This window comes from Enoplosus armatus, chromosome 7, assembly GCF_043641665.1.
Source record: "Enoplosus armatus isolate fEnoArm2 chromosome 7, fEnoArm2.hap1, whole genome shotgun sequence".
Taxonomy (NCBI): Eukaryota; Metazoa; Chordata; class Actinopteri; order Centrarchiformes; family Enoplosidae; genus Enoplosus; species Enoplosus armatus.
Genome location: NC_092186.1, coordinates 15,221,264 through 15,293,352, shown reverse-complemented (window position 1 = coordinate 15,293,352; position 72,089 = coordinate 15,221,264). Strand labels below are relative to the sequence as shown.

Here is a 72,089-nt window from a genome sequence, read left to right as displayed (position 1 = left end):
AATGACTCCAGTTGGAGTTTGATTAAACGAATGGTCTTGGTTAACCATGATGTATTGGAGGATTAAACAACATGCATTGGCCTTGTTCTGTCCCCTGGTAAACTATAGCCTGATTCACGTCTGTAACCTGGTATCATAGACAGGATAAGGTTCAACTAAGGCTAATGTTGCAGAGAAACTGAACAGTGTAGGCAGAGATGCGTCCCATTGTAGCAGGAATGTCTAATTACACTGAAACTACTTTGGAGAAAAGGAACATTTTGCAGCTGAACTGAAACTGGCCTGTTATTTTTGGGGTTAATACCACCTGAGCCAAGGTTTTGTGGTTTGTAAGAGAATGTTTCAATCCTGTTTCTGGTGTGATTAAAGAGGTTGTTTGTAGACACAAGTTGAAAGTAATAAAGAATCCCCACATATGTGCCTCTGTATGTTATCTAATCCTGAATACATTTAGCATGTGAATATCATTAGCATCCTAAATGTGCAACATTAACAATTTAGGGTATTTTGAAGTGTTTGCAGAGGTATTATGGACACTTCACAGTAAAGCTTACATGTGCTGTCTTGTTACGTCAGCCTTGCCCTGGCAGCTCTGGTTTCATACAAGCATCCATAATGCTGGCCAGATAATGCTCTCATCTGCAACCCACTCACCCTGCAGTCCTCTCTAATGTTGGGCTATCACAACGTCTGAATCTTTAATGCCCAGATGACATGTTCACAAAAGCAGTAGCCTCTTTAAATATGTAGCCTATCCAGTTGTTCTGCCGGCTTCATTACCACAGTTATCTGTGCACGGCATGGGATTCATAATTCATGTTTCTCAAATATTCCCTCAGATGAGTAGAGGAGTACACTGAAATCCCATTCATCTCCAATGCAAACACATGTATGTCAGCTGAACAGCTCCAGATTAACCAAACTAGGAATATTCATATGCAGAACTATTTATATTTATCAGTAAACGCAGGATTTTCTTGATGAATACAAAAGTAGATCAAGGGGTCTACAGTGCTTTGATATCACTACCCGCTGATTGTTAGAGCGTTTCGAATGCAAATACAGCTGCCTGCTTTCGCTGCATTTAGTTGTTTGGTGGCCGATAAAAGCAGGTTGCATTCACAAGCCCGCTGAGCTGTGAGCGCCTTCAAACAATGTTGACCCTCAGTGCCTCTCCTTTTATCTATGCACTTTACTATTTGTAGCAAGGTCAATTGCTGCAGCAATAGAGATTATTTGTATTTTATTAAGGATCCTCTTTAGCTAATGGCAAAGGTGAGCTCTATTCCTCCCAGCATGGCAGAAAACATGTAGCACTGCCAATTTTGACAGCAAGGCAGTATAAATGGAGATTGAAACACTTGTTTTTATGCTTCTTTTTGTGCTTGTTGATAAGCAGAATATGAGGTCATGTTCCTGCTGTGGTTTAACTATTGTATAGGTGCTCGTCCCAGAATCCAAAGACAGGAAAGTTAGGTGAGTGTGTGATAGTCCTGTGGTACTGCAAGCTGTACAGGGTGCACCCTGCCTCTCACCTAGTGCATGCTGGGATAGGCTCCAGCCCCTTGTGACCTCGAGCAGGATAAGCTGTTTAGAATGAGGACACGATGGAGTACATATCAATGATGGAGCGGTTCATTTGCTAGGAGTGGGTGATAGCACAAAATTTGGTTTCACTCCAGTACCAAGTAATTCAATGATAGAATCACCATTATTGATATTTTTTATTATTAAAAGTAGCTAATGTACTATCATGTTAGAGAGAGCAATATGTGATGATTGATGAGGTCATTAGAGCTACTTCTGAATATGTTTTCATTATCACCAAGTTATTTGCCTTAATCATACACATGTTAAAACACAGGACAGTTGAAATGTAAATAACAGACATGTTTATTTTGTGAATCATCTGAAACAACAAGGTTAGAGAGGAGTGGTTCTTTTTTGTATCAGTCCTTTTGACTCTACTATAAATACTCAAAACAAGACTATGCATTGGTAGTATTGATACTTAAGGTATTGATCCCTTGCTGCTGACACCTGATAAACACCTTGGCTGTTTGTTATGTTGTGTTAATAAAGTAGAGTAAGACCTCCAATAACCTGTTGGCTGGTTGAGTTGAAAGATCTTGTGTCTTGGCCAAAGCTTTGCCGGACTTGGCCGGTGACTCGTGTTTCCATTCTGAACATAAACCCCTTGTTGACTCTTTCATCATGACAGATGTGCAGTGATGCAGTGAATGCACTTGACCCTGAATAAAAGCAGGACTTTAGATTGTTGGATTGTTATTTATTGGTTTACAGTTCATAAATACAGTATGTTCTTGTGTGCAGCCTTTTAGATGAGTATGAAGAGTTCATTCATCCTTTTTGACTGTTCCAGCGACTGTGCACCGTGAATCCTTCACCACAAAGAGAAGAAGCACATTTGTACTTGAAGTTGTCATGGCAGTTTGGCGTTACTGTGTCAAACGGGTTGCCTCACATGTGAACAAGCTCCTTGTCCATAACAATGAGCAGTTAGTCATCCCTTTATCTGATCTCTCTCTCTTCTTACAGTCTCGTCTGCTTGCACACTCTGATGAATAGAAACCTGACACCTATAGAACAAAGGGATGGAGATATGATGAGTTGAGATATGAGACAGACGGCAGGATCCAGAGTGTGTAGCCCGAGGGCGGTTAATTGTCACAGTAGGTTGATAACTACGCAAGTTTCACACAGATGCTAATTAGACATCCCGTTAGCACGAGACTCCCACATGCAGCAGCATTTTGTTTCTTAAGTGATTATGCTGTGAGCTGTCATGGTGGAAGTATGACGAATACAACCTTGGAAGGTTTAGAAATACAACACAAATTCAAGACTGAGTGACATAAAGTTATGAATGACAGGAGTTAAGATTTTAAAATAACATAGTGATTCAAATGAAATAATTAAAAATATGTTAAAGTAATTCTGACATTTTGGAGGCTATACCTTTTTACTGTCTTTCCAGGAATAAAATGAGAGGATCAATACCAGTTTCATCTCTTTAGATTTGTCCAGGATATGTTTATAGCCTAGCTTAGCAGGAAGCAAGCAGAAACAGCTAGCCTCCACTGCTAATCACCTATGCATCCAAAAATCACCTGGGTTTTGTTAAAACTACACACATAGAGAGGGAAGAAGACCCATAACTTATAAAATAAAAATATAGGGAGGGTTTTAAGTGATAATCCACAATATTACCCGCAGTACTTGCACTGACATGTCTCCCCAGCAGAATGCAATTAGTGAACTAGTGAATTTTATTAATCCATTGCAACCTCTCCTTTATATATTGAATGGATGATGCAACCCACATAACAGAAAATAAGCTATTCAGATTAATAGTGAGTAAACTGAGCTTTTATTTACAGTCCCACTGTATTATAGCAGGCATTATGTGTTATTTCTGTTGTTAAGACAGATAATGATAATGATATACAACAAATCTGAGAGTGATATTGGACCCACTGTTAACTCATGGATTGTTGTTCAGAGACCAGGACAATCTTATTTAATCTGTCTGGAGGCTACAAGGTTATGGTGAAATGAAAACTTTACTGATCTGAAGTAATGTTGTGTTTAAAAGTTATGATACAGCGTATTGCTGGTGCAGAGACAACCCTCCACACCTCATTCGTTTTCTCCACCCTTTTAGCCCACTAGTGCCATCTGTACTGATTCACGTGTTAGGTGTCTTGCAAACCAACTTTTTGCTTTGTGAATTAAACATTAACATTTACAAATTGAAACTAGAGGCCTGTGAGAGAAGTAAAGCCGTGGTGGTGAAGACAGGAAGGGCTGGATTATAGGAGAGAGAAAAACTGAGTGTGACTGGAATTTGTGACCCACAGTCATTTTCTCAAATTATTTCAAAGTGTATTAATATGACAACATTATATAAGCCAAAGTTTTGTGTTCTGAGCTGGATTTAGATCTGAACAAAAAACAAGTAACATTTGTGCCAAGTGTGACACAGATATTTTCATATTCAACCTGCATGACAAAAAATGATTACATTTGGCTCAAAGGATTAGACATCAGTGTTTTTTTCCTCTTGTGTAAATCCCATCAGAGTTGGCTGCATGCCCGGTGTGTGTTTTGACCGGGTGCAGTGTATTCAGGCTTTCAGGCTGACACAGAGATGGTGTGATCATCTCTCAGTGCCGCCTGTCAGTGGTGACAGCCAATAACACTCCTGTGACCTCCCAATACACACCAGCACGATGGGATAATTAGCTGGATAGACTTTCAGTGATACACACTCACACACACACATGTTGCTGTGTGAAAACCTCATAATTTTTTTTCCACTTAAGCTTAATGACTTCATGCCATTTTAGATTTATGAAAGCCTTTTAGAAAACATTGGATATGTCAAAAGTACATGGTGGCCACAGTAAAAACAAGGCTGCTTTTCTTTGATCCTGAAAAGTTAATAACTTTAAGTAAGTTGAGAGTTCTGTATTTAAGTAGCTGACAAAACAATCTCACCTCGAGGTCCATTTAGTAGTTAGTAGCAGCTTTCGATCATAATTAAAAACCAGCTTGCTCAGCTTTGTTCCAGCATGGATGAGAAGTCCTGAAAGTGTTACAAACTGTTCACAGTTATGCTCTGGTTTCATTGATTAGTCAAATCTTAACAAATGACTCTACCTGGGTTTCAAAGAAAACAGTCACCACTCTTAACACTTAAAAGTTACCTGCAAATCAATTAAACCCTTAACTGAAGAAAATGCTGCTCAGTAGCCAACAGCAGAAGACTGTGATTGCAATCGGTAGCTGACATGATCATATTTATTTTGTGAATGTAAAGCTCATGGCACTGAAGAGACAACCTATTGTCGATGTAAACGACACTGCTGTATATGTTCTGGTGAAAATATGGCATTAAATCAGTTGAAAACTCTCACCATTTCAGAATTCAGCCTTAGTGCTTGTTATTCCAATTGGATTAGCAATTTAACAATTAATACAATATTCTTTAAGTGTATTGGTGTCTACTTGGAGCGACAAAAAACTGAGCTTTTCCCTACCAAGACATTTCAAGGAGGGTGAGATATGTTTTCAAAATGCTAAATAATCCACTAAATTGATTTAAATACCTTTTGTCTAACATGTCTTAGTGTCATTGCTCTGTCCTCTGTGGCAAATCACGCAGATTTCACTGTAATTTGTGGAAAACAAACAATGTTGAGGAACGCTGTCTCACACCTTGTCAAGTGTGAGAGTCACCTTGTCAGAGGACACATATAGTCGTATGGTGGTATAGAAGCAGAGAGACTGGGAGACACACAAAGCTGGCTCCAACCATCCCATACAGTACGTGTCCACACATGGTAAGCCTCATTAATTTCCTCATTCCTCACACACACACCAGAAATAGGGTCACACCTCTCCACCCTCTCTCAGTTGTGCTATTATTAAAGAGTTCTTGTGCTCCTCAATCAATTGGAACGACTTTTAAAGATGAATTGCTTTGGTGAGTTGATTTGTGAGCTGAGCAGTTTGTGTGGGTAGAAGTGCGAAGACGAAGTTTAATCTGATAGTCCTCTTCTCTCTGCGTCTCTGCTGTGTTATTATAAGATGTTAATATGTCTATTCACAAATTCACATTATTCTAGTGTACTACTAACTGATTTCTGTTCTTGTTAGGGTCAGCTCCAGAATGAATGAGTGAAGTGAAACCAACTGCAGCGTACAAGGTAAGAAAAACACTTTCAGATATTTAAGACACTATGGTATGCTTTAAAAAATTGTCAGTAATGACGTTAAGTATATGTGATCAGATGAGCATCACACTAGCCTTTTTTGTTAATTTACAGAATCTTAAATCTTCTTAAACCAGGAGCTTTGATGCACACGTCCTTAATATTTTATGGAAACAAGAAGTACTTAAAAGCTGCTACACTTTTGAAAACAGCTAAACTACCACACGCTACTGGAAATTTAAATGCTGCTACATGGAACTCCTCTATCTCCCATTATGCCTCGTTGGCCAATTCTGAGTTGTTTATTCACTGCAAGTCGCCTCTCAATCAAAGAAAGCAGGCAATACTATGAAATCTTTTTGTGAGATGAGTTTCTGTAGATGGTGCTCTTTAATAATCGTCACGTCAGTCTCTCATGCTGACCAGCCAGTCAGTGTAGCCAACCCAGCCTGACCTCCCATAATACCTTATGATCTGGGCTCAGTTCAGACCTCAGTGGACTGTTCCCTTTCGAGTTAAGAGCAAAACTCAATAGACCCAAAACTCCATCACTCATCATTTGTCAATATTAGACTGATAGAACAAGTGTTCTAGACGGGACTAATGATGTGAAGACTGTGTCAAGGGTTCCTGCTCAGGACTGCAGCCCTTTCACTCATAGCAACATCGCACACACCTGTCGTGTGTTCATGTCGTGCACCTAGGAGTTCAGCTCTCATGATCCTAGCATAGATATTATTTTGTATCAGATTTGCACTCCTTAATCCAATAATATGTATTATAATGTGGTTTTAAAATTGATATTTAATCAAAAACATCTGAGCACACGATGAGTTTTTGATCAAAATGCAGCATCTGATTGCAATACATCAACCACTAATTAAAAACCACCACAAATATTTGTTTTGGATTACTTTCAACTACATCACTCAAGCTGAAGATGTGCTCATGCAGATAGCAGTCAATGCATCAACCATGCAAAAACCTTATTGTTTACATACCACAGTATCCTGTTTCTTTCAAAATCGCACAGAGATGTTTGTGTGCAAAACTGTAAGAAAGACAGCCTAAATCACCTGATCATAACCAGAAAACTACTGTACGTTTGAATATGTAGTTCATCAGCATAGAAATTAATCATGCCTGAATTTCAATGGGATATTCAGCCCACACATTCGACACTTTCACAGCTGTACAGAGTTCAGCCCTGCTATGGTTGAAGGCCCCGTTCATACAGAGCATGCTCGCTTCCTTTCGATGCCCCTCTTTCAGAATCAGTATAGCAGATCTGTGGGGACATCCACATTATCTCAAGGGCATCTTGACGTTATAGCCACTGATGGAAACCATATCCTAACTGTGTCATTATGTCATCCACTCTGGCACTCTTTGGCAGCTGTGTGGTGTCATATGGAGTCAAGACAATCCTGTGCTGACCCCTCACACCAGAACAGCTGGTTTCTGTTCTGACAAATTGACGCTGGGGACTTGAACATGCAAGTAAGAATGCGTTAATTACATTGCCATATGCTATCTGAACAGTTAAATGCTGTAACGCTGCTCACAGTATAAATATATATATTTTTGGACAACACTTCTGTACAGCGTGATGTGTATACACTCAGTTGTCTATTAGGTGCACCTAGCTAAAACTAATGAAGTCTAATACAACAGTCCGGCAATAAATTCTACCTACATGAAGTTATAATGTTCAGTTTTTGTTGAAACTGTTTTAGAAAGGTGCTGATTCAACTTAATAGTCATGTTGGTGGCTGAAGTTTGTGGTGCTGTTATACTGACTGAGGTGTTTCTATTATTTTGTCCATCCCATTTATATCAATGAGGGTAGGCTAAGTAAAACAAACACCTCACTCTCTGAAGGTAGGATTTGCAGGACTGTTGTATTAGACTGCTTTAGTTTTAGCTAGATGTACCTAATAAACTGGCTACTGTGTGTATTGCAGGCCTATTATACGTTTTAACTACCCGACAGGTTCATTGTGAACTGTTTGTCCATCCACAATAGACTTATAGTTATATTATGGGGCGCCCATGTGGCTCAGGGGTTGAGACGCTGACCATGAGCCACAGTGCCTCTGGTTCGAGTCTGGCCAGAGACTCATGTTGCCCCTCTATCTATATATTACTTTTAGCTAAAAGCTGCTCATGTGAGATCTGATGAATTCTGCTTTCATCCCTGTATACATTATACATACACCATTTTTTCTCCAAACCCAATGTCATAAAGAAGAGTTTATTTATATGTCTATATTATTACATAACCATGCATCATTTTTGCAAATTAATCCTCTCTATAGAAAACAGTTATCTCGAAAGTACTACAACTAGCTCCATTTGTTATAATGACTTTGCAGTGTACCACTCTTAACATTGCTGCAACTCTCATGTGATTCAACAGACATATCCGAAGAGAATGACTGACAAGGTGAGCATAATCACTGCCAAGGTTGGGTGATTCCGCCAGGCTGTATCTGATAAATTAAATGAGATGGAGAAATGATGGGGCCCAAGCCCAGCAATGCAGCAAAGCCTCTCTCTCTCTGGCTGTCGGTCTCTTTCTGTCTGAGCCCAGTCTTGTCACCATTGTGACAGCTGAGCAGACGGAAAAGCAGAAGGTGTACAGGTAGATAGATATTTATTGTGCTCGCTGCTTTTAGGAAACATATGACATGCCAGTCTGGAGGGAAAGGGACAGATTTTGCTTACTCACACTCACACTGAAGTTGTGTTTACTTTACTTTCTCTATTTCTTCTTCATTGACTCAAACACAAGCCTGTAAGCCCCCCTTGTCACACACTCACACACACTTTCCTTCATCTGTGAACAGTGTTTGCCACATATGATTTACTGGATAGACCACTGATTAGCTGACTAAACTCAAATTCAAAAGATTAGTTTCTCTCAGTCTTAGTCAGTAGATGGAAAGCACAAAATGCACAAACTGCAGTGAGCTGTTCCTCTTGGAAAATTTCTAATGTTTAAAAATAGCACGACAATATTTAAATGAGTCCAGTCATTGTACATTGTGTTGTCTGCACACCAGGTGACTCAGCATTGCAGGTGCTAATTTATATGCCACTGAAGTCGGGAACGACATCTTATTCCACTATTGCACAGTCAGAAAATTAGATTGCTTCCTTGAGTAAACACACGTGGATTACATGCTGATTAGATGTGTCTCTACCCGTCTGAAAACACCTAATTCATCAGTGACTAATTAGTGGTGACCTTTAGTGACCTCTGAACTTGACATCAGAGCGAACTGTGGTAGGAAGAGATTCATGCAATGAACTGAGGCTTTAGGAGATTGTAAGGAGGTCTCACAGTTAAATTACTCAATCCTCGGTCCGTGCGCAGCTTCAGTGAGTAAAATGAGTCTTTACAAATGAAAATCTACTTGCCGTTTTTTAAATTACATTCACATCACTGACTGCTCTACTGAATAGCTTACAGTCATCATTGTGTTGCATCGGTGTGGAGAATCAAATCTATGATGAATGAGGCTGTTTTTTGTTCTTGTTTTCTATATTTGTGTTCTCTGTTTTTGTGATGAACTTGTTTTGCTTTTTTGACGTAAAATTACTATGTTGCATAACAGTCTGGCAAAAGCTACAGAAAAAGTAGTGCAGAAAGCTGCAATAAGAGAAGAAGTGCTCATTGTACATGGGAGCATAAGGCATCTTATTAGGTGTAGTGCATGTTTCAGGCCTGTGGAGGGCAGGGCATGAATATGAAGGATGTATTGGCTATTTCATTTATTAGTTTAATTCATCATTATCATTTATTACCTATCATTATAATGTACACCAGTTCATATAAAAAGTAGCCTATAACTAACAACCAGCAGTGTACCTCAGCAAATATCTGCAGGCTGTCACGAGATGAGCTCTGACTATACTGGTTTTGTGCACCTGAAGAAATTGTTCAAACAGCAGCACATTCTGAGACAAGCAAACCCCCAGCACCTCTGCCAAGCTGAGCTGAATTCAATTTTTTTTTTATTATGCGGGTCATGAGCCAATAGTGAGCTCGGTCAGCACAGTTCATCTAAGTATGGATGGGAATCCCTGAGGGGAGAAAAGTAAGCAGCTCAAGGGTAAACAGCTGCTGAACACAGGAACACATTAAGAGTTTGTTGCACAATGAAAACAGTATCGGTGTTTTTATTCAATGAAAGTCATCTTTAAAGTAACGTTTTACAGACAGCATAATTTATTTTGCTGTAAACTACTGTAATACATGACTCCAGGGTAAATTGTAGGCTAAAAGGGGTTTAAGAAAAAGTGTGATGAGTTACTGTATTGTGCTTTAGATTTCACCGAACTTATTATTGAAAAAACTGCAGCTAACCCAAATGTGACCCGGTATCATGATTAGTAGCACTACCACACATCAGCAAGTTGGAGTTTTCAGTGCTCAGGTTACACCAATAGTATTGAACAGCTCAGTCACAGCAGAGCAGCACAGTATAATTGAGTAGCCTATGTTTAGGAAGTCATGTATGGCAGTGAATGTATGAGTCGCTAAGGGAAAACATAAATCAAGACAGTGCTAAAGTTGTTGGCACAGAGAAAAATCTCTAGCCCAAGCAGATGGTTTCAGATCTGTCAGTGTTAATGTGTGAAATAGAATACCCTCGAATGAGTTAAAAATAAGGCTTCACACACTGCAATTTCATTTTCTGTCCAACCAGGATTGTGAGAAGAAGCACTGTGGATGACCAGTCCAACCTGAGGGTTAGTTAAGGCATAAGATTAAAAATGATTGGATATAAGCCTTGAGGTGATCAGGTTTAAGTTGAGGATAATCATTTTTTAATTGTGGTTAAAACTGGTTGGGGTTTGGTGTAGTTAAGGTTTGGATATGAATCTTGGAGGGCCTTTTTTCCTCTGCTGATGCTGGAAAGTACTAGAAATTGAGATGAGGCGAGAACAAGTTCAAGCAGAATAGAGAAATCAAGAGAAAGCGGGAACCCCAGAAACATCACTAGTACTTTCAGTATAGAGGATCACTGATTGATTGTATGATTATTAAAGTGTATGGGATCTGATTTTGAGACAGACAGTGCTGGGAGGGTGTTTCATTGCTAAATCCACAACTTTGATAAACTTGTGTCTTCAGGGATTATAAACAGTAGGGGGGTTAAGCCTCTTAGCCTTACAGATTAAAAGCAAATGTCCTCCTTTCCTGAAGAACTGAGGGAAACGTGATAAATTTGGCCGATTCATTTCATTTTACAGTTTCACAGTATTTCAAGTCAGAGCCAAACAACTGACGTTTCAGCATGTAATAGATCCAATCTTTGCCAATATAGAAGCCAGGAGTTGAGAAAAGCACAGAGGTGCCTGTGTCTTTAAAAGGAGCGATCGCTGCCTTATGTAACACTGACAAGTCCGCTTTATTGCCTCCAAGGGAGTTCACAGTTCTTCTCTCTTCATACTGAACAAGTCTCTTGTGTCACAACAAACATCCACCTGTACACACAAACAGCTATTCTACGCAGATAAAGACGGTTTATATCCTCTACACTTATTTGATAACGTTAGTTATTTTGTAGATTTAGATTAATAATACAAAACATAATCAACAAAGATGTAATTATATTATTATATCAGTAAGACTTTATTAATCCCCAGTGGGGAATTCACAAGCTACCCAGCAGTGTATAAAGTAATATATATGAGATACATATTAAATTAAAATTAGCCCCACATTTACCACCTGCAATACTAAAGTAATGTTCACACATTAATGCATCAATAATTATAATCAAATTCAATACATTATTCTGAAATGGGCTATTTTGCATAATGAGCATTTTTACTTTTGGTACTTTAGTATTTTGTGATACTAATGTGTTGTTTACTTAAGTAAAATTTTAAATGCGTTACTTTTACTTGTAACAGAGTATTTCTGCACTGTGGTATTACTACTTTTACTGAAGTACTTCTTTCACCACTGTGTGTGCCTACATGTATATATTGGTTTCAATGTGGATATAACAGCATAACAGTAGGACAGTTGCAAAAGAAAAATGACGGACCACCAGTGTTTACTCTGGCTGCGAGCTGGTCGGCCCAACTGGAGCTGGTCAGCATCTCACACACATTAGCACAGAAAGACAAATGAAGAACTAATCTGGCTGCAAGTTTGTTTTTTTAATTGTATTTTTTTTTTTTAGATGTTTCTGCTGTCAGGAAGTTTTTTTGCTGCCTGAAAGGTCTCAAGATATTGCTGCACTTCATTAGCATTTTCTCTCCTCTGGAGATGAATGAAACCCAGACACAATGATGGAGGAAACTTTCACCTCTTAAGAAGCTGCTTGTTGAAGTCGTGACGCAAGTCTCAATCAGAAACAGAAACTCTTATGAAACAATAACAACAAGAAGCCTTAATGTGAAATATGGTATTTGGTATGACTTTGAAGCAGGGCAATCATACCTCACATGGGCGAGGACCACAGTGCTTGAGCTGCAGGTTGATGGTAGAGTTTTATGTTTGAGTTCAAACTGAATTTTAATACAATCAGGCTGTTTGGGCCGTAGTTCGGCATCACAGTGCATCAACTCTTAAATACTCCTCATCCATCCACTTAAGACTTCTCTGTCACATTACTGTCACTCCCCTGCCAACAATCATCTCAGGTAATTAGTCTCTCTGGGGAATTGTTAAGACGAGAGAGAAATGTGGAGGAAACGAGTTAGATTTCTCTTGTAGAGGGTGAAGGGTACATTTCTGAAAATCTAAAAACAGCCTCATAGATGATTTGTTTTGCTCAATTTAATGAAAATAACACAAATCCTGAGAGGCTCATGAGGTGTTTTTTGTACTTGAAAAAGTCTTTGCTCACCTGAATATGACAGGTGTGTTGTAGGAAAGCACAACTTGAATAATAACGAATAACAAAATTGCTTTTTTAATTTACTTTTGAAATGAAAAGGATCATCATGTAACCATGGCCACACATTTTGCCCCTCTCTACACTTCTGGGGATCAGCTCACATCAGCTCTTTTATTTTCTGTGTTGTCTAGAGAGGAAGGATAGGATTCTGGTGGAGACGTTCACGGACTGATGTAGAGTCGACTGGAGCAAGACAGCACTGAAATCTGTCACTGTAGTAGAGATGTAGAAGTACATCAACAACTAGCAGAAACTGTTCTGTCAAGGCGAGACACAGCACAGGGGAGAGCAGAGCATGCTGCTCTTCTTAGGGACACTCAAAATTTAAATGCATCTAATGGACCACTGCATGATTTATCCATCGCTTGTGCATTATTCTTAAGTCATTACCACATATGGAGTTTTAGTAGGTGGAGAGTCGACACACATGTATCTAAATTATGTTATGTTTCTATATATTTATTGGAGTGTGAATATTTACATGCACATTTGATTGTGTACATCTCAACATTTTATAATCCATACTTCTTTGAAACTTATTGCTATTTTTATATTCCACATTTCTCTGCTTTTGTTGATGGAATAGTTGGGCATTGTATAAACATCCACAACCATTTTCTTTATTCATATCTAAACCTCTCTCAGTCTATCAGCACTTTTGTTTTATTTATATGCATCTTTTTGCTTTTTGCTTTGTTCCCCGGCCTCACTGTGATGAATGATTTGCATAATTCTGCAAGCTGCATTTGCATGATTCCTTTTGTTGAACTGCAAACATTTGTTGAAACTTTGTATTGTTCAAAGTACCTTGTCTTGAAAAATGCAAGTCTTGTTTTTTTTGATTGAGGAGGAGGAGGTGTTCGACCCCAGACTGATAAACAAACATCAAATGAAATGTGGCAGGTTCAGATGAGCTGAGATGTGAGATTGTTATGTGACGTTGGAGAGCTCTGAGAAAACAGACGGTTCCCCTCTAACCCGCCGGTCCCAGTCCCACCGGTTGACCGCTGAGTCATGCTCCCTCTCGACACAAACAGCAGCAAACAGCCATTTTCTATACCTGCTTGTCCTGTGCAGGGTCACAGAGGGCTGGAGCTGATCCCAGTTTCAACCTTGACAGGTCGACAGGTCTCTTATTATTATAAATCAATCAATCATATTCTTTATTCCAATGCAGTTTATTGATACTGATACATCTATGTGTTTCATATTGACAAAATGCAGTGGTAAGTACATATACTCAAGTACTGTACTTCCAAGTAATGCTACTTTATACTTCTACTCCACTTCAGAGGGAAATATTGAACTTTGTACTTCACTACATTTATTTAACTGCTAGTTACTAGTTACTTTGATTTTACATACAAAACACACGATCAATTTATTAAATATTATGCATTGTTATACATTAAAGGCCCCACATACCCTCACAGGTCCTTTCTGTGATGTTGCTGATTAGACCAGCTCAGGTTGGAGTTGTGCGAAGCTATACTGGGATTTACGTGACGTCATCATGCCCCACAACTAAACTAACAGGAGAGCCCCTGAAGTCCCGAAATTTTTATTTTTTTATCTTGTTGCATGCGATAATAACATGTGCATACAAATTATCTTGAAAAAATGTTTTTGGACCTTGAAGGCTCCATAATGTAACACTCAGAAAGGGTCCATTTTGTGAGTACTTTTACTCTTTCTGGCAATACTACACATCTTGGGTGTCTTATCATAATGCAATACACCAACCAAATTAGATTTATTTTGTGTTTGTATGAAGTTATTATCCCCTCACAAAGGGACTTGACAACACCAGCTGCATTTGGCTCACAGTTTGACGTACTCTGACGTTTTAAGTTAGAAAATAACTTTTCCCTTTCCACATTTGTTCCAGCGAATGTTGATTGAAATTGGGACTGAAAATTATTGAAGCAACTAATCATGTACTTAAGTGTCTACTAAAAAAAAAAATTCTGTCCGTGTGAGTTTGCAGCAACCTCGGGTAAAAAAATCTTAAAAATCAGTACAGTACAAACATGTAGAGTACTTTTTAACAATGGACACATAAATCGAAAAAATAGCTGCACAATTGTCAAAAGAGGCATCCACTCTGAGGATTACGTCCTCACAACAAGCAAGTAATCCAGACAGTCATTTCCATGGCTTCTTTATCAGTGGTACTTATCTGGAAACATATATTGTTTCCTTGCACTCTATCTTCTCTACAGTCAAGGGACTAATTTCCATTTATATTGCTACTTAATGCTCACAGTCACTCATTGTGAGGTTAAAGCAGGGAGCTCCCTGACACAGCAGACAGGCTCCTCGCTGGGCCAACACTGCTGATATGTGTACTGAGGGGGTCGGTCGACTGAATGTCAGTAAGAAGGACGGGTCAAGTAGAGAGTGTGTGTGTGTCTGTGTGTGTGTGTGTGTGTGTGTGTGTGTCTTCACATATAGCAGAAGAGAGAGTATGGATGTTGTGCTAGAGCTTAGTATTTTATTTTAGCAAGTTTAGTTTATTGGCATACGTGATTGGTTGACAACTCTTGAATTAACAGACTGAAAAGCAGCTGGTGAATTAGCACAGCTTTAATTTTTTATTTTTAATATGTCCATTTTTGCAGTGAGGTGGGAATTATTTATATCACCCTCCGCTCATTTGGAGGATGAAACAAACAAACAAAAATATTGGGATATGATAGCAACACAAACCAAGCAGTCTGAAGTTGAGTCATGTTATCACTGTAACACCTGATAAAAAATCGTCATCCAAATGTAAAAACTGAAAACGTTTCACTTGAATCTGCTACACAGATCTTCACAGGTCAGACTAACATTCGTCAGCAGCTAAATCAAAGTTTTATTGTTTTTCAGTAGTAGGAATAATATGAGTAAAACTAGAGCCTGTTTATTGAGTTAATAAATCCACAAACTGGATCTTATGCTGTTAATATTTAAATACAAATTGGTCTAATTGATACTAACTGTTACTAATTGAATGATAGAATAACAGCAAGCCGAAAACTTACCAGACTCTTAATGAGGCTCTTTTCAGTTTGTTTTTTTTAATTCAAGATAACAGATTATCAAAGTTTTTGTGTAAAGGACATTATGTCAGCGTTGACACTTATTATCAGGCTTCTTCACAGTTTCCTTCGGAGCTGACATTTGGCACCAGAAATCAATGAGTAATGAAACATTTTGTTTTCTTCTGTTTGCCAAATTCTTTGTTATTTGAACAAATGTCGTCTTTTCATGTAAGACACTAGAGTAAACGCAGTGCTCTTGATCACCTTCACGAGAAGCAATCCAGCATGTACTTGTGCTAATATACTATTAATCAATACAGAAATAATACTCCCCCAAGTCTGTGTAAACAGGTCTGTTATACACTGCCCGTCCAAAAAAAAAGTCACCACCTGGATTTAACTAAGCAAATAGGTAAGAGCCTTCCATTGGATAATTACTGCAGTGATGAATATATTTCAGCTGGCAACAACTTATTTAACCCTAGCTGATGCGGTGAGTAGCTTCTCATTTCTTAAACAACCATGCCGGAAGACATATCCTGTGGTCGTGGAAAGGATGTTAATCTGTTTCAGAAGGGTCAAATTATTGGCCTGCATCAAGCAAAGAAAATAACTAAGGAGATTGCTGAAACTACTAAAATCGGGTTAAGAACCATCCAACGCATTATTAAAACCTGGAAGGATAGTGGTGAACCATCATCTTCGAGGAAGAAATGTGGTCGGAACAAACTCTTGGATGATCGTGATCGGAGATCACTTAAACGTTTGGTGAAATCATATTGTAAGAAATCAACAGTAGAACTCACGGCTATGTTTAATAGTGAAAGTAAGAGCATTTCCACATGCACAATGCGAAGGGAACTCAAGGGATTGGGACTAAACAGCTGTGTAGTCCTAAGAAAACCACTGATCAGTGAGGCTAATTGGAAAAAAAGGCTTCAATTTCCTAGGGAGCATAAAGATTGGACTCTGGAGCAATGGAAGAAGGTCATGTGGTCTGATGAGTCCAGATTTACCCTGTTCCAGAGTGATGGGCGCATCAGGGTAAGAAGAGAGGCGGATGAAGTGATGCACCCATCATGCCTAGTGCCTACCGTACAAGCCTGTGGGGGCAGTGTTATGATCTGGGGTTGCTGCAGTTGGTCAGGTCTCGGTTCAGCAACGTTATGTGCCCAAAGAATGAGGTCAGCTGACTACCTGAATATACTGAATGACCAGGTCTTTCCATCAATGGAGTTTTTCTTCCCTGATGGCACGGGCATATTCCAAGATGACAATGCCAGGATTCATCGGGCTCACATTGTGAATGAGTGGTTCAGGGAGCATCAGACATCATTTTCACACATGGATTGGCCACCACAGAGTCCAGACCTCAGCCCCATTGAGAATCTTTGGGATGCGCTGGAGAAGACTTTGTGCAGCGGTCCGACTCTCCCATGATCAATACAAGATCTTGGCGGAAAATTAATGCAACTCTGGACGGAAATAACTGTTGTGACATTGCAGAAGCTTATCGAAACGATGCCACGGCGAATGTGTGCCGTACTCAAAGCTAAAGGCGGTCCAACGAAATATTAGAGTGTGCGACTTTTTTTTGGGACGGGCAGTGTAATAACAAGGGTTACAAGGTATGAAACCAATGCTGATGAGTGACAACACTTCCACTGTGCTCATCATCAGAACATCATATCTAACAAAATAAACTGCAGTATTCAGACATATTCACAGCTTCAAAGGTTTTCATAAAACACTGCCACCATTCATTCACCTGCAAAAATAAAGACACATTAAAGAGCAGAGAATTCAAGAGGACAAGAAAAGTTAACTGATTCAATATCTCTTTCCATGTGTAACACATACAGTTTATACAGTAGCATTACATCAATGCTTTTATTTAGTGTGTAAAATATAACACATGCCTTATTTTAAGGGGTGAAAATGCTGGCTGAGTTGAAAGAAGGTCAAGAAGTTCACACAAGAAGTTCACACACACACTACTCAAATTACACTTCAATCAAGTCTTAACTATAATTACATGCTGGCTGTTTTGAGTTAACTTGAAAGTTGGCTAAATTTGAATATTCCTCAATCTGATGTTTTAAGATGACGTCTGAAGTGAAACCTCAGATAATCTGACTATCACACACAATTTATTGGGACCTTGACGGAGAGTTTTGTGCGCAGAGACAAATCATGCGGTCCCTCTTATTGTCCAGAGTGTAAATCTGTCTGATGACGGCTGCGTGCTGGGCTCTAAATCTCCCGCTGGTCCATCTCACCCTGCAGTATCACTTCACAATGACTGAGAGGCTCTGTGAACTCCACACAAGAAACTGGATGTCTTCATCAGTGCAAGTGCTGCTGTGTGTGGAGGAGAGACACAATACTTTTTATATAATATTTTTATATTATACCTTTATATTAGTTTACATTCTGTGTCACTAAAATTATCAACTTGTAGCTAATTTATTCTTTATTTCCTTATTATTTACAGGCAGGTAGCTAACAGAGACTCACAGTCTACCATTGTGTACTGATACAGCAGGGCTGTGTGTGACTGCAGGGTGGAGGAACAACCACTTCCTGGGAGACTAAGGTGGAGGGTGATTGCAATTGATTTCTGACTTAGGTGACACTTAGCCACATCTACACAGGTGCATTCACTGTGACAGTGTTGTGATCTGGCTGCTGGGTCTTCTTTGCCCTCGCTATATGACCTGAAAGGCAGCTCCTCTATAGTTCTGCTTGCCATTGTTTATCTAAGTTACTTGCTCTGGGTGATTGATGGGTGCCTAAAGGTCGACACATTCAATAAAACAACGATAATACAAGCTGTGCAACTTGATTCAAAACCATGAAGTGGAGGTGTAGAGGAAGTCCGTTGGTGCTGTGTGTGTCCCATAGAGCTGAATGATTGGTTAATAAATTAGTTGATCGACAGAATCAGCAACTGTTTTCAAGCAAAATTGCCAAACATTCACGGTTCCAGCTTCTCAGCTGGTTTTCTTTGTCATGTTTTATAGTAAAATAATACTGTGGTCGGACAAAACAAGGAATCTTATTACATCATCTTAAACTCTGGGTTATTGTGTCGGGAATCTTTCACTCGATATTTTATAAATTAAATGATTTATTGAAAATAATTGTTAGTTGCAGCCCTAGTGCTCTTCTCTGAAAGCACACCAAGGTTAATATTTGTTAGTATTGTGTGGAAAAACACAAGAAACTGTGTGTGGTTGGAGATGAAAAGCTGATAACAAGAAGTATTGATCTGGTTTATGAGGTCGCACCAGTTCATTTGATAAAAGTAGTGGCCTCAATTCAACAAACACTCACATTTGCTTTACCTATAGGTTTGTGCCATTGTCACTGCAAATGAACTCTGCACAGCTTCGTGTGATAAAAGATGGAGTAGAGACCTGCTGAACATCAATCAGCTCTGGGTTTGAAACTGATTCTTTCTTCAGCCCTTAGGAAAGACTTTTCTATATTTAAGGCAGAGGAGGGTTGCATCATTAGCTTAGCCACACTAGGTCGATACAGTACTTTGCTGAGCAGGCTAAATGCAAATATGAAATGTTCAGGACTTCAGATGTGAGAAACTGGGATCTCTGAGTGTTTCAGCAGCCACATGCTGGTGTGGCTGTTGATTCACTCTGTGGTTTAGGGTTGAGTTTTGGCAGGCTGTGTCTAATTTCCCCCGGGGATCAATAAAGTATTTCTGATTCTGATTTCTGATTCTGATTCTGATTGTTGGAGCTTCTTCCTGTTGGTGAGTGTGGACTATTCATAGGTGTTGATGACAATAAATATATACAATTCTACTGATATAATGCTTTACATTTTCCCCAGACCTCTGCTGCAGATTAGGGGTTTTTAACTACAGTTATACACGTTTGTGTGTGTGTGTGTGTGTGTGTGTGTGTGTGTGTGTGTGTGTGTGTGTGTGTGTGTGTGTGTGTGTAGACGTATGTGTGTACGTACGTATTTGTGCAGTGTGATATAATCAGCTGCATTGGCTGTCCTATCCAAGGCAGTTCAGTTGATGAGACTTTGTTGTTGGATTGTGTGGACGATTGCTTTGGCTGTCTCATAATGTTTGAATCTAATTTGACAGAATGGTGATACTCTTGTCTAAAAATACCCAGCTTTGAGTTTGAACATGAAAAAAGGGCAGTGCAAATAAGGACAAGCACAGACTGCATGTAAACCAAATGTTACTCTCTTTTTGTGTGTCAAAGTGTACGTATTGTATTGTGTGTGTGTGTGTGTGTGTTTGAAATGCATTTGAAACATTACAAAACATGAAACTGCCCAGTTATGTTTCTATCAGTGTTTATTGTCTGCTCGGTTGGTTTATTATAAGTGTGACTGTAAATAAAAGTATTGAATTGTGGCTGTGTGAATGTGTGTGTGTGTACACTTGAGTGTATGTGTTTGTATGTGTGTTGTGATCCTCGTGGCCGTCTGCCTCATCAGTGTGAAAAATGGGTTAACACCACCAACATTGTGGCTGTTGGGGTGACACATTGGGAGCGTCTGCAAACAGAAACGTGTACGATCCCTCAACGACATTACTTTCCTGACAAAATATCAAATGTTGTGTGCAATATTGGTTCTGTTGCTGTACACTTGGATATAAAGATCAGTATCACAAGATGTCCTGCAATCCAAACTACATTGGACGGTAACATTTTTATAATAAATGAAAGTATTAGTCTTTTTTTTAAAACACAGAAGTTGAAGGTCTTTCCTTTTACATTGCATCAGAGCCAAATAGCTTAATTACCATAAATGCACAAAGAAATTATTAAACTGTTACTTTGTTGTCTTATGTAGATACCAGACGTGCACCAGAGAGGCAAAGACACATTCACAATTTACAACTAGAGACTATCTTGCAGTGGGATCACACATTCCCTCTCCTTTTTAGCTCTGGTTTGATCTCCACAAACTCCTGAGAAAAATATCTGCGTTTTTAGCTTCAAGATGTTTGACTATCTCCACTAGCTAGTTGCTAACTTTGTCTTTTTTCCATTTGGTGCTGAGGAGGTAGTATACATTGAATCAAATAGCAAATATTTGGGTGGTAAAACCAAAACAAATGAGCTAAAAGAGGCTAAAGATCGCTGTAGAGCTGCAGAGTTTGGTGGTAGTTATTCACTCACATTATAGGGCCATTTGATTTAATATTAATATAGAAAAATGACTAATACAAGTTTTATGTAAGTAGTATGTTTGATTTATTGTGGCAGGTGTTGTTTTGAAAAAAACATGTACTGTATACGTTAAGATGTAATGAGTTTAATGTCTGAGTTTAGTGCTGTTACTCTCTCTGCAGTTTCTCTATTTCTTGGTCAGTGGTCATCCTTAACACATACTAATAATCACTTATGTTTCTGTCGGCATCGGTTGAGTCTTTCATTTTATCTTTGAAGACAGGGAAAGATTGAAGTCCTTTTGTCACACCCACGTACAATGCATCGTAAAGAAATCACATGCCAAAACACACAGGTATATAAAACATACAAAACTGCAATCAAATTTTCATTGCATAGCATGTTTGTTTACCAGCAGCCCCTCTACTCAGCCCCTGATTGTTATTTTCATCTTTAAGTTGCTTATTTTGTAAAAGTGGTTGACTTTCAGTGCGAGTGCTGCACAGTCTGGAATAATACTGTCAGTCAGTTTCAGCACAACTTGATATAGAATTTCTGGATGGCTGCGTATCTATGGGTCATGTTGAAAACTGCAATATACTTAATATAGGTCTAATTAAACGCCAAACCTTTACTCAGTTTTGACCCACAGAGCAGTCCTGTGGGGTAGGAGAACAGAGGAGAAAGAATCGCTCTAATTGCAAATGGCCAATTAAGAGGCAAATGCTTTGCCCGTGAATCTGGACGTTGAATGGCAAAGTGTTCTCTTGTGTCCTGAACGCTGGGCTAATGCCTCGCCATCTACTATAGGGAAGGTGAAATATCGCATTAAGTCAATGACACCATTATCACTGGTGTGTTTTAGAATTACATCATAGTCCAAAAGATCCCAAAATATCTCAAACTTCTCTCTAATCCAGTGACTCAAATTGACCTTGAAATGAACAAAATGATGTGACTTTGAGAGCTAAGCTTTGTGTGTGTGTGTGTGTGTGTGTGTGTGTGTGTGTGTGTGTGTGTGTGTGAAACCAGGTGTTTAAATGTGGACGTCAGAGGTTTTCATCACTCTCGAAGTTGTTCCTGTAATATTTGCAACACCCTTGTGCAGATGGATGAGACCTCCGCCTGGGCAGCCAGCAAGAGTAAAACTAAAATTAGACAAAGGAGAAGAGGACAGGGTAAAAATAGGCATGTCTTTTTTTTTTTCAAGCAGAGCTATTTCTGTCTCATTTCCTCATACAAATCCTGACAAGTCATTATTTGAAGCCATTATTTCTCCTTGTTTTGGCAGCTGGGTCGTTGGCATCGTTATTCAAAGTATCATCCAAGATTCATCTTCTCATCAGCTCAGGCGCTTGAACATTTTTCACTTTCATTTTTCTAAATTTTCTCCCGGGGGTGTTCATATATACTGTAGTTACTAATGCTGAGATCACTGTAGTTAAAAGTTGAAACTATGAATTAGATTTTATAACTTTTTAATGACATTTTAAAACTTTTCAATGAGATTTAAAACATAACTGCACATGGCACCTTAGCTGTTTTTGTGTTGTTATCTTAAACATTTTCTCAAGAGTAGTCTCTGTGGCTCAGGGTGCTAATGCTTCTATTATATATTTGGGTTTCAGAGGTAGCAGGAGGGCTACAGCAGCTCCCTCAGCTCACTTTCCTATCTCGCTTCATTGAGAATGTCACTCAAATCTTGTAACATATTGATAACCCTTTAATTACTGCATCCTTTTTAACCTCATTTTGTTTGTTTGTTTTCAGTAACTATTACAGACATTCATGTCCACCTCAGCATGAATTGTAATCACTTATGTGATCCCTTTACTTCCGTTTGGTCAAAATATGAATTTGTCGAATACTTCGATTCAACTAAATTCTTGCAAAATTACATTCCAATCAGCCTCAGTTATACTTTATCTTTAGTGCTAATTAGCTAATGTTATCGTGCTAACGTGCTAAACTAAGATGGCAACCACGATACACATTATACCTGCTAAACATCATCATGTTAGCATTTAAAAGTGCCACTGTGCTTAAGTGCATCCTCACAGATGTGCTAGCATGGCTGTAGACTCTTTGTCTCTAGTTGGTTGGTCCACAGTGATCACCCCTAACTACCATATCATTAACTACCAGGTCCTTCTATTTCTTATGAAAGACTTGTGTGGTCAAATTTGTAAATGTAAAAGCTTTCATTGCAATTTGATTATCTATTAATACCCTGAAGGGGTATTTGTGTAGATTGTCTTGAGCTAATTATTTCATGGTAATAAGTGGTGTTAAAATATTTAGTATGCTATATGTCCACTGTGTCACCATGTAGCACGACAAGTGTCAATACCTGACAGTTTCCATTTTTAGCAGCGAGAGAGAAGGTGTCATGGTGACCCCAGTTCCATGTTGCTGCTGCCTGCCTGGGGGGTGCAGCTGGCAGGCAGAGATTGGACTCAGCTGGCAATGCTGGAGACTCTTTGGGTGGGTGGTTGGGTTGGGGGAGCGGATGCGTGAGACACCAGAGCCAAGGCGGCTGTGTTTTCCAGCGCCAGAGGCCAGGGCTGCCCCTCGGTGCTGTCTGCCTGTGTGAGACTGCTTGTGCATATGTGCTCTTGTTTCTCTATACTTATGAAGACCATTGCCTCAAGACAATACAGTACAGGGACAAGGAAGCTGCTCTGCAAGTGGTAACAATGTGCTGCTCCTCACATATTTAACGACTTGAGGTTAGTGTAAAATTTAGAATTAGAATTAGATTTAGGGTTGTTAGATTGTAAAATTGTTTTCATTTTCTTAATATTTAGCATCCTGATGATGGATGATTGTAAAAATAGAGGATTAAACGTCAAAGCAAGATACCAGAGGGTGATTAAAGGGATGGCAGTTGTTCTGTGTCTTTATGAAATATGGCAAAGAGTAAATTTTGTGTTTGTATACAAATGAAGCCCTTACAGATCAAATTTTAATTCTGCCAATATCAGGGAGGTAGTAATCTAAAATATCTGAAGGACCTCACGATTGGACTGTTTGTTCCAGACTCTCTTTGTTCCCACTGTGCACAGGAACACAACAAGTCCCAGGGGGGTTTTACCTGTTACTTAAGGCAGATGTTGATGGAACAATAATAATTTGTAGCTCAAATAATTGTCCTGAACTTATTTTTTATTATTTTTTCATTTGATCTAGTCTTTGCTTTTAGGCCATTTATATAGCAAAGTACTCTAAATGTAAAACAACAGATGTTTTCTGTGTGTCTGTTGATGTGTGTGTTCACAACAGCAACTAGCAGATAAGAAATAAGGGGGTTTCTGGAGGCTGGGGGGTAGCTGTAGGGCTGTAGAGTCCACTGAGCCAAGAGATGACGTCTGTCGGTCTGTGTGTCAGACACGACTAGCTGAGGAACAACAGAGTCATTGAAAGCTTAAGGCAGGAATAATAGCATAATTCATCATCAAAAATATGCAGTAACTGACAATAGAAAAAAGAAAATGTGGCAGGTGATGTAGTGGATAAAGCTGCATTTAGTCACTAAAGACTCCAAAGCAATCTCATAGCAACAGAGCCTTTACAAGATCCCAGCAGCTACAGAGCAACATGGGCATCTTGTTGGAGTCCTCTTTATCACAACCATTCAAATGTAAGTCCAGTATTCACTTGCTTTTAATCTCTGGTCTAGTCCTCCAAATTCTGTGAAGAATATCTGGGTCTCTGCTAGATGTTCCACTCTCTTCAGTAGCCAATCATTCACATTGTTGCCATGCTGTAGTGTATCATCAGTTTGTCTGAGCTTGGTGAGGTTGATGAGAGTTGTAGGTAGTCAACCATACAGGCAGGTCAACCAAAACTATGGTGTGAAAGCGGCACATAGCTGCAGTTTAGTGTTGATTCTCAGTGAGATCAGCAGCACTGATCAGTAATTTGATTCTGTGGTACTATTAATGCCCCTGAAAATTTGGTATCAAATCTTAAGTACTTCTCTGTAATATAATAATAATATGAAATAATAAAAATAATAACCAAAACTGAAACCGAAAATGTTGCGTTCACGTAGGACCCCACTGCTCATCCTAAGAAACTGAATGAGAAAATATGACCTTTAAAAGTATCACTACATCGAGCTTTAAAGTAAAGATTCTCACGTACGCTTTTATATGTCATTAAATTGCGATGGTCAGTGTGATTGGAACATCTCGTTATGAAGCATTGTCATTACTTTTTGCTGTTAGCAATTTTCCTCAACCCGCCTCGTCCATCAAAAATTTGAACTTGCTTTTCTATCAGAAATGTATTTTTCCCTGGCAACTTTTGAATGGTGCAGTGGTGGGTCTAGTAATGAAGGAAAACATCAGCATTGATGCTATGAGTGTTTTTTATTATTAAATTTTGCCTTAAGATTTCTATTCTGTAGCCGCAGTTGACCAAGTACTGAATATTCCCCAAGAGCTTTCTCTCTGCTTTTCTTATGACTTCATAAAGCAAGAAAATACCATGAAGAATGGGAGGTAGAGCGCTCAAAAATCAGTCAGCCACATCTCTATCGTATGTTCCTCATATTTGCTATAATAGGCCTCTGTTGGTCATTAACCCCAGGTAATCAGCTGCTCCATCCCAGCTCCAAGCTGCCTGCTTACTGCAAACTATTTTCCAGTTGAAATATCTTAGTTTGGCTGTAATGGGCTCCTCCTCATTTTATGGCCTCTTATGTTCTTCAGCACATTGCCCTTTCCACGCGCAATTACCTCCTCAGCTCCATTTCAGGCTCATTAGCAGGACTTGCAGGCTTATCCTTCCCTAAAAGCAGAGGCTTCAAGGGATATGACAAGTTCTTCTGCTTCTGGAAGAGGATCGTTTAGCTCATCTAAAACTGTAGAACTGTAAAGCCATTGAATTTCAAAATGAGAAGTTAAGGTGAGCTGAATTGAGCACATGTTTTATAATGGTAGATCTGTGTGGCAATTGAAAGGATCACTGAGGGAAGATAAAGTTATTACTTTAACTTATAATTACATCACTTTGGCTACTGACACTGTTTGTATTAGCACTAAGAATTTCTGCTGCAGATTCCTCCATATTTATTTTAAATCACCTGGGTATTTTCTATCCTGGGTATAGGTTTGATCTCTACAACAACCATGCAGCCTTTCAAGTATCTAGTCCTCTGCCCTCTACCTCATTGTATGTTTCTGTCAAATACAAGCCCACGTAACAGAGACTCAACTGCATTGATTTGGAAAAATGTAAACCTAGATACCTGGTTTAAAAAAAAAAAAATAAGTATATAAGTAATAATATATTGTCTTTTGTATCATTATGAGAAAACTTTCAAGTACTGCAGGAGATGTTTTAATTAAAAGTGAATGAAACAGTAAATTTAACATCAAATGCAAAATTGCCAGCAGTCATATGCCATTCTTTGAGGAAATGTTTTCAAAGTGCAGAGAGTTTGAAGTGGTCAGCTGGTTCACAGTTGGAGTTTTGTCCTGGGGTTTGGCTTGTTGTTTGACCCGAGGATATCAATGGTTGTTTTGGAAGTTCCTAGAAGTAAAGTAGGACATTTTTATGGATGCACCAGAACGTCAGATCCATAGTTTTGAATTCACAACTGGAGCTGCCAGTACACTAAAGCCAGTTCAAAAAGGAGAGATAATTTGGAAGCGTATAATGATATTTATTGAGGTGTTAATGACAGTTGCATGAGTTGCATGTATATTTAAAGCGGAAGTTAGAACAGGAGAAAATAGCAGACATTTACCCATAGAGGAATAAAGGAAAATGTCTTGTGAAAGAAAAGATCTTCCTTTTTTTACACTCATCAAGGAGAGCTGTTTAGGATATATCTAAACGTCTGAGGACCTGTACAGCATCCCTACTTGGGTTATTCAGTGGATCCCAGACTTTTCGGCTTGTGACCCCATAAAATGAAGCATTGTGTACTTATGACCCCTCATCACAGCGTCTGCCTTTGTGTGGACATGAGTTGTGAGCAGTTCAACCAAAGAGCAAGTTTTCCTGTTCAGGTTGTTTCATCTGAGGCCCCAAAGAGGTGAAAGTATCCAGTATTTTGAAAGTAAAACATGTAAACATTTTCAAAACCAAACATCACAGTATGATACAATCCAACTAAAGCCAACTAAAGCAGGGCGCACAGTATACTCTGAAGAGTTATGTACTGTACTCTATCGTTTACTGGCACAAATAATAGGTCAAACAGCAAAACAGCTATAAACACACAGATGTATGAGCATTAAATCAAAAACAGAGCACGCCAGGCTGCTTACAAGGCACTGGGTGATCATCAACAGTGGTTAAAGTTACCCATCACATACAGATGAGCACAGTCATTTCTCGGTACAATTAAGACATCAAATGTGAGGGTCACATATCAACAAACCAGCCTATCAACAACACACACATGCACGAGCATTGTAAATACCAACAAAAATGACTGGTATCGTTATTAAAGTGAATCAATGATGAATCACCCTCATGCATGAATCATGCATCAATAATAGCCTAATTTTATGCATGATCCATGATGATGAACATACAGAGAAAACAGAAATGCATGGCAAAAATAGCATATTGTCAATAGTTTAGAAACCCTCCAAATGTTCACAAACCATGTTTTCAGGGGAGCTCATGTCTTATTAAGAGGAGCCAAGCTCCCCCTGTAATTTGCACCCTGCTGGCATTGCAATGGCCTGGATGATATCAACTGTCTCCTTATTTTGCCCTCTCAGACAAGTCCCCAAAACTACAACTGCTTTGTCTGTAATCACAGAGACACAGGAGAGCAAGTGTAGAGGGGACTAAAATACTCCCATCACTCACATCTGGATAAATAATAAAGACATCAGCCTGCTTACTTCATATGGAGACGAGAATAGCTTTGTGATGCAACATCACAGGAGAGGACTTAACAAAAGCTAACCGTGCATTACACTTAGCTGAAATTCAGAGTGGAATGAAATATTTAGACTCTCTGGCTTTCTCATCGTCTTTCACTTGAGTTGTGTAGCTGTTCGCCAGTTGATTTAGGGCAGGTTTGATTTAGTACTTGCAATGATTGGTCAAGACTTGTTATATGATTATGAAACTGATATTAACAAATGCATTTAATCTTGGCTTATATTCTCATTTCCCCCTTACAGCCTCAGAAGACCCATATCTGATGTAATCGAGTCATCTCTCTCTATCTGCGTGTGTTTCTCTCCGTATAGCCCTGAGGTAAATCTGATAAAGGAAAGTTATGTTACCCTCATTCAGTCTCTTCATTCACTATTCTTGTTGTCTGGAACAACTTCATAATTTCCGTCACAGAAGACTCTTCCAAAGGGATTCATGTAAGTTGTTGTGTCTGGAGTAGTCTCAGTTTGGATCCCATCTGATTAGATATGAACACTTTTTTTTTTACTTGAAACTAGATTCTCTTGTCTGTATCACTTGGTTTTAACTGGAACCTACTCTATAATTCAATATAACAGTTTGACCGAAGGAAGAAGCACCACTTGGAACATTTTAAGAAGTGAAACCGTTGAATAAATCCTTTTCTGTAGTATTTGTGTTTGTAAGGTGCTGCTTTATCCAATACAAAAGTGCCCTCTAGTGGAAGAAAACATGAGTTTCTTCCTTGCACAGCAAGAGACAAAAAAGTTGACTTAGAACAAACAAGTAAACAAAAAATAGTAAAAGGCACAGATGAGAAACAGAAATTAAATGTAAATTTACAAAATGGCAGTTATATAATAATAATAATAGTTCACATGGTATCATATATACTATACTATTTTGAAATTGAAAACAAACAAAATGGTCCAAGGCATGTAATTCTCCTGTACGTGCTCTCATGAACATGACAGACAAGTGATACTGTACAGTCCATAACTGTGAGGACAGTGATGTGTTTTTTATTGTTTTGGCTCTGTTCAGTAACTAGGAGGTTAAATTGCTGACTTGGAAGGTGTGGGCAGTGTAGGGACTCATAGCTCCTTTTACCTTTTAGTTTATAAAGGCAATTTATATAAAAAGGGTTGCACTTTCACAAAGTTCATTGGATATATATGTAAAAACACTAAAATTAAAGGGTTACATGTAACCTCATAGTTACTGTTCACTGTCATAATCATTATTCTGCTGTACCATATTTTAAGGGCAGACAGCAGGAAAACAGTTTCTATTAAGATAAACTTTAGTTTTTAATTCTGTTATTATCTCTCACACACATGCACAGACACACAGACTGGGTTAATGAATCTGGCCTACTGTTCTGTTCCTGTGCTACTGTCTAATAAAAGGCCTAATTAATGTATTTAACCTTTAGTTATTAGGCAGACAACCCTACCAAACACAAATCCCAGTCCCAGACCCCTGCTCAGTATTTTCCACTTCATGAATTTAGGACCTGAGGGATTCATTTGTTTTGCTGTAAAGATCCATTTTGACCTTGTGGAAAAAGTGCAAAACATTCTGTTTCCAGTAAGTATCCTCTCTACAGTAATAGAAACCACTGATGAAGAACAAATAAAGCTGTATTACTTAACTGGTGCACAAGAAACAAGCCTATATATTCAGTCTACTAGGATGTAATCTAAATTGCAGACACACAGATTGTGTTAGATAAAGTTTCCTAAACTGTGTGTTTTCTCACTTGATGAATTAAGTCTCTTGGATCTCTGGACTTCCCCTGCTGTAAGAGTGTGTCTATTTTGGTTGTGTGTCGGATTTCAGTCATAACAAGACAAACAGATTTCCAGGAGGACCTTTTTTAATCATTGGATAATGCATTGTGTTTGTAACACATTATTATGTTTACAGAAATATATATTTTTCAGAAACCCTTTACTGCAAAAAAAAGTGAAAATTTCCGATAAGACATTTCTAGTGAACACACTGGAGCATTTAGCAGCAACCAGTGACCCCCTTCGCATTGTTTTCACAATGTAGAAATATGAATTACAGCCAATTTAAATATTACATACTTACTTAAGGAGGCTTTGATAGGTCACAGCTGCTAATCAGCTCATTTACCACCATTGGCATCAAACAAAAGGCTGTTGTTGTTGTTGCTTAAAGTCCATGAGTCTCTGCCTCTCGTAGAGGTCTTAAGATGATCTCTCTCCTGTAGGAGAAACGGGTGAGTTTGACCCTGTAGTACATCCTCTCCCTGTGCTGCAGCAGGCAGTAAAGAGACAGGGTGAACTTAGCCAGCACCAGTGTGCAGGTGATCTCCACCACCAGCAGTGCGGTGTAGATCATCATCTGAGATTTGCACCGCTGAACTTTGTTTCTGTACTGATGCGTGAAGGAAGGTGATGGCTCCTGAGTGACTGGCTCCATGGGACAGGTGAAGATCGTTGGAGTGGTTTGTGGAGGAGGCATCGTTGTTTGGGTAGTGGATGGTTGGGTAGTCTTGAGGGTGGTGGTTGTGGGCATAGTTGTTGTAGATGTAGCTGTCGTAGTGGTGGTGGGTGCAGTTGTTGTTATCGTGGTGGTGGGTGCAGATGTTGTTAAAGAGGTTGTGGGTATAGTTGTTGTGGTGGTGGGTGCAGTTGTTATACTGGTTGTGGGTGCAGTTGTTGTCATTGTGGTTGTGGTTGTGGGTGCAGTTGTTGTTATCGTGGTCATGGCTGTGGTGGCTATAGCTGGGCTTATAGTGGTTGTGGGTGTGGTTGTTGGCAGAGCAGTGGTTGTTGGTTTTGCTGAGGTGGTTGTGGCTAGTGGTGTGGTGGAGACAGTTGTAGTTGTTATAGTTGTAGTTGGCAAAGAGGTTGTTGGAGTTGTGGTAGTAAGGGTGGTGGTGATTGGTTCTGTGGTTGGGAGTGTAGTGGTGGGTGTGGTGGTTGTGGGAGGTGTGGTGGTGGTTGTTGGCAAAGTGGTGGTTGCTGTTGTAGGAAGAGGTGTTGTAGTAGTTGTAGTAGTGAGGATTGTGGATGTTGGTTCTGTAGTTGGGAGTGTTGTGGTAGTCGTGGGAGTTGTTGTGGTGGTTAAGAGAGTGGTTGTGGGGGGAAGGGTGGGGCAAATAAATTGATCCTCTGTTAATGATTGGATTTCCTGCCCTTTTCGATCTTCTGGATACTCACAGACCACAGGAGACATGATCTTGTCAGAGTTCGCCTTCATCCAGAGGTGAAGATCTATCAGATTACAGTCACAGTGCCAAGGGTTGTCACTGAGGTAAAGTTTTTTGAGTTTTGTTAAAGGCTGAAAAATATTCTCAGGAAGCGTCTGGAGGTTGTTGTGAGCTAGCTTGAGTGTGGTCAGTGATTGTAGGTTTTCAAACACATCTGCATCCAGTGAATTTATCTTGTTGTTTAATAGATTCAGCTCTGTGAGCTTCTCAGGGCCTTCAAAGTACTCAGCATACAAGGTGACAAAGTGATTTTTAGACAGATCTAGCTTCTTGAGTTTCTTCAGAGGGCTGATTATTCCTTTAGGAAGGGTGCTGAGATTGTTTTGACTGAGGCTTATCTCAGTCAATTTAGGCATATCTCCAAAAAGCACTGGTGGTAGACTAGTAAGTTTATTCTTATGTAGGGTCAGAGTTTTAAGCTGAGGGAAGCCAACGAAAAACTCTTGAGGTAAACCAGTCAGAAGATTACTATCCAAAAGCAGTTTATTTAGTTTGTCTTTATGTGGAAATAGATTTGGTGATAATTCTGCTATTTTGTTCCCATGCAAGCCAATTTCCTTTAAGTTTGGCAAATTCTGAAAAATATTTTCAGGAATGGTGGTCAGCTGATTCTCGTAAAGCCGCAGAGTCTGCAGTCTGTGTAGGTTTGAGAACCAGTTGGCAGATACAGCAGAGAGATTGTTTTTAGCTAAATGGAGGGATATAAGATTCTCAAGACCATCAAAGGTCCCATCTTCAATCGTTTCGATCTCGTTCCCATGTAGCTGGAGATCTCTTACTTTTTTAAGGCCGTCAAGCAAGCCCCTCTCCAGACTACGAAGCTTGTTTAGCTTTAGTATAATCTTCTCCAGGTTGCTGAGGTCTTTAAAGACTCCCACTGGGATTGATGTTAATGGACTGCTGGAGATCTCAATATGCTTGAGGTGTTCCAAACCTTCAAAAGCTCCCGGCTCAATAGATGTCGTCTTAGTGTTAATGAACTCCACCTTTTCAAGCTGGGGGTTTTCAACAAAGGCTTCTTTAGGGATTGTTTTAATCTGGCTATCCACAAAGAAAACCTCTGTTACACCTGGTTTCAGGAAGCGTGGGATTTCTGTCGTAGATGAACTAAAAACATCCTGGTTCTCGTTGGGACAGTCGGTCTCCTTTTCGCATAGTTTGTTTTGAGTCAATGAAGACTCAAACAGTAAAGACAGTAAAAGAACAATGATTTCTCTTCTTGACATGCTTATTCGCTATAAAAAGAAAAAAATGTGATAATGTGTCATTCATAAAATAGATAACAGAGTAGATTCAATTTAGACCTTTCACAGTTTAGGTCTAACTTTTTAGAAGGTACAGTTTAGAAAGTAGTTTAATGTATGATGCTTTTCTCTTTCTTGTGATAATATATGAGCAGTCAAGTATCAGCAACATTATAAAAAGCTTTGCTGTGTGAAGTAATCATTCAATCTATGTGCTGAGAAGAAACATTTGCCTACCTGATTATTTCCCGAGCCAGGATGAAACAGGTTGTTACAGCAGTGAGGAGACATAAACAAGCTCAGTGTCATTATTTATCTTCTGTATCGATGTTTGCCAGCAGGCCTCGAGTGTGTTGCATCCCATTTGAGGCGTGGTGTAACACACTTCTGCAGCTTGAGATAAGAGCAAGGATGGAAGGTTTTTAATGTTTCAGCCAGTTACTGCACTCCTCTGCAGCATGGTACCAAGATTACAAAATGAATTTTCCTTTTCTTATGTCTCATAATCACTGGCATTTTAACAGCGTCCACAAACGTTTTGTTGTACATGAATATAAGTAGTTAAAGTTTCAAAACAATGTCTTCTGCCATCACTGCATACAAATGAATTAAATGTTAATTTTAAATTGACGACTCTGAGACTGCATTACCTACCATCTATGTATTGATGTATTAGGTATTTTATGTTAGTCACCCAGGTCAGTAGCATAAACAACAGATCTTTTTTAAAAGCTTGAATATTCATCATTCATTCATATACTCTAAATGTTAACATACTCTCGGGTATGTAAACATTTTGCCATTTTGAAAACATGCGTGTTCCCACATCAGGAAAAGCAGAAACAAAGTAAAGTTCACAGTTTATTGATTATGTTTTGTGTCAAATTAGTCACAAGTCCTGGAATGAATGTCTAATTATTGCCTGACAATAACAAAGTTCTAGTCAGGAAGTTGCTATTGTCAGGCAATAATTAGACATACATAGCAGGACTTGTGACTAATTTGTTTTGTTTGGTATATGAAAGCAAAGGTTTCAAACGTTATTCTGACTTCCTTCCTTCTTCTAGATGGCAGTTCTTATCAAGCCAAAGTTATTATCAGTGCTAAATGAACTCCATTATTCTGTGTTTATGACAATGAAGTTTTGCCTCACAAAAATACAAATTGCTGTGAACAGTTTGTGGAACAGTATCATGCTGTGCCTCCTTCCCTTCACTATGACCACTTTTAAATCTACCCAGTCTGGACTTTGTTTTGTTCTTCTGTTCCACAAACTATCAACATAATCAGACACATACTGGCGATGAAAAATCCTGTGTCTATTGACTTTATAGTGATCACAGTAGGATCATAACATGCTGGATAAATAACAAAATCTCAATACTTTTAGATGTGCTCATGTATTTTTTTTCCTGTTTTTTTCTTTTCATCTAATGTATGATACAGTATGTCAGTGTTATGCTACTTCCTATTTTTATAACTTAACCGTTATTTGGGGTAAGCTCTTTTTCACAAGCATTTAAGTCTCCACACTCCTGAATAATGTGTAGATAAAGGATAACTTGTTGTCACATTCAAGGAGATGAAGTTTGCATGTAAAACCACTTAGTTCACATCTGGATTAAGACAATGTCAGATTGCTCCCACTAAAAGTAGTGCATTTATTCAATTTATAGTAGCATTTTGCATTGTAAGTGTGGAAACCATTGGATGAATTGTGTTACAGTGACATGTTCCATTTTGCAACAAAAATAAAAAACTGTCTCATAAATGTATTGTTGTTAGCACAAAAAGCCATTGTTAAACTGCAATTATTAGTACTGAAAAATGGAAAATAGTGAATGCAGTCTTAATTTTACTAAAATAAGCACACTGTTTCAGTGCATCTGAGGTTACATTCACCAAAATGTCCAGGTTGCCCACAAGATGGCAAGGTGGGTGTTTTTACAGTTAGTACATATGATGTCCTCTTTCTTTTTACATGGCACATGAAAGGAATACTGGCTGGTACATTTGATCATTAAAAATTGAATGCAAAAGTAGACTTGTTTGTTTTAGCTGGTACGTCTGAATGGAGATGAAGTGGCTATTTCTGTTGCCTTTGAGGCTCTAAAATCAACTCTAGGCTCCACATCTTCCGAGTAAACCACAGTAATCAGTGAGTTTCCCTTGGCTTTAAAAGTTCTTGGTTGGGTGGTCTGCTCTACAGCACAGAGTTCTTATTTCTGCGGCCTATATTTCCCCTGCCTCTCTTGTTCTTCCTCCAGCACACACAGCTGATGATGACAGTGCTGATGATGACAGTGGACACTACTGCAATGGCGATGAGGATGATCGAAGTATCATTAGAAACCGTTCCCTTGTCCCCTTGTCCGCCGCTGGTGACCTCCTCATGCTCTGAATTGGGGGTGGTCTTCACAGCCGGTGAGGAGGTGCTTCGTCTGGTTGGAGGAGTATGGGGTTTCCTCCTCTTCTCCGTTGAGGTCAACACAGGCTCCTCAGTAGAGCTGAGAGGCATCAAGTTCTCATCTGTCAGCAGAGCTATTACCTCACCGTTCAGTGGTGTTTCACAGACCACAAGAGTTTGGTTGGCCTTGGATGGGTGCTGTCTCAGCCAGTCCCTAAGTGGCAGAATATCCTTGTCACACCTCCAGGGGTTCTGCTGCAGGAGTACTTCCTTTGCTGCAGTGAGGGCATCTAGACTCTCCTGTGGTAGGTTGGGAAGGGAGTTATTTTGCAGGTCTATTTGTCCCAAGTGGCTCAGGCCCTGGAGAAACCCCAAAGGGAGGGAACTGATGAAGTTGTGCTCCAGGGAAATGTTGACCAGACTGGGCAGACCTTGGAAAGTCCCAGCTTGCAGCGCTGTAAGCAGATTGGTGTGAAGTGATACCTCTCCCAGCTGCCCCAACCCTGTAAAGGCCCTGGTGGATACATAGCTGATCTGGTTGCGACTGAGAACCAGGAGACGCAACTGAGTTAGGTTCCTGAATGTGTCATCCTCTACTCGGCTCAGCTTGTTGTCATACAACCACAACTCCTGCAGAGCCATAGGCCCAAACACCCCTGGTCCGAGACTCTCCAGCTGGTTTTCATACAGGGAGATTTGGGAAAGGAGGGGCAGGTTTAAGAAGATTCCTTGTGGAAGAGATGTGAGCCTGTTGTGGGAGAGGAACAGCTTCTGGAGTTTCAAAGTCTTAGAGAACAGGTCATGGTGGAGATGAGTGATTAGATTGTCATGTAGGGATAGTTCCTCCAGGTTTACAAGGTCATCCAAACTGCCAATGGGGAGTTCCTGTAGTGAGTTTTTGTTAAGCCGTAAGGTTTTCAGTTTAGAAAGACCCTTGAATGTCTCTCTAGGTATTTGACTGATATTGTTTCCAGAAAGGAAAAGGTACTGTAGCTCAGCAAGAGGGTGAAAGGTTTCCACATGCACAGAAGTGAAAAGGTTCTTACTGAGGTCAAGGACTTTCAGATCTGTCAACGGTGAAAACCAGTTAGGGCGGAGTACCAGGAGATTGTTGCTCTTCAGATTAAGAGACTCAAGCTTCTGAAGATTTTGGAACAAGGCCTCAGGGAGATCTTGCAGTTTGGTGCCTGTAAACCCTAAGGCACCTATGTTTGGAGTGGAATCAAATGTGCTAGGACGCACTTCCCTCAGATCAGTGTCTTTAATCACAAAGATGCTAAGGGCATTAGAGAAATCAGTCAGGTCCTCTGGTTTCAGAAAGTAGATACTGCAATTGGAAACGTAGAGGGTAGTTGTAGATGAGGGCACAGCTGTGGGGAAGTCTGAGAGGCCACTGCAGAGGATTTTGGTTCCTTGACATTTGCATCCATCCGGACAAGCCCAAACACCAGCGTTGAGAGAACAGAGAAGTAGGAGCACATGAAGGGTCAGGGTCACGTCCATTATTTCTCTAGAACAGAAGAAATGTTACTGTCAAGGTTAGGTATGAATCTTGTATCTGATTTACATGGATGACTAAGGGATTTCTGAACATGCCTTGAGCATTACATACTAAATACCCTTTTTTTGTCCTTAAAGGGACACTCAGTCTGTGAAAGTTTTTAATGCCCTCTGGAGGACTGGAGTCCAGTTCAAGAACTCAAAAACTCTACTAATTTTATTACTTGAGTAATTTGGGCTTGGAGACTACACAATTTTAAAAGAAAGCCAGTGCTACAAAGGGTGGTGTGCTGTTTGAGAGACATGTGCATTTACCAGGCTGGGAGGGCCTAACAAAAGCTGCTATCTAGTTTTAGCATTATGGGAAATTTAGGAAGTTCGTTATAGTTCATTTGGAGCTTGACCCATACTAGGGACTACAAGTCAGGTTATGTTGGCCTCTGCTGCTTTATCTGTTTGTCCATTCTTTTTTTAATAAGTCCCCAAATTTTATGGGAGTGCAATACTAAATCACTGGATAAACCCTATAGTTCAGTGTTGAGCTTTGCACAGGTTGATGCCAGTATCTTTAAAAGCTTACTGACCATAGGACTTAGCACCAAGGTGGTGGCAGGAACACAAAACAATAGAGAAACACTGACAATTACCACAAAATATGAATGTTTGCAGTAATTCCTATTTGAAATTACTGTTGGCTTTGTATTACAATAATAGGGTCTACTCTTGCACATGATGGAAACTGAACTGCTCAGCTCTAATCATGGGGAGCATTTGTTGTGTTTTTACTTCACTGCACTACTCTCTGAGATTTGATGTACAATAGTTGTTAGTATCCAGGGCAGTAAAAAAAGCCACTGTGTTCTGTTTTTTCTCCTCTTACAGAGAGAACAGCCTTCTCTGCACTTTAAATCACCACCATAATAAGGCAGTTATACTGAAGGCAACTGTAATTAGTAACAGTACCTACATGTTGCAGCCTCAGCATTCTTGTTTTAACCAAAAAGAAGACATCTGCATAAATTGATCCAGAGTTGTCTGTGGCTTTGTCAACAGCACTGGCTGATAAATCACCACGCTTAGCAGCCTTTTGGCATACTAAACTATTTATTCAGGATTTGTGTTCATCAGCAACTTTGGAGTTCACATATGCTTGAAAAGTTTGCAGCAGAAAATTTAGAAGAAAATCCCCAAACTGCAGAGTATGCCCTCATTGAATGTGGGCATGGTGTTTGGTTTGCTGCCCCAAAATGATTTCTGTGTCGTGTCTGCAGTAACATCTCAACATGACAGACTGACTGCACATGTTTGAGGCAGTGGTGGAGACTGTGCTCACTGTTTGTAATGGCACAGGAGGCTCTTAACACAAAGCTGTGCCAACATAATGACCTGCTTCTCCATACAAATCCATTTAAAGTTCTGCAACTTAAGGTTGGCAAGCATGAGTTGTTTCTCAGTGGCTGAGGTGTATTAGGGTGCAGAAAGAGTCTTTCTGAGGAAGTAACTTTCTAAAGAGACCAGTATGTCCCTCAAATGAGCTCAGCCAAATTTATTTTTTTTCCCTTTCCTTTTTTTCTTTTTTCACATCAAAGAGAGAGGGTCATAAAATACATCCTGGTGCATCACAGCTGTTCCTATTTTCGATACATTTTGTACTCTACTTTCATTCAAAGTGTGGGGTGCTGGGCGTGGGAAAGTAATGTTTCCATTGTTAGTAAAACACTATTACTCCTACTTCACCAGTGCTCCTTACTTTTACTCAATAACTCTAACCCTAAGTAATATTAATTATGACTTTCCTTCTTATTTGTTCGAATTAGGTTTTGTGGGGCAACACCCATTTGTTTCATAACTATGACCTCCCTTCTCTGTTGTGAATGTGAACGGTCAGAGTTCACATTTAAGTCAGGGATGTGTTTCTGATTACACAACTACAGAAAACTAAAAGTCAGATATCCAATGAGTAATGAATGTAGTTCCCCTTCCCTTGTATGTGTTGGAGCGGAAATGTTAACACATTAAAAGAACACTGCCAGGAACAATGGATTGAAGCAGCTTTAGTAGCTTTCAGACACATGACATATTCAAGCGTCATCACTTCTTGACACAAAATCACTGGGAACTGTTTTGACCCCTCATAAGAATGAATTTAATAATGTTCCTAAATCAGCTAAACCATGTTTTCCTCTCTGGTATATATTATAACACCCCAGTCCAACCAAAACCACTGTCTGCTCCCGACTAGGACAACCTGGAATGGTCCGCAGCACAGCGTAATGGCTAAAGCATTTCCACTTCACCATTAATTGCTTTGATTTTTTTCCCCCCTAGCCATAGCTGAAGGATCAGCACTTTGTCTGTCATGAAAAGACCGAACTAGCAAAAGGGGAACTGTACTGCCAGAGACCAGTAGTCAAGCCACAGAAGTTAATTCATGTTTTATATAAAAGGTTTTTGATTACCACTTTATCTGACAGTGTTATCCATAATAAACAACATTTTCAAACACTAACACATTCACTAAATTCATTGTAAATTAAGAATCCTATAGGCAGTATTGTAGTTTACAGATGAATATGCATATTATTTAACAAAATCATGGGTTAAATTATGTACAGAAGGTTGTATTTTTAAGAGAGAAGTATCACAGATTACACACATTTCTTGCTGTTAACTTATTGATCATTATCCTTATCTTATTTCAGTTCTGATTAATTCCAGCATTAAATCTTCCTGCCTCATTATCCTTGACAAGTATATTACAAGTAAGTAGGAATTAACACTCTTATTAACCAGGACAGCATGCCGTTTTGCAGAACTTACCTCCCGTAGTGGCTGACGATGGAGTGAAGAGAGAGTTGGTGTGGTTATCTTTTATGTACGTCCTCCCGTCCTCCTCAGCTTCACAGATCCTCTGATGAAAGTTTCCAGCACCGTCTGAACTCCCACACCATCACATTTTCCTGCTCTTCGTCATCCCTCGATTCCCTTTACCAATCAGTTTTTCTTTTTCTTTGCCCTGAGCTCATGAAATCTGCAGGTCCGTTTTCTGAGGCTTCAGTGGCACTGTTCAGCGTCCCAGCTGTCCCCCTGCCCCCTCTGTTCCTCTCACACACTCACGCTCACATTTTTTGCTAAATGTGGTGGTGGGGGATCAAGCAAGGGGAAGCCCCACCCTCTGCTGATTTGTGTTTACATGAGTGTCTGTGCTTGCTTGAATGCATGTAAGAGGATGTGTGAGCTGTGTTTCATCCAAGGAGATGCATATTTTCAACAAACATGTCTTCTTTTTTATCTTCTTCCGGAAAAAAACATATATATTTATGTTGGAGGTTAGGGTTACAGGGAGGGTGAGAATTTGGTTTGGTTAAAGACAATGGAGTTGGTTTTGTGTTTTTGTTTGTGACATTGTTTTGTGTGCGTGTGTGCCTTCATGTTTGGGTGTGGAAATTTAAGTATCAGCTGCAAATATCTTTGGTATGACGTCCCCGGTATGCCTGCAAGCCGATGGTTTGGGCATTTGGCAGTCTTGGACATTCACACTGTATTCCTCTGTTAGGGGATTACAGATTGCAAGATGATCCAAAAAACACCAAACAACCTGCAAACATCTGTTCAGTTCCACTTGCAGAAGTAAAGATGTTTTATTCAGTATGCTTAATGCCATAATGAACCCATGTGCAGGTATGTTCAGGAAAATGAATAAGCAGCTGTCAGTGTTGTGTAATTCTGGATGAAATTATTTGATGAGGTCTTCCCTGCTGCTGCAGAGAGCTTGTTGCATTTGTGTCCATATAGTGTATATGGGTGTATGAGACTGACTGAATCAGAAATATCCAGATTGCATCCCAAATCATTTAAGTAATCAGTAATACAGTTTGAGTGTTTTTTCTCCAGCTGTTCATGAAAATTCAGTGTGATTTAGCTCTGGTGCTAAAATGTGGAATGGTGTGTTCTTCAATAAATCAGAGGGAAAAAAAGTGAGCAATGGGCGTTCTGCAGCTTTTAACATTCCTGTGTTGCCTAAGTAAATCCATGTGTTTTCTAACATGACAAATACCCTCGTCACCACAGAAAAGAGATAGTGAGGGTGGAGTTAACGTATAGACAGTCAGTTGCTGCAGTGCACAAAACTCGCACTGGAAACAAGTGAACCCAAGTGACGTCTCTTACAGTATTTCATGTTCCGTGTCCTCATCTGAGTGATGTCAAAAGGTAAGAGGCGAGCAAATACAAAATGAAGTATGGCAGTAATATGGCAGTATATTTTGCTTTATTTCTCCCTGTTTGGCAAAAAAGACACCAGCAAATGACAATCTGTGGATACTACTCTTCTCTTTTCAAGTGTATATGAACTTGGATACCTTAAAAATAGAGTTTAGTGTCTGAGCTCACATACAGTTACAGTAGTTAGAGTAACATGGTAATATAATGAGTATATACTTTCCCCAAAAGCTCCAAAGTTGGAGACTAAAGAGAAACACATAACAATGATGTTATTGTAGTTGTCGTGGGCAAAATGTTTGGCTGTTTTGTTGATGTCAAAATGCAGTCTAACAGTTAATTGTTGGACTTAAGAGGATTATCACTCTCCCCTCCAGCCAAGAGTTACAAATGTGCTGTGGAAAATCCCTGTGAATACCTGATTGAAATCAGTTCATCACAGCCAAATAAAGGTTAGATTAAAAAATATTTCCTCTTGTTTTCCACTGTAGTCGACCCCTGCAGTATGATTTCCTCTCCCCACGCTCACACTGTGTGTGCGCGTGTGTATGCCCACTGTTGTGTGAGCTCAGCGTACTGGAAAGGCCTAATCACCCGTTGCCATAGCAATGAACTTGGGTGCTGTTCACCAATTCATCCTCTTTTGTTTGCTGTTCGTTTTAAAAGTCCAATCACTTCTCATGGAATTTGTGGCATCCACTGTCATTTTGTGAAGGTTTAAAAGCTTTGAGTCGAACATTCACTATTGTTTCGCCTCCAAAGAACAATGTTAAATGGTATTATTAGTCCAACACAGCAAGTTACAAATGTCACTTTAGTTGTATGAGCTTCATTAATAATCCTCACAAATGTTCTTGTATAAAAACATTTGTATGAAAACTTTAGGATAAAGTTAAATCATCTTTTCTCAATCCTTTTCTATATTGTAAGTTATGTTATACAAGTGATCTTGGAGCACTTCAAAAAAGGGAATCATAATTGTGTGCACATTGTTGTGGTTTTGTTTCGTAATGGACACTTGTGAAATTACAGGGGCACTGTTTTGCAAAAGAAAGAGTCATCTCAACAGTTATTTTGCTCCCTGACCTTGGGAAATCTTAACAATGACTGAATTGGAGCTTCCTGTTTTGAAGGCAGTTACAGAGATAATGGTAAAACCTTTCCAGTATCCAAAATATGATTCATTTTGGGAATTCACATTTCTTCTTCATTCCAATTTAAGGATGAAGTGAAATCCAGATAAGGGATGCAGGGATGTTTACAGAAGCAATTCTCTCAAATACGACATGTACCCTGGCACACATTTTGTCTTTTTGTTTTATTTGTTATGTCATCATATTGTCGTGTATGTTATATGTACTATTTGCCTGTACAAAAGAGATTAAAAAAAACAAAAAAAACAAAACAACAACTTTGTAATACGCATACACATTGTTTTACTGGTGCATATATTAAGCTATGTGACCACAGGAGAGGCACAGAAAACACACTGCAGTGCTGTACCAGGCTACAAAAGAGTAAGGTTTCTTACTTAAATATACAACAGATTTAGATATTCCTGACTGTATGACCCATAAACCATCTTTATCATGATATTGATACTGTAGGTCTTGGTTCGCATAATTACAATGTAACATGTGGCCTTAGTCAGAGGCAAACAGATAAAAGATGTAAAAAAATACACTCATAATTACTGATGGGAGAGGCAGGAATAACATCATGGCATTACATGCCTCCGCTGCAGGAAACCACAGACCAACAAACATTTGTTTCGTGAAAAAAATGATTATTTATTCAGAAATGTATTTACTGATTACTCAAAAGTTGATTCATTTTGAAGCTTAACATGGCACTTTATATATGGTTTGCTGTCATAAGGGAAAAGCTGATACATAGAATATGGAAAACTTACACATACTGTTAGACATTAGTATATAAAACATTTAGCATGCAACCATAATACAAGGAGATAGCAAAGAAATATGGTTTTATTTCATATGCTAACAATGCTTATAATTGATTAATCTGCCAAATATTTTAGTGAGTAATTGTTTGGTCCATGAAATGTCAAAGTAAAGTATGCCCATCACAACAACATCACAACAGGCATATATTCCAAGTGTGACTGTCCTAAACACTCTTTAATCTTTTATGAACTGTAACCTCTTGACAGTTTATCTTGGTCTCCTGTGCACCAGGCCTGATAACATGTATTGTTACCCTGGAGCACATGCACACTCAGCCCTTAACTCATCCATGGTATTGTTGAGACGATACATGCAATACATGGCAGCGACAATGAGGAACAAGCCTGTGGCCACTAGAAGGACGTGACAAAACATGAGGAGCCCGACCAAGGTCTTGTCAGAGGGCAGAAACCACACAAACACCCAGCCCCTGTGAAGGTTGTGGTGAACAAACTCGGGTCCCTGTTCAACCACCAATGTGTCATTGAAAGGAAGTGACCTGTAATAAGTTGATGGAGCAATGAGAGGAAACTCCTCATTAGGTACAGTGCTGGTGGGAGTTTGGAGAGATGTTGATAGGATTGTGGTATGTAAGGAAGATGGTTTTGTAGTTGGAGCGGTTGTTGGGATGGTGACTTGTTGGGTAGCCCCTTGAGTGGTGGTTGATGTGGTTGTGATTGTTGAAGCTACAACTGATGTTTGTCCACTGGTTGAAATGGTGTGGAATGGTTTTGTTGGCACATGCAAGTCACTCTGTGTAGGAAAAGTAGGAAAATAACTTGTGACTATTGTAGCATCGCAGAAGTTGAACTCCTTGTCACGCAGAGAGCCAATGGAACGCAGAAGTTGGTACACTGGACTATGACATAGCGCATCATCTCTGTCAAGAACCACATTCTCATTATGTCTTATCCATTTTGCAATACCTCTGATACTACAAGTACAGTTCCAGGGGTTGCCACTCAGAGTAAGAGCCCTCAAAACTGTATTTGACAAGAAACTATCTCCTGGGAGAGTCTCAAGGTGGTTATTCTTCAAATCAATCGACAAAATCTCTCCAAGTCCCCGGAATATATTTTCTGGTAGGCTCTGCAGCTTATTGTTATTAAGAAGTAGTATCTTCAGCGTGGTTAGTCCAGAGAACAGCTGAGGATGTAGATCACGTAGGTCGTTGGATTTCAACGAGAGCTTCTGGAGGTTGGGGAGGCAGCAGAAGAGGTCTGAAGGTAACACATTCAGCTTGTCATTTAAATGAAAGTTGAGTGCCAGGAGTCCAGACATGTTAGCGAACAAATTTCCAGGAACAGTGGTGAGGCTGGTGGCAAACAGATAAAATTCCCTTATGTCAGGCATGTGACCCATTAGCTGGTCTGGTAGAGATAATAGCGGGTTGTTGTAAATGGTAAGCTTGCTCAGCTTGGGCATGTTGTAGAAGCTCTTTTCTGGGATAGCCTTAAGTCGGTTGGAGGACAGGGTGAGATTCTTCAGCTTCCTCATTGACCAGAACACCTGAGGTGGAAGGCTGGTAATGTGGTTATGGTGGATTTTTAGCTCCTCAAGGTTGACAAGTTCATCAAAGATCCCAGCTTCTAACACCTCTAGCTCGTTGTTATAGATCATGAGCTGGCGAAGTTTAGTCAAGGAGTGAAAGATGGTAGGTGGAAGCTTCTTTATGGAGTTCCTGCCAAGGTTCAGAAACTCAAGGTTGGTCAGTCCATCGAAAACATCTGAGGCAGGACTAGTCAGTTTGTTCCGGCTCAGGTCCATATCCACCAACCCGACAAGTCCTTTAAACATATCTGCAGTCAAGGTCTCCAACTGGTTCCCATCTAAATGCAGCTGCTCCAGAGTGGTCAGTGGACTGAAAACCCGAGCAGGAACAGTAGAGAGATCATTGGACGACAGCTTGACAGACTTGAACTGTGGAGCAAAGTGGAAGGCCCTGGGATGGATAGTGTGTAGATGGCTGTGAGTCAGACTGAAACGCAACAAGAGGTCCTGGTTTGCCAAGCTCTGCTCATTTATGACAATCATGTTCGTGTCATTAAGGTGCAGCCAGGAAGTGTTGACAGGCAGCTGCTTGGGTATATCTGTGATGGTGTCGCCAACACACTTGACAGCACCACTAGAATGACACAGGCAGCTGCTGGGGCAGAACATGTTGTAGGTGAGGTGTGGCAGTTTGAAGAGGATGAGTACTGTCCATAAGGTGCCTGCACAGTTGAAATAAAGACACATTTTGACACAAATCTGAAATGAAGTATGTCTCATTAATAGCAGTGTGTGGTGCTATTTCACTGTTTATCCAAAACATTTTTCTCCTCAAATTCTATTATATTTTTTATTTTATTTAAGTCAGCTTTTAATGCAAGTCTGGAATTAAATTCTTGACGTAGTTCTCAACAAATAATTAACAAAATATACAATGTAATAATATAAACATTATAAACATAAAATAGAAACATTTAAGACCTTTTTTATTTTCTTAAATACAGTAAAAAAGAACCTGGCTTGGGGTAAAACCAAAACAAGTTAAATATTCTACCAACCTCTGAAGTAAGAATCCATCATTGTTCGTTTGATGTTATGATCATGCTGCTGTGCTCTGTGCTACTCTTTCTCTCTGGGGCTGTACTGAAGAGCTGGGCACCCTGTCTATCAAGTTATCTTGCCCTCTGCTCCACCAAAATCCCCACCCACAAGTCATCCATCACACTACCAGTGGTGGAAGAAGTATTCAGATCCTTTACTTAAGTACAAGTATTATAACCACAGTGTGAAAATACTCCACTACAACAAAGCTCCTGCATTCAAAACATTAATTAAGTAAGTTTTTAATTTAATAAATTAAGTATTATCAGCAAATTGTACTGTAACTATCAAAAGTAAAAGTACCCATCATGCAGAAAAATGTTCCCTGTCAGTGTTTTACTATTATATATGATGTTTTTGGATTGATATTACTGCTGCATTAATGTCAATGTTGCATTTTACCGCTGTAGATGTTGGATGTTGTGCTAATTTGAACTACTTTATATACTGTTGGGTAGGTTAATCTACAGCAATGCATCATATTCTATAACTGAACCACGTATCTTTAAAAAATCCACTTTTCATGAGCTCATAAAAACAGCCCTGTTCTTGGCTTTGTGACAATGCATTTACCAGCTGATCCAAGTTTTTTTTTTAAGTACTTCATTTAGTAGGAGATTTTTTCATCCCGTAAAGGAACACTTGCAATGTATCAGAAAACTTTAAAATCACCATATTTGGTGGACAGGGAGGTTATGACTGTAAAACTGTAATCTAAAAAATCTAAATCTGTCAGACAAATGTAGTGGAGTAGTAATATTTGCACCTCGAATTTGTACTTAAGTACAGTACTTGAGTAAATGTACTTACAATCTACCTCTGCACACTACACATCCTTCATGCTGCCCAACCATTGTCATAACCCCCTACTGTACCTCACCTACTGTGAAATATTATAATACGATATTGGACTTATTCCTTGACTTATTTCATTAGGCTTCTTCCACTGGATCCATTCTTTGGATTTATTTTACTGGACATCTTAATGTTGACATTTCTACATTTACATTGGACCAATCTTATTGTAGGATTATAATTCCAGTTTGTTTTGTGTGTTTATACTAACTGTAAACATCTTTTAACCTTTGAATTGCCTTTCACATGATTCCCTCAGTTATATTTTCCTTGTGTGCTAAGTTTTTGGGGAGTTTTTATTTCTCGTCTTGAGCTGTGTTGGAAATTGTAAACCATTTGGCAAGTAAAAACTTGACCTGATGCTGTGTGTTACTATCAAATGAGTGGCACAGAGGATGCTGGTTAATTTCCTGTGGACTTATCTTGACAGTGTGGTCTGACCCCATCCTGCATTCCAATTCATGGACTGAAGGGAAACAGATAAGACTCCTTTCTGCATCAAGTCAGATTGGGTGTTGTGTGTCCGATGCCTGTGACAGAGCAGTTGGATAACAGCTGATAACAAAATATGGGTAAAGAAATAAAAATAAGAAAAGTTGTCACTTTGTTTCAGATTTCACAACTAGTGCTTCTTCACCTCTTAACATGTTGCATGTATGTAAAACACATGAGACCTCTCACTGACAGTCTCAGTTGAGTACCAGATAGTGATGATGAGCTGCTTAGTTGAGCTGCTGAGTCATAATGTTTGTTTGAGGGTTATAGATGCATGATGTATGTTGAGTCAGCTTACACCCCCTTGAATTTAGGGGCAAAGTAATCGTGTCAGTAATGTGCAAAAAGAAACTGAAATGTTAATTTGGGACAGATTTTTAAGTAAGAGTAAATTGCAATTGATCACTGATTTGTTTCATGAAATTAAGTTTTTGTCATTGTGATTTTTCTTTTCTGTCTTTCTTTAAAGTCTTAGAGAGCTGAGAGTGATGACGAGGACAAAGAATGAGTGTGTTGCTGTAAGCTACTGAACCATAGTCCTCTATTTGGAAAAATAAAAGGTTAATTGTCCTTAAATAAAACCGTGTACTAATTATTTGAGATGGAAATTTACATTGTAGGTATTTTTTTCAACTACGTCTTACTGGCTATATACCTTGCACCATAACAGCAGAAACATATGCTAAGTATTCACAAATAAATTATTAATTACACTGAATGATTGAAAAATACAAAATGGTAACAGAAAATAAGATTATTTATATATGCCTATATGTAATGAACCACCACAGAACAATCTATTGTACTATGAAATTGGTTTGATATTAAAAAACAGTGTTCACTGTTCAAAACATTCTCCCTTCTTACACAGAAGAATGTGTTATCGTCAATATGGTGTAGATATTTATGTATGGGTTATACCACAATGTCCATGTCTATGTATGTGTATATGCTCATGTGCATGTGGCTATTTTTGTGTGCAAATGCATTAATGATCTCTGAAAACATTACTGCAAAGGACTCGTCAACACTCTCTTTGATGCTGTTGTGATAGGCAGCTGGCTTCCCTGAAATCTCCTGTTCATTGTTCTCTGTGTGATTCAGATCTTTTCACAACAGCTCTCCCATTATTTAGAGTAAGCCTGTGACTCAGCTTTGTCACCTACCTCCAAAAGACCCAGTCAAATGAACTTGACTGTACAGTAATTCACCCGTCACTGCAGATGTGAACCACAGGCCACATTCCTTCACTTAGACGCTTATATCCACTGTTTAAAATATTTGATATGAGAATTAAAAGAATAAAAGAATAAATTAAAGAATAAAAGTAGGTGTGAGGGTTAAGAGTATTGAGATGTTCAGTAATATTTTCACTGTCCTTTTTTGATGGCAAAACATGGTCTCCTTTTAAAATCTCTTGACAGTCCATTCAGTGACCAAGTCATCTTCAGTAAACAAAAACAAAACAAAAAGTACAGATTCACATTATAATTTTATTTATTTTGTAAAATGAACAGCAGTGCATTTCTAAAAGCAGTGACAGATGGGATGTTTGTTGGCAGTGGTTCAAAAACATGTTATGCCAAATTTTGCCACAAGAGAGCGACATAACCACAAACAGTAGGCAAATAAAATCCCTGCTAAAAGAATAACATGTCTTTGCAGTCAAGTATATTTTGTCATATCTGACCCTGAAGTATTTCCAGTTAGTAGCTGATTATTTACAGATTTAAGATGTACAGCCACAGTCCTTAGATCTCCCATGAGTGCACCTCAGTGCGGTGGAAATGAAACATTTATTGATGACTTTCATTACGGTACAACTCTATATTGCTGGGATAAATACAGTGTGATTACTGGTGTTTTGTGTCTTAAGGCTATGTTGGGCTTTGCAGCAAGATTTCACAGTGGTCCTCCTCCTCTTGCGTCCGTGTCAGACACAGTACTTCCAGAAGCAAGCTGCAGACGAAAGGAAATAAAGACTTGAAGAATGACATCTTACATGCAGAACATTAGCACTGCAACTGGTACAGTTAATTACAAATATTAATCAGTTTGTATACTACATATTAATCCAGATGTAGTATTTAACTTACGTTCACCCCTCTTCCGAGTTATGGATTTGCCTTCTGCCAAATTGGCTGTGATCTCCTTCTCCAGCTCCAGATCCTCCCTCAGCGCCCGCAGCTACAAGCAGAGATCAGAGTGATTAAACACACCAAGGCAGTTAACCATCATCTCAGTATCAATACACCATCTGTTCAGGAGGTAGAGAAACAGGTTTTCATTCAGAGCCTCCTGTTTACGTAGAATTGATTCATATTTTATGAGAAATATAAACAAGATGCCCACATTCCACCATATATTTACACTCGTCATAAATCATGATAGATTTTCTGCCTAATCCACATTTTTTTCCAAAGTTGCTTCAAGGTGAATCTGTAAATATCCTTACCTCCTCTAATTCAGCAAGTTTATTGGCCAGCTCAAGACCTGCAGATAGGAAAAATAGTCATCATCAAAGCAAGAATGCATGAGTTATTTTTATTAGTTTCACCATTTCGTTTTTTTCTCTCACCTAGAGGATCATCCTTTTCAACAGGAACTAAGCTCTTGTGTAGTAACAGTGCTAGAATCTTGCTCTGGGGATCTGTGTCTTCTTTTGGATTAAAAGCGTGGTTTCCTGCATATACAAAGCACATTAAAATGCAACTTTAAGCACCATAAATATCACAACATAAACAGAAAATCAAGTTACATCCATCCCATGTCATAGTCAGGCATCGTCTCTTAACCTGTTGCATTTTGGCAAAACTGAACCACTAAACCAACAATGGCTCTAATTTAATGGGTGCAGTAGCTGAATGCAGCATCCTCGTTGTATATAGACGTTTGCACACTTACCAGGGTTAAATATGCTCCTTCCCTCCACATTTAGCACTCCCTGCAGTAGTAACAAACCCAGGAGTCCTAAGCAGTAGTTCACAACTGTAACCCTATCCATAGCACTCATTGTATGGTCGCAAGCTAATGCCGCACTATTAGCCCTCCCTCAAGCAAGGCAAGCAATCCACTGCCTTGGGTCCATCCCGTCAATATATTTATCCTTTCGGGGGCCAGGAGGAGGGGCCAGTCAGTCCCTTGCGTACTAAATCAATAGCTAGACATCGTGGGTTTCGTCAATAGGCCACCTTTTCACGTGGACCATGGAGCATCTGAGTGAAATACGGTGATCTGACGTTGTAGGCGAGGCCAGTAACCCTACATCACTCTGACATGGGCACATCAAACAGGGAGAGGAAGTTATCAATCAGCTTGTTGGTTATGAGAGGCCAGAATCAGATGTTCTTGGCACTTGGAAGTCTTTTACTTTTAAATTAATTGCTTCTTTAAATAGGTACATGGCAGTGAGTCTGGGGAAGGAGAGGGGGAGGTAAATTGATCCAGTCTCTAAGTGCATCATAGCCGGAGATGAGCTCCTCAATCTTGGCTTCGAGACTGACTTGAAGCTGAAGGAATATCCATCACTGCGGCGAAGCCAACAACCCAGCACCTCCTAAGTCACTGTGGTCTATTTTGTGCAACAAGGAAATCACATCTCATACCTCTGCCAGAGGAGCAGGCATTGTGCTTGAGAAGTTTTAGGGAAATGAGTTGGCTGGCACCTACTGAATTTGGCTGGTGAGCGTCTCATAAAAACCCCTGACTGCCTTGCACCCCTTCAGACTTGACTTAAGACCCTGTTGACGTCCAGTGTCTCGCATCCAAGAACCTTTCACGAATCCATCACTTTAGTCATTCAGCTTTTGAATACACAGCAGCACAAGGACTCGAAGACTAAAACTAGCAATGTGGAAAAATCTGAAAGAGTCAGGAGAGTGTCTGGGGGTCGAATCACCAGTTTTACTTATATAAAGCACAATTAAATGTATTGATGAGGCATATGAAACAATTATATCACACATACAGACAAACTAGACATAATAAGAAAGGGAAACAAATAACAAGGGAAGTATTTTCTTATTGTTCATATCAGGTAAATGTCAGCTGCATGCACAGAGGCCTTACTTTTATTAAATGACACAGCAATACAGTTCAAAGTGTTCACAAACAACTGAAGTTTCAGTTCAGAGTTTTTATTAATGTAAGAGATGTGTGTGATGTGTGAGCCAAAGCCATGCACTCATCAATCCCGTTTCTGTTCCCAACCAGTCCACTGCATCACTAATGAAAGAGGTCAGGGCCATGTTGACCTCATAATATGCCATTGAAAAATAAACACTGATTTAGCATTAAGTATGGACACAGTCCGTGGGCGTCTACTAATGGTGTTATTGATTGGCCAGTACATGGACCACTAATACCAGTTCGACGTGCCCGCATTCAGTAAAGTAAATGAATCGGAAGGTGTGGCAGACACCTGCACGTTGAAATGCTGAACACTAGAGGGAGCAATTACATTAACATGATGAGAATACCAGCTGCTGTCAGATCACGTGACACGTGTGTTTGTTTAAATGAGAGAGGGAGAGCACTCAGGAAGCCTGTAATGCAGTGTCACTTATAAACGTATGTCAGCCTCATTCAAACAAACAAGTGTGTAGTTAGTCTCTACTTTGTCTGATTTTAATCTTTACCCCGCATATCGTCCGCATACAGCGCCTCGAGGCGTCATTATTCATTTGGACTATAGATATGGCCCAGGGAGGTGTGTTCCCTTTCGCTTCGTGGTGAAGACTTCTCGTTTCTGCAGCTGCAGATGTCTCCAGTCACTGAGCCTTGCGGAGGGAGCTGAGTCAAGATAACCAGATGTAGCTAGAACGATACCGGAAGTGGGATCATTCCGTCTTCAAAATTAAATCAAAGGTTGAGCGCTGATAGGCTGCAGTAATTGAGTATCCTTGGATTTTATGGTTGTGTAATAAATGTTATTGCAGCTAATTTATGACCTGTGAATTATCATTGTACACATTGTATGTTATTTTGGATGCTGTGAAGACTCAATAAAATCTTGGGATTTTGTTTGTCTTTGCTCTGGTGTCTTCATGTGACCTATGTGCAGAACTTCAATTATTATAACAATTTGAAATGCAGGGATGTAAAATCCAGAGATGATTAATTGTAACATTTTTGGATGAATCACAGTTGAAGGCCCAGAAAACTCAATAAGATTCCTACTATGAGTGATGGGATCCTACACGAACAAACTATTTTCTGCCAAGGTTGTAAGATATTTGGTTGTTGCACATGAAAGAAATCTCTATGTCTGTGATCTTCTCACTGGTTTGAAGTTCACTTGGGAAAATGTGATATCATGTACTGTACTTCTGTGCACCAATCAGCAACATTTTACCTGAGGACAGCTGGTGGAGTTATTCACTCACTGTCAGTCACATCAGAATCAGGTTTATTGTCGGTTTTCACATACAAGAACTTTGCTTTGGTATATTGATGCATAACAACATAGTAAGTAGGAAACATAAGGAATGATGAAATAAATACACCTCTGATCAAACCACATCCTCAAGGTCCAGATGAAGCAATTTTTGAGTGTTAAAATAACTGATAACACCTTAATGTTTTGTTTTTGATTGTCTTTTATTTTGACATTTCTGAGCGGAAGTTATTGTGTTCATCTCGTTCTTACTTGGCGGGCGGGTTGTAGGAAGGATCAGGGAAGGAGGGACACTCGTAGAAAACCTGACACGCTAGCTTCAGCAGAGTAGCTGCCAGGCAATTACAGCAGCGACGTATCGAGGGAGGGTGGCTACCGAAACTAATCAAAGGGCCGTCCAGCACCTGAACCATCAATCGGGTTTATGAGTAAAGGCGATCAATCAGCCTGCGGTTAACCTTCGGAAGAAACGCGGAAGTGTAACTCAACGTCAACGCTTTTTTGACTTATTATCGGTGACAACATGGCTGAATGTAACATTAGCATCGACAAGAATAAACTACCTGGAGTGAAAGAGGGTAACGTCCATAACATATTTCCCGGCTAAAATGTGAATTAAGCTAGTTGTTTAGCATCACACGTATCCAGCTAGGTGACACTAGCGAGGCTAAATGTTAACCGAGTGAACACAGGTGTTTTCTTTTCGGTCTCATACACCACGGCTGTGATGGTTGTTAGCACGGCTTGCTAGTTGATGCTAGCCCAGTAGACTTAAGGTTGGGGTCAGGTAGTCAGCACTGATTAGACTTCCTAGCCTGTGTACAAGCGTCGTGCCAGATTTTGTATCCCAGTCCAAATCTGGCTCCATTCAAAGTTAGAAGGCGAGACATTATTTTAGCAGGGAGAAAAGAGGTTGGCGCATTGTGTCCCCCTTCATATTTCACTTAGTGTTTGGATAAGGTGAAATTCTTTGTGGGCAGAGGGATATACAACTCTTAATGGGTATACAGAATCTGGCACGACACCAGTGTGGGTGAATACAGTGTAGGAGTCAGTGGACTTGTAGCCTTAGTACTGATCACATGGAGGTGTTTGCCTGTTGTAAGGTATGTGGTTCAGCCAGAGCTCTGAGAACAAGATACATTTGTTTTTTTTGTGGTGAAAGCAGCATGGACAGTGGACTGAAAGTGTGATACACTGGCCTCTTCCTTTTGAATTTCATTACACTTTTCCTTTTGCCTCTAAGATCTGTTACTGCTTTGAAACGTTATCCTAAAAGACTTAAAAGCAAGAAAAAAAGGCAACACCAACCTGCTCCCACATAACTTTTACACACGCGCACACAACCTAATGTTACTGATGTGAAGGTGAAAAACAGGTGGAGAGTGGGGCTTTTTACACTGAAGCAGGTTTTGGATGGGATGCTGTGCTGGGGGGAAGGACCCGTCCTGTTGGTGTGAAGCAGCTGCTCAGCAGGATGCTTGTTATTCTGGTCAGAGAGAGAAGGAACGTGCATTGCCACTGCATGGCTAGTCTGCAGAGGGAAACACTGAGAAAAGCTGCTGGAAAAGTTTCTATTTCATCCCTTGTGTGTTAGGAAAAATTGTTTATATTGTGAGCTGTCTAGTTGCACTGTACTGTAACTCACAGATGAACTGAGCTCGTATTTTGCCATTTCTCACAGCACATGAAGCACACAAAGACTTGACTCTTATGGTCTTTGTGCATCGTGGTGTCAATTTAGGCTGATGGTGTGAGAACTTAAACCATAGCTTGCAGCTATAGCTCGTCAGTCACTTGTTGCCTGGTGTTGTTGTGAAAGCCTGACCCAGTTAAATGCTGTATTTAGCAAAATGTTAACTTTTACAATCTTTTAAAGGAACTGCCACACGAACCCAAACTGTTTCAGTAGTTAAAACGACCAATGTCATTATATACCACACAGAATTAATCTCAGGTTTCTTGGCTAAGAAGATTAAGCATATGGTTGAAAAATGGTCTGTGTTAATCAAATCCCATACTGCTCTGAGGCAGTGGGGGGCTTTGTGGAGGTCTCGCCCTCCTCCTCACAGCATCTGTGAACACTCCTCAGCGTTTGTTTTGTTTTTGAGTCCCAGGCGTTTTTGTGCTTGTCAATAATATTGGCAAAGAATTCGTTTTCTCAGAGCCATCGCTAATGCACGCTAGCATATAGTCGTAGACTGTTGGTGGTTATTCATTTTTTATGTGGATGAAGTCATCTTTGTGAGAGCAGATGATGGGCTGTGAGCCTGGCGGTGTGAGGTTATTGAGTGTGGCTAGGCTTTGTAATGAAGGCTGGGAAGTAAATGCAAGATTAGTGTCAAAGAAAGTGTTGATGTGATATATATATATATATATATATATATATACACACACACACACACACACACATATAAAACCCTAACCCATATATAATGAATGATATGGATAAGTCTCTGTAAGTAAGTTAAATTATTCTTCATTTTGGTTTCACTGAACGACAGCAGAGTGGTGTGTTGCTTCTTGCAAGATGAAATCATGGCTTAATTTTATTCTTCTATATTTGATGCTAGTTTTTCAGTTGAAGAAAGTCCTCCTACTGTGGTATTTGAAAGTTTCCTACTGTGGTATGTATTTGAATATATATGCTAAACCGAGGGTAGTTAAATCCATGTTAACTGAACCGTAGAAGCAGATGCTGTAAGTTACATACATGCTGTCCTATAAGGTCCACATCCATAATTAGCAGAGGCTGTGAGAAAGGTCTTAAATGTCCCCTTAGCCTCGACTGTTTCCTTCACAGGAAACTGTCAGCATTTGAAGACTGGTGGATCCCGAACATTCAAAGGAAAACAATCTATCTTCCTAATTTCAGAACAGTTCAGATTCATGTGTGGTGATGGTATCGGGTTTTTATGAGGAAACTCCCTTTTCTCTACAGTTTGCACAATTGTTTCCTGAATTAATGTTTGCAGCATTTTGGCAGCATCTGTAATACTGAAACCATAAATAGAAAGTCTGATGTGGTTTAGATTTGTTGTAAAGATTAAGTTTAAGATGGAAGACTAGCAGTACAGTTGTTGAGATCATGATTTAAAAGCCATACATGCAGGTTTAGTCCTCGGGCTTAGAGCTGAGAAGAGAAAAGTCAAAAACTCAGCTACGGTAAATGTGACTCACTGGTAAATCGGTTTGTTCAAAAGATTATCAGATTTTCAGATCTCATGCTGTCTGCACTATTTCAGGTTAGAGCCTTGATAAGATAATTTAACTCATTCTTTTGTGGCTGATTAACGTATTGTAGCTACATCAGCATTTAGGATATATCACCAGATTAAAATACATATTAATATGAATGTATATCTGCCTGTGACTCGCTGATTGACACACAGATTGTTTTTCTCAGGGGGAAAGCTTTATTCATGTGCTATACTTGGCTGCTCGTCGCATTTTGTCAGCCAATTCAGGGATTTAAACCGGCAGCTTGTCAGAAATAAACCGACTTCTCACTTCTTAAAGCCCGTCTCACATCTAAATAACTTCTAAGAAAAAGCTCAAGAGCTCTCAGATCAGTCTTTATTTGGGCCTCTTTATTTAGGCTTTTGCAGTCTGAGGCAAATGATGTTTCTTCATTCACAGTTTCACTTCATGTTTTTGGAGACAGAAAATAACCAAACCACAAGCCACTTGCCATCTGGCCAAACCCTTTATCAGATTGAGAAACACTGTTTGGCCCAGTTTCTAATCTGTGAAAAATAAAGACATACAATTTTTAAATGTCTCATATGGTGTTAAACTAGTGATTAATCATTGAATAGATCTTTTGATTGTGCTTCAATATCATCCAGTAGTCATGCGACTCACAAGGCAAATCTATACATCACATTGTAAATTGAGAATAGTAGTCGTGTTTATGATAATACTGAGCATGTTGCTGTTTTTCATTTGTTTTTCTGTAAAGCATACTTGTCAGCTCATTATGTAAAGGGACACTGAACATAGAATAAATTCACAAATTAAAGTTTCATTGCTGACCCATCCAGTCTTCTGCTTGTGTGTTCTAGCTAAGCCATTAAAGTTGGACTCCTGTCCTTGATTGTGGTCAGTTTTTAAATAATGTTCCTATTTAAGCATGCATGTAGGCAGATGGGCCGGATGTTTAACATCTGAAACTGTGAATGTCAGATTGAGATCTAACATCTCGAATGCTACGTAGCTCAGAGGTTGAAACTGATTTTGAACTTGGCTTTTTTTTAATGTGAAAGCTGTATCGGTATTCTTCTTCAGTTTGAGTCTCTTTCTCTCTTTTTTTCAGTGTGCCGAGACTTTGCAGTGCTGGAGGACCACTGCCTGGCCTACAACCTCCAGGAACAAGAAAGTAAGAAACTACATATTAGCCATGTTTGTTGATTTGTTCCCCCCAGCCTCCATGTTTTCACCTAAAACGACGGGTAATTTCAAACCGGGGAAGTCTACTTTCCTGCTTTTCTGCTGTTAATGTTCCTGAACACAGAGTTCATGCAGATATACCCATTACCTTTCTCCGGACAGTCTGTTTAAACTCTTAAGTCATTTATTGTTGTAATGTTTTCTACACAGTTAAAAATGAATGAAATAGCTTATTGTAGACATAAAATATTAAACTTAAGTCAAATTTAATGAAAACTGTACTTTTCCATTATGATTAATTTACTTTTAACATTTTATAATTCAAAAGTTATAGCTCAAAATTTACATCCTTATGGAAATAGTATGAAAAAGCTATGAGAAACATAAGCTAATCTTTGCCTCATACATTCTGCATCAGACCCGTTACGTCACTGAACTGTTTTTGTCAAGCCGCCCTGCTGCATTCCTACATTAGGTCACTCAATGCTTACTTTGCAAAAGAACAAACTATGAAAGATGTTTTCAGAGCAGTAGAAAAATGAATGCAGTCCACCATGCTCCTCTTTTCCCTTCTGGAAAATTTGTCCAACAGGGTAAACTGCAGCGTCAGTGGCTGCAGCCTGATTAAGCCTACATAAACCCTGCTTCAGCCACACCGTTCACTGCATGAATTGCGCAGGATGCCACAACAATACTGTATCAGGGCAGGGCTGTGGCAGACTACAGAGGACTGGTACATGTGATTTGGTTGGATCACATTGTGTGTGCTGCAGCTGTGGCACAGAGAAGCCCTGATTCTGGATCTGAAGTTAGACGGAACAGTCAGCTTAGCAAGGGTTTTTATGAGACACTATTGTCTCTCACTGTGTGTGTGTGTGTGTGCGTGCCTTTTTAAAGGATCATGTTATGCAAGTGTACACTCCCAAACTCTTCTGTTGTGCATTTTTAGTGTGTATCTTTTGTTAGCTACGAGTTTGTCTCTGCATGCCTTTTGTAGATTAGCTGGTGCTTTCATGTGAGCTCATATGTGTGTAATTAGCTGGAATCTTTTTCACATTTTTCAGTAAGTGCATTCAGATGACTTGTTGAAATCTCATGATGATGATGATGATGGTGATTATAACTATAACCCTCTTCTTTAGTGTTCTTAGTAGAAATACTCTGAGTAACTGCTCACCCCTCGCTGTAGGTTAAGCCATCCCTTGCTGAGTTAGGTTGAAAGGACATTTTCTGCCAAGAGGCACTGTCAAACACAGACCCAGACATAACAAGGCCTTCCTTTCATCAGACACAAATGAATATCTGCAGGCAGCTAATGGCCACCACACCTCCTCATATCCTTCACCTGCATTCATTCATAAAGAAACGACAGGAACCAACAGAAAAAAGGCTACTGCTGTTAGATTGTGCAGGAAATTAGTCAGTTTACTGTTCAGATTTCTTTGGTTAGCTTTTGTATTGAAGGGATAATTTTAGAGTTTAGACAGTGGAAACATAACCGCTTTTACTTCTCTGGACAATAGTTTGTTTGTTTTCTGTCTCCATAAATGTGTCACTCTATTGCACCATAGAAAGGTAAATTATGCAACAACCCCTGCAAGAAAGAAGGCCATATGTCACCCAGCCATACTCTAAGTGCAGATTAGGCTCTGTGATTCATTTGGTTTTGGCTGGCCTGTCCTTGTGTTGTTGTTAACTCTTTTAAAGCCTTAGTGATCCATAACCAAGGATCATATCCCTCTGCTCTCTTTGTTGTCACACTGAGGCCCTGTTTGCACCTGGCATTAACATGCGTCTTGGGTGATCCGATCACAAGTGGACAGCTCTAAGTACAGGTGTGAATGCACCCAAAACTCATTGAGATCCGATCGCTCAGACCACATTCGGAGGTGGTCTGGGCCGCATATGGTCACATTCTTTTAGCAGAGTGTACACAAATGTGTCCTGGGCCGAAATGGTTGTTTCACCTTTGACCCCGGATGTCACTGTTTTCTAAATATGCAGTGCCTTTTTTCCCCTCTGGATCACATCAACAGATGGTCACCCAAAAAGGAGCCTTTTAACACATTCGCTTCAAGTTAATGTGGAGTTACATTTGGCTTTTATTTCCATTCAAAATGTTTAGCTTGCAACACACTGAAGCAAAAAGTCCCATGGAAAACATTTCTTTATGGCAGTGTCACCACTTGGCGTCTTTGTTTCTGGAATGTGTTTTCTCTGTTTCAGCATACAGCTCCCCACTGATGTGCCTGAGGTTCAGATAGTCCAGCTCGCTCACCCTAACTCCCCTTTTTCTGAATGACGTGAGACCTCTTCAAGGTTGAGTTTGTTGAATGAATGAATGTCACAATGTCTGGTCATGTTTTTGTTTTTTTTGCTGCCTTGAAAGATGAATCAGTGGAAAATGTGGCAGGGGATAAATGATAGCCTTATCTTGAGCTGTGACATCAGTTTTGCCTTCAAATATTTTTTTGTAAGGTGTCATAAACTTAAACAATTGATCAGCGTCATCCAAAAAAAATCAATGTCAACCCCTTGACTTTTTATCAAGTTGCCACAGCTGTGACTCACGGTTTCCTCTTTCAATCCCACCAGTCAGAGAGCAGAAAGTTTATGGAGCCTCTCACGGCTAAATTGCCAAACGTAATTTGGTCCTTTTCACATGAAAGCTGGGAACAGATCGATAGCCAGGTGAAACAGAGCTCAGTGAGTGAGTGATGCTCTCCATGCTTACCAAGTGCTGGGAGTGCGTCAGCAAGCAAGATTTATCATCTGTTATGGCCCACAACGTGCCATCACACAACCTTGGAACGGCACATCAGCTGCGAACATTCATTTCTCAGTGACTAAGAGCGCCCTCTGTTTATTACTAGAGACTGAAGCATCTGTGTCCTCGACGTTAATCTTGTTCTCTGCAGACCAGACCATCTAAACAATACTACTGCTCCTCAGAGAGGAAAACATCAAGAGAGTGTGGATCTGTAAATAAACTTCCTTCGTGTTCTACTGGTCATCATCATCATACATCTAATTTCACTTAGATTTCACTATAGCGAGTTGAGCCAGCTGACGACCTCTGGTTTGTGTTACACAGTTTTAAGAGCAGCGCTTATGTGTATGTGTCTACAGTTGAGAGCCACTTGGCGTCCAACGTCAATAAGAGCCGTCTGGTGCAGAAGGACCTGCAGGTGGCCAAGAAGCTGCAGGAGGAGGAGGATCAGAGGGCCAAGGTCCAGAGCCAGAAACAGCACGTTGACACGTGGGTGTCTCTCTCGCTCTCTCACGCACACGCACACGCACACACACACACACACACACACACACACACACACACACACACACACACACACACACACACACATCATTTATACATGTCGATATCAAAGCAAAATTCCACAGGGAGAAATGGACAATAAAACCATAAACACTAAAGTTGTTAGCCCAGAGAAGACAACGTGTAGGGAGGAGAAATACTAAATATAGACATGGAGTCTATAATGGCTGATTACCTGGTAAACATTTAAATTAGCAATGTAATTGACTGTATTAGTTTGTAGCATTATTTAATATGAATGACATGAGATTTAACATTTATTTGAAAGCTCTTATCTGGTTATAATTTAATATAATCATCTAGCTGTAATCCTTCAAAGTGCAGAATTATGAAACTGTATTTGTTTAATTTCTGAAATTAAATGCCTGTTGCCCCTCAAAGGCCTCATAGTCATCAGAACACTTTGCAATAATAGCTGTGTACAGTATTTGTTGCTTTGTTGAAAGCATCTGCTTCAGATTAGTGTAATCTTGTGTAATTACTCCCAAACGTCTATACCTAAGGCAGATTTATGCTTCACCAGCGAGGCCATCCAGCACTCCTGCCACAGATGACTCCAAATTGATTTATCGTTCAGTGCACGTGCAACCCTTTTTATTGTCGTAAATTAGTAGGTCATGTCTTGCATTCATTACCAGAAATAAGGCTGTGAATGCTCTTTCATTCTCATAGAGAGAAATGATGAGAAGGATTAGAAATGGCTTTGCTAGTTAGGTCAGTAATAGCTATTGTTCTACACTCACTTTGTGATAAAGAGCAACTATTGCTGTGTGGAGGCTTTTGTCGATCACAAAATATGAGTTTGTCTGACTTTATGGAAAAGAGAAGATTATGAATCAGAAACTGCTACCAGCATCATAAACATGTAGGAGAAAACACCAGTCACAGTTCTTGTGGTCTCTGTGTGGTGTCTCCATAGCCCTGACATGTAATTATATGTTTTAAGGGGTTTGGGTCGGCTCCAGCCGCACGTCCAGAGCTATGCAGCTTCCCCACAAAGTGGACAGTGACGGCTCCCAGACATAGCTAAGTGTCCTGTTGCCTCTGCCTCCGTCCAGACCAGGAGCTGCAGCAGAAGCATGCAAAAAGGAATAAAAAAAATCCCCCTCTCTGTTCTGCAATCTCTATTCAAATAAAAATGCTGACTCACAGTTTAGTGAGATCACTGTTTCAAACACACACATAGGAAGCTCCAGTAGTGGGATCGCACCCCCCGGGGAGAGGCCAGATGCTCCACCATCGATGCAGGCAGGCCATTGCTGCTTGTCATGCTGGGATCTCACGCTGCCATCCACCCTGCACTTGCCAATGCCACTTCATATACACCCACTCTCAGACATTTGACTAAACACACACTCGGGAATGCAGCATCACTTGAACCTTAGTACGTACTGATGAAGGCACACTAAGGCACTACAATCTGTTTACTTTTGCCGGCTTAAGTCCTCCTTAGCTGTCTGCTGCTCAGGTCAAATACAGGTGCAGCGCAAGGTAGTTAAGCTCTTACTGTTGCTTTTAAGTAAAGCATTACACACAAACAGAGAAATTATCTTTGCATACCAGCCCTCCAGGCAGATGGTGTTGTTGTCAAAATCACATTTAAGATGTGAGAAGTGAGCCAAAGCAAGCTGTTGAGATCAACATCACAACAGGCGAAGATATTCCTGCTCCTGCCTGAAGCGCACATACACACACACACACACACACACACACACACACACACACACACACACACACACACACACGCTGCCTCTCACTACATGTTAGATAATAACTTCACTGCTGGTCATGTAGTGCTCTCACTGCTCTGCGTTTCTCTGGTGTAACATGATTATTTCAACTTTTGGTTCATTTATTCATATATACTTAATACATTGAGAATTTCTATTTTCATGATTATTAATGTGAAGTTAGGTAGTGTTGATGTGTTTTGTGTTGATTTTCTGTGAAAGTCAAGAATGACTCGTGTCTAGGAGAGTGAGATAAAAGTATTGCAGGTGAGAAGAATGACAACTGAAACATCAGCAGAAAGACTTTGAAGTATTTAACAAAAATATGTATGAGAAAGGCATAGGAATAACATTTAGAATTTAAAACACTATAAAAAAAAATCTCAATACTGGTTCATGGTAAGAAACAGATAAATTTAAACTTGCTAGCATCTTGGCCATTATCATCCACATCCGTACGTGTAGCAAATCAAACATTACAGTTTAATCTGTTGTTAGTTTAGAGATTGTTTCACGATGCTGAAGCTATTAAGAGTTGTATATGTATTATTAATGTTTTCATGTTCTCTAAACCCCTCCCCATGAACCTATGGGGACTTCAGTGAGCGCCAAGATATTGAGATCGCTCAGGAGATTCAGGAACAACTGGTCCGACAGGCAGAACAACAGCGACAGCAGGAAGAGAAGGATGCGGTAAGAAACACACACACACACACACACACACACACACACACACACACACACACACACACACACACACACACACACACACACACACACACTTCTGCCCATTCAAGCACAATGTTGGTTACATCAACACGTCAATGCCTTGACTTCTAGTATCGATGTACTGGGCTGGTCGTTGCACTTGAATCATCACCTTGTTTGTGCCTCCCCATTGTAATAATGGAATGACGGCCACAGTAACCTGATCTGTATTTTATTTTGTCAAAGTCTTAATCACCACCTTAATCATGTTTATTGCCCTGCTGTACATGAATAGCAGATATTTAATTATATTCTAGAGCTACAGTATCAGGATGTTTTCCTAAATCTCTCAGTGTCTGTCCCTCCCCCACAAGGAGAACAGACAAAGGCCTACGGTTCAGTTTTGGTCCATCCATCATGGCTACATGCCCTGAAGTGCTCCAACTTCTGTTAAATTGTCAGTAAATCTTTTAAAATATCTACGATGCCACGGATTATTTCTTGCCTCTACTTCGAGTGCACTGCAGTAGTTTCTTACTTGTTTGAAACATTAGGGAATGATGCACCACTATAATCTGATATGTTTGAAACTACACTGACTGGCATAAGAAACTACATCTTAAAACAAAGCGACATATTTGTTACAGATCAGCAGGGACTTTTTCATGTTCCTGTGGGACAGCATGTTTACTGTGGCCTTGTTTTGTTTGTTTGTAGGCCATAGCTCGTAAGCTGCAGGAGAAGGAGATGAAAGAGGAAAGGAGGAGACAGAAGCAGCTTGAAGCAAACTTTGAGGAGGAGTACTTTGAGGATCATGGAGGTGGGGAGGGCACCACAGGCTCATGTTAGTGTGTGTGTGTGTGTGTGTGTGTGTGTGTGTGTGTGTTCATATGTGTGTTCATATGTGTGTTCATATGTGTGTTCATATGTGTGTTCATATGTGTGTTCATATGTGTGTTCATATGTGTGTTCATATGTGTTTGATGCCTGTATGAGCTGATGTGTCTCGTCTTCTGTGGACTAGGATCTTTTTCAGCTCTGGATGTGAGGGTGTGTTTTTTGATGGTGCACAGCGCTGGAGATTGTTGCTGACTCGAGGCAAAGATTTTGGAATGCATTTATAAGCACATAATTAACCTTGAAGGGAGGCTTACATGTTCCTGCAGAGAAATCAGAATCAGAAACTGTTTATTGCCAAGTAACATACATTACAAGGAATTTGCTGTGGTCTGAAGGTGCTATTGTTTTGATAACAAATAAGTAGAATATAAAAGCTAAAATAAGAATAAGAATAAAAATAATTTGTCAGTCCGCTCCCATTCAAGAGCAAACACCACTGTGAATGGGTTTAACAGTGCTCCAGTTTTAAGATGCTAGCTTAAATCTGCTTTGATTTCAGATTTTACCTCAGATATTAAATGAGTCTCCAGTTAGTCATTATGAATACATTAATAACAACTTTTAGATTTACCAACTGATGCCACATACCCACCTTTGTCCATCTGTTATGCATCCATAACACATTGGTGAGCATCTCAGTGTCACATATTGGAATTTGTTTCAAGTCTTTTCATGCACACATAACCCTACTGCATGAGTCAGTCCACTGGAGATCTGTTCATTTTCTACTGAAAGAGAAACGGTGTCTCATTTGAATCTTGTTTGGCTTCTTTGTGAATTGTTGTCCTGTGTAGGCGATTCACCTCAAGATCAGGGTGCATCCTGATTGTCATCTCTACATTGAGGGATGCAGGTCCTTTTTATAGTCAAGAGCTATCAGTTTGTCAGCATGAGAAATGTATCGTCTGTCTGACAGTAGTGTGGCTCGATCTGAATGCACTTACAGTTCTTGAGCCATATGTGTGACTTTGGGAAATATATTTCACACAGTTCTTTTTAACGTTCCCTCCTGACTCATAAAAGCTCAGCTCTGATCTCTGCAGCTTTCTCAGCCTTCTGATTCAAATCTTGCAGATTGGCTCTGATTGACTGTATTTGGAGTGTGTCTTCTCCACAGGCTGACATTTAGCATACACCACCACACTCATGTCATTCCTAGATGGTGAGCAAGGAGGATTTTTTTTGTTTGTTAACTTTATAACACAAAAAACAATCAGTCTCAACTTTATCTGCTTTTTTTGTTCCAAGCACCTTTTTATAATCTCTGCATTGCACATATATTCCAGAGACACAATATTTACATTATTTATATTTACTTTCAATTCAGGGCTTACAAGAGGAGTTGTAGGTTATTCCATTCATCCTCTCTGGATATGTATGTAAGTTAAACATGTACGGGGGGGGGGGGGGGGGGGGCAGAGAGTCGCTGCTGTAGAGGCGGGGTTTAGAGAGTACAGTGCACGTGTCAACACTTGGTTGACATAAACAGGACTGAGCAAGTGTCTCCAGCTGTCTGTCTACCTGTCCTGTGGTGTCTGTATGGATCACCAGCTGTCTCGGTGCATTACCTCTTTCTAAAGATGTCACACATGGCAGGCGGTCGGGATGAAGCTACAGTACGTCCTTGCTGACTGTTCCTCTCTGCCATGCTCCCTTTTTTATATACTAGAATATTTGTGCCTCTGCCAGGCTCTCTCTCTGTTTGCAGTATTGCCTTGCAAGTTACATAACCACTCACCTGTAATGTCACTGCTGATTGTGTGTTTGTGTGCATACAGCTGTGGCAGTGTGAATGTACACACAGTAGGACAAAGATTCATCGCTTTGTTTACCCTGAATCTAATGCTCTCGGGGACTGACGTCACAGTGAGTCAGATATTTTATGAAGGTTACAAGATTGTCACTGGGCACAAAGGTGTTTAGTTTTGAGACCCAAAACATTTCAGCATCTTGTGTTTGTATGCGGATATTCTTAACAGCCTAGTGATGCATTTTAAATCTCCAACCCACTAGTTATTATATCCTTTTTATGCACAACTACACACACACTTCTGTGAAATCATGTTGCATTTCATCAGGCCATGTAATTGGCTGCTCCTCACAGGAAATGAGGGGTTGCTGTTGGTCTTAATCCAGTGGATTATAGTTGCACACAAACCAGCGTGGGGGCAGAACCTCCCCATGACAGATCCACAACCAGGAAAAACACTGGAAGGAAGAGAGGAAGTGTATTTAAAAGTGAGATGGAGCAGAAAAGCGCAAACACTTGAACTAGCCCAGTCACTCTGGCAGGTACCAGGCAGGCTGTCTTTGTACCTGTTTAACAGTTTGAATGTCAACAGTCCTGTCGACTAGACGTTAAGCAGCAGGTTAGATAACTTGAATTCCATTGAGCTGACTCTGTACTGGCCTCTGCTGTGTGCTTCCTCAATGTGCTTTTCCTTTCATTTGTTTTTATTCAAACTTGTCAGTCGCAGGCCAACTCCCAGCAGGATGGTTTTCTTACAAGAACATTTTGTTCTCAAGTTCAGGTTTTTCCTTCTTAAGTCAATCATGCTCTGGTTATAACACATTTTCACATTTTTTGAATAACATTTTCTTTGTTGACAAGATGTGTGCCACATATAAAGTTTTCAATCGTGTCCATCAAACCACAACACAGTATTCAAGGGTGTTACAGCTCATATTGTTTGTTCATCATGTCACATCAAAAGTGTTTAGAGCTTTTCCATTCTTTAGGCTCCAAACACTTGCTGACACTGTCCTTACCTTATTTGAGTTTTCCCACGTTAATAACCACATCTCTGGACATTTTGGGTGCAGCTAACATCGACACTCTTTACATCTATAGCATCAGGGTTCGTACAAAGTCTTGAAAGTTTGAAAAGGCTTAATTTTAACAGTCATGATTTTCAAGGTTAGGAATATTCTTGAATTCGAATATACTTCTTGACAAATGCTTGATTTACAACATAATCTGGTGCTTCATCTACACAATCACTCATGTAAACCAAAAATCTTTTAATATTTGAAATGAAATGATCCCGTTGTCATATTTGTCTGTCTCCTGGCGTCCAGACAGAGAGCGAAGTGGAGGTAGATAGACTGGCACGGGCGCCAAAATGAAAAGGAGGGCATTTTTTGGTTCTGCTCCATGTCTGGTGTTAACCCAGCGTTATGAGGGCTACCATCTGCTCTCAGAATAAAAATGTTGGTTTAGGTACCTTTTTTTTTATTTATTTATTTTTTTTACATTTCTTGAAAAATGCTTGGATTTGACTCTAAAGAGCTGTACGAACCCTGTAGCACGTACTTTGTCCTTTGACCATCACTCTTCTCACAGGTGCTGTGTCTAACTCAATGCTTACTAACCATCTTAGCTTATATAATGCCTGTCTGTGTTATTTTCACGTTTCCATGTTCTCATCAACCATCATCATCGCCATTCTCTCCACGCCGGCCTCTTCCCACCCTCGATCCCTCATCTCTGCCCTGTTCAGCTGCCAGAAGACCCCTTGACTTGGACAAACGCACCCGTCACAAATCAACTTCACCAGGCCGACATGATGCTTATGCTCCAGTGAGCTCACCTCAAGATTACTCCCCAGATTATAGCTCAACAGAACCCAAAAGGAGCAGGTACCCTAGACAGGACCCAGCAGCACCCCATAGCCGCTCCAGATACCCTGAGCACTACCTACTGGCAGAAGGAGGGCGAAGCAGGCATGCAGATCCATACCCAGAGCACCTGCTGCCCTCTAGAGGCAAGCATGGGGACAGGTACCTAGATTATGAGCCCACAGAGACTGGCCGAGCCAGGGGCCCAGGGGAGGAGGACACAGAGAAAGTGGTGAGGAGGAAGGAGAGACCAGCCAGACCACCTCCACCACAGAGCCCCATAGAGAGAGACAAGGTCTGGGACAAAGAAAGGCACAGGCAACATGAGCAAGACTGGGGCAGAGACCTGGAAAGGGAGAGGCACATGGGAAGAGATCAGAGGAGAGACAAAGAGCAGGACCTCAGGTTGGTGAGAGCTGGTGAAAGAGAAAGATCCAGAGACAGAGGACATAATGGGGACAGACACAGAGATAGAGACAGGCAGAGACAAAAAGACAAAGACAGACGGCGAGCAAGAACCAGGAGTAGGGACAGAGGACTTGAGAAGGAGCTGGGGCACAGCAGGGACTGGCCAAGGGTAGGCAGGGCTTCTTGGGAGGAGGAAGGGGATGGTGATGGTGAGAGGGAGAGGAAGGCCAGGGGCCGACAGCGTGTCCACTCCGGCCCCGAAGAAGTGTTTTACGAGCTCAGGAGCGACGAAGGGAGAGGGGACACCAGTGAGTTCTGGGACCCCCGACAGGGGGAGGGTCCCAGCAGGGTACGCAGTCATACTCACTCCAACGGAGAGACAGGTACCACCCTGAGCCCCCCTCTGGACTCTGCGGGGGTGTTTGTGTGGTGTGCTGGAGTTGCTTTTTTGCTGTGGCAATCTCGGGTGGTGGGTTGATCTAACATTGCAATCACTAATGAAGACACTTGTTTTCTCTGTTCTCACGAGGATGGCGATAATTTCACAGTAATTCCGAATGACTGATTCAGATTTTGATGGTTTAAAATGATTTGTTGCTGTTGTGCTGTGGGGTTCGCTCATTCTTGCATTGTCTGCTGGGTTGTTGTGTGGAGTAAGGAAAAAATGTCACTGTGCTGAGACTGAAATGTGTGCTGTGAGTTTGTAGTAGAATAGCCTCAAATTTGGCATTCACAAAGGGCTTCAGGGCCGGTGAGCTGGTTCTTATCTTCTCCCAAAGCTGTTAAAGGCTTTAAACAAAACCCAGTGAAAAACACCAGTGGAGATGCACTGCAGCCCTTTTGGGTCCCTTATGGCTTTAATCCTACTATGATTAAATCTGTTACTTCATCAACTCAATGATAATCATTCATTTTGCCATTAATCAAGAAAAATTCCAAAGAAATCAGACAAAACAGGCAATTTGAAAACGTAGCTCTGGGAAATTGTGATTGATGTCATTTTTCACAATTTTCTGATGTCTTAGATACTAAACAATTGATGGTAAAAAAAAAAAAAATCAACAGATTATTCGATGATAAAAATGATCAATAGTTGCAGCTCTAATCTAATATTAATATCATGTATATGATATCCACAGGTCGTATTGTACACCGAGGGAGTGGAGCAGTAATAGCAGAGACTAGTGTAGAGTACGGAGTGAGCGAGGCTACCAAAGGATTGACGAAGCTTGATATCCGTGAGCAGGAGCTGAAGGACATGGAGGTGGCCAGGAAACTGCAAGAGGATGAAATCAAAGTGAGGAAGAACACCAGAGAAGTATTAGAATTTGTTTATATCTGCATATAATAGGTGAACAGTATTATGGCAAAGATTAAAATCAAATCAAACAACAGAAAAGGCGTAGAAACAGGATAATTAAGATATTTTGTATGGTACACAAGTCTTACTCTCCCAAAATGTCCTACTGTGCATGTTAACAGTGCAGACATGAATAGCTGGTTTTTAAACTACTGTAAGCCAAAACCGACCTCAAACACTTCAAAGAGCAAGAGCTGAATACTGACACCCAGCCTTTGTATATCCGACCTGACTTCACATTCAAGCATTATCCAAAGTCAGATATTGAGCTTATAATAAATCCGATATAAAAAGTTTGACAGTAGGCTTATAATAAGTCTGGTGTCAAAAGAATAGGCTCAGTGTAACAAGTACAATATCTATATCTTCACACCATTGGACTTGGTATGGTGGGGCTTATTCAGCTTTCGATAGAATTTGGATTTTGGGCGTAATAACATGAAAGGCTTTATTTTATAGAAGAAAAACATGCACGGTTTTGGTTTCGTTGATGATTCTAATGTATGAAGTCTACCTTTGATTTGGCATGCTTAAATAAACATGACAACTACACTGTCGCAACAGCTTCAGTATCTGGAGCAAAATAACTATATGACAGACTGAATAGCACGATGTGATAAAGCGATTTACTCTATGAAGACACTATAACTTCTGTGCTGTAAATGACTTGAAGGCTGAGTGAAGGGACTCTATCTCAGTCATTTCCTATGCTATATAATGTTGGAACAATGTGTTCCACTCTGAGCAAAATGTGACTTTTTGATTGTTTTCTGGTTTCAGGCTAGCAAGATGCATGTGCGTGCAGCCCAAGTGGCACAGGATGAGGTGAGTGGGCATGAAGTTTGGAAACTTTTCTTGTGCTGTCTTTCCTCCTTTTTAAATCCTTTCATTCCCTGAGCTCAGCCAATTGAATCAGCTTTATTGGCATATAACAGTGAGTATATAAAGCCATGTCTAAACCAGACTCTTTCTGACCCACGATTATGTAAGAGGAAATAATCTGCTACTTTACAAGTGACATTATACTTGTTTAATGTTCTTGTAGATGCATATATGCCTGTGAACAGGATGTTTTCAGAATACAGATCGTATATGACAACACAGTATACTGTATGGTATATAAATATGTTGTGACATGAAACACGTACATGTAGGATATGGAGCTTTTTTTCTGTTGATGTGGATGTGTCTGATGTCTCGTCCAGGAAATTGCCCGACTGATGATGGAGCAAGAGAAAAAGGAGTACAGGAAGAATCGAGAGCGGGACAATGAGAGAGAACGGGAGAAAGAGAAGGAGCGAGAGAGGGAGAGGATGGCAATGGAGAGGAGGCGGCCAGAAGTAGACCACAGGGTAATTTTCCATAACCGTGCTCATTTTAAAACATGTGCTTTGGGGTGAAATATTTTTGTGACTTTATTTTATGTAAAAGTGTGTTTCCACTCTGGTACTAGCGCCATCATTTAGGAACCATATTTTTTGTTTGTTTTCAGCCAAATTCGGAGGAAGTTGTCCGTCCCAGAACACGAGACGAGTTTGAATACCAGAGGCAGAGGAACCAAGACCAACCAAGGAACAAGCCTGCCAGGTACAAGACTCATTACTTCTTAAGACCAAATATTTCCAGTCAGTCGAGAAGTAGAAACCTCAGACATTTCACTAATGTTGTTTCTGTGGGTTTTTTTCCTCTTCGTCCACCTCAGGCCTCCTCAGCCTCGTGCACACGACTATGAGAATGTGAACTCTGGCTACGGCTACTCGGACCACGCTGTCCCCCCTCGCGCACCCAACAGACCTGAGGCTGCTTACAAAGGTGTGATGTCCATGTGACGGAGCCGCTGTATTTACTTAATCCTAACATGAAGTACTATCTCATTAATAAGGATATACATTGTGTTTTTTTAAGTATTAACCACAAATTGCATATTGTTACTACTTACTACTTTTTTTTTTCATAGCATGTCAGATGTTTATTCTTTTTTTTTTATAGCTTGATGTGATTCTTTTCACTTGGTACTCTTAGCTGCATGTGTCTGTCCTTACTGCACATAATCATCATTCCTTTTGGTGTACTTAAAACGAGGGGTGCAACAACAGTTACTGTATGCTTTTATTTACATTTTCTGGTTTTTTTTTACATTTTCTGTTTTTTTCTGGGGTTTTTGGGGCCTTTTTTGCCTTGTTAGTGAGTTGAGAGAGAGAGAGGGAGACGGGGAACGAACTGGGGATGTTGTGGCTGATGGTCTATGCCCAGTGCGCCCTGGGAAGTGATGTATTTTATTGAAGCATAAACAGTGCTTGTTTCATGTAACTAGAACAGCAGTTAACATAATTAGCAGAAATAAATTCCAGATCTCGAAGAACAAAAACGGATGTCTGAAAAGTGCAGTGCAAAAACACTACAACTACAACTTTAAATCACAGTGCGATGTATCAAGCTGCTGATGGATCTCTGTCTCTTCCATCTTTTCCAGGTGCCTATTACAAGCGGTGACTCAGGCTCTCCACCATGTCCAGACATGCTGTCAGTCCTCCTTCGTCCTCTTTGTTTTATTTATCTTTTTGTTTTCAAACCATTCGCACTCTGTTGACCAAAAGCCTTGGGACAATCTGACGAGTTTGCAATGGGATTTTTTTTTTTTCAATACCCTCCAAAGTTGGCCCAGAGTTAAGGAAGTGGGTCTGTGAGTGCTGGAACCACACTCATCTTTTCCTTTCTTTTAATTTGTACATTGTGATGAATATTATTATTTCTTTTAACTGACTCGACATCAAGACAAGCCAAAATATCAGCCTTGTGACATAAACTCCCATGATTCTTAGCTGTTGAAATAGAGGAACCGGCTCCTCTCCTGCTGTGGTCATCATGTGCCGACGTTCGTCCCATCTGTGGGCCATGCCATCACAAGGGCTCAAGGCCTCTGCTGGATATAACCATGCAAATTTCCCCATGAATCTTCATGGGATGTGCCTGTCTGGTCCAACATGGCTGCTACAGTGTCTTAGATACCAACATGGCAGCTGCTTTGTACACCCATGCTGCGGTTCTGTTCTCCTGTCATGCTGTGCAACAAGGCTACACAGGCCCAGGGACACATTTCTTTTGCTGTATTTAAACAAAACAAAAAAATAAGCCTTTATCAAGATGCTGGTAGTTCTGGCTTCGACATGTTTACCACCTTGTTCCAGTGCAGAGGAGGTGGAGCTTTGTGACGATCCATGGACATTTAATTGGCTGTAGGCTTTGTCTTTTTCTGCTTGTGAGGGGCACCTTTTTTAACCCTGTCACTCTTAAACAGAAAGTGGATGGATGATACTCTGTGTGAGTCTCACTGTTTCTATGTGCATGCTTACTGAATGTGTACAACTGTGTACATGCATTTCACCTCTATATCAAATGATCTGGCTCCCTCTTTATTGTCAGAAAGGGCTAAAGCCACAAAAAGCCAATAATCTTCTCTTTGTGAATGAACAGAATACGTGTTAGCTCATATACTGCTGTACAATATGTCACTTTTCTGCCACTATTTCATATCGGCTGGTCATTTACATACCAAAACTGGCCCATAGAAGAACCAGTACCAAAATGAAATGCATGTACATTGCTTGTCAGTGTCAAACCTGATGTCATGCTTGTGCTTACGGCACAGACGTTGTGCAATTTGAATATTTGTTCTTGTTTTATTTAAATGTAAATATCCAATTTTCTTTTTTCATTTTTTACTTGTGCTACCAAATCATGATCCCCATCATGGAAAATACAAGATTCTCTCTTAAGTCCCTTCATCTTATATCCCACTAGTTATCTTTGTTAAGAAAGGGAGCCTTATATTTTATTTTTGTACAATATTTTGTTGGTCTTTCCTCAGATTGTTCCCTTCATTTCCATTCCCCCCGAGCTTGTCTGTCGCCACTTCTAGTCCTCCTCTCTTTGTCTCAAACTCAAAGGCAGACTTCACTTCCTGCCTGCAGAAAAAGCAAACATTCCC

At 40.0% G+C, this 72,089-nt stretch overlaps 4 protein-coding genes across 4 annotated transcripts; 1 reads left to right on the top strand and 3 right to left on the bottom strand.

The window, feature by feature from the left end:
• Positions 1-29,595: 29,595 nt before the first annotated feature.
• Positions 29,596-44,900, bottom strand: LOC139287740 (slit homolog 3 protein). The gene is made up of 4 exons (XM_070908908.1): positions 44,867-44,900; positions 42,571-44,530; positions 41,854-41,857; positions 29,596-32,213 (listed from the first exon to the last, which is right to left on the bottom strand). Exons 1-4 carry the CDS (start codon positions 44,886-44,888, stop codon positions 29,916-29,918), a joined length of 4,284 nt encoding a protein of 1,427 aa, XP_070765009.1. The 5' UTR covers positions 44,889-44,900; the 3' UTR covers positions 29,596-29,915.
• On the bottom strand, positions 33,858-39,174 carry lrrc15 (leucine rich repeat containing 15). Its single transcript, XM_070908785.1, has 2 exons — positions 38,950-39,174; positions 33,858-36,139 (listed from the first exon to the last, which is right to left on the bottom strand). The coding sequence occupies exon 2, from the start codon at positions 36,130-36,132 to the stop codon at positions 34,426-34,428; it is 1,707 nt and encodes a 568-aa protein (XP_070764886.1). The 5' UTR covers positions 36,133-36,139; positions 38,950-39,174; the 3' UTR covers positions 33,858-34,425.
• Positions 44,901-48,192: 3,292 nt separating the features above from the next.
• On the bottom strand, positions 48,193-49,263 carry uts2d (urotensin 2 domain containing). The gene is made up of 5 exons (XM_070908228.1): positions 49,164-49,263; positions 48,838-48,942; positions 48,715-48,752; positions 48,356-48,446; positions 48,193-48,218 (listed from the first exon to the last, which is right to left on the bottom strand). The coding sequence occupies exons 1-5, from the start codon at positions 49,261-49,263 to the stop codon at positions 48,193-48,195; spliced, it is 360 nt and encodes a 119-aa protein (XP_070764329.1).
• Positions 49,264-52,104: 2,841 nt separating this feature from the next.
• ccdc50a (coiled-coil domain containing 50a) lies at positions 52,105-71,228 on the top strand. The gene is made up of 11 exons (XM_070908431.1): positions 52,105-52,232; positions 55,970-56,032; positions 59,173-59,302; positions 61,710-61,800; positions 62,533-62,635; positions 67,881-68,038; positions 68,882-68,926; positions 69,307-69,453; positions 69,594-69,688; positions 69,804-69,913; positions 70,575-71,228. Exons 1-11 carry the CDS (start codon positions 52,178-52,180, stop codon positions 70,592-70,594), a joined length of 1,017 nt encoding a protein of 338 aa, XP_070764532.1. The 5' UTR covers positions 52,105-52,177; the 3' UTR covers positions 70,595-71,228.
• Positions 71,229-72,089: the final 861 nt, after the last annotated feature.

Excerpts from the sequence above, each read along its gene's own strand:
- uts2d (XM_070908228.1), bottom strand. The coding sequence starts at position 49,263 with ATGGATAGGGTTACAGTTGTGAACTACTGCTTAGGACTCCTGGGTTTG. Across the intron at positions 48,753-48,837 it reads TGAAAAGGATGATCCTCTAG|GTCTTGAGCTGGCCAATAAA; the intron begins GTGAGAGAAAAA and ends TCCTATCTGCAG. Across the intron at positions 48,219-48,355 it reads AACTCGGAAGAGGGGTGAAC|CTTGCTTCTGGAAGTACTGT; the intron begins GTAAGTTAAATA and ends TTTCGTCTGCAG.
- lrrc15 (XM_070908785.1), bottom strand. The coding sequence starts at position 36,132 with ATGGACGTGACCCTGACCCTTCATGTGCTCCTACTTCTCTGTTCTCTC.
- LOC139287740 (XM_070908908.1), bottom strand. The coding sequence starts at position 44,888 with ATGATGGATTCTTACTTCAGAG. Across the intron at positions 44,531-44,866 it reads GATGGATTCTTACTTCAGAG|GCACCTTATGGACAGTACTC; the intron begins GTTGGTAGAATA and ends TCAACTGTGCAG.
- ccdc50a (XM_070908431.1), top strand. The coding sequence starts at position 52,178 with ATGGCTGAATGTAACATTAGCATCGACAAGAATAAACTACCTGGAGTG. Across the intron at positions 59,303-61,709 it reads CAGAAACAGCACGTTGACAC|TGAGCGCCAAGATATTGAGA; the intron begins GTGGGTGTCTCT and ends TGGGGACTTCAG. Across the intron at positions 61,801-62,532 it reads AGCAGGAAGAGAAGGATGCG|GCCATAGCTCGTAAGCTGCA; the intron begins GTAAGAAACACA and ends GTTTGTTTGTAG.